This window comes from Salvelinus sp. IW2-2015, linkage group LG9 (assembly GCF_002910315.2).
Source record: "Salvelinus sp. IW2-2015 linkage group LG9, ASM291031v2, whole genome shotgun sequence".
Taxonomy (NCBI): Eukaryota; Metazoa; Chordata; class Actinopteri; order Salmoniformes; family Salmonidae; genus Salvelinus; species Salvelinus sp. IW2-2015.
This window is the reverse complement of record NC_036849.1, coordinates 348,003-420,091: the sequence shown is the minus strand read 5'-3', so window position 1 is coordinate 420,091 and position 72,089 is coordinate 348,003. Positions and strand designations below refer to the sequence as shown.

Here is a 72,089-nt window from a genome sequence, read left to right as displayed (position 1 = left end):
TTTGTGAAGTGCACCAGTCCTTCCTGCAGCATAGCACCCCCACAACATGATGCTGCCACCCCCGTGCTTCACGGTTGGGATGGAGTTCTTCGGCTTGCAAGCCTCCCCCTTTTTCCTCCCAACATAACGATGGTCATAATGGCCAAACAGTTCAATTTATATTTCATCAGACCAGAGGACATTTCTCTGGGCAGTTGCAAACCCTAGTCTGGCTTTTTTACGGTGGTTTTGGAGCAGTGGCTTTTTCCTTGCTGAGCGGCCTTTCAGGTTATGTCAATACAGGACTTGTTTTCCTATAGATACTTTTTGTACCAGTTTCCTCCAGCATCTTCACAAGGTCCTTTGTGGTTGTTCTGGAATTGATTTGCACTTTTTGCACCAAAGTACATTCATCTCTAGGAGACAACGCGTCTCCTTCCTGAGTGGTGTGACATCTGCGTGGTCCCATGGTGTTTATACTTCTGCACTATTGTTTGGACAGATGAACGTGGTACTTTCATGTGTTTGGAAATTGCTCCCAAGGATGAACCAGACCTGTGGAGGACTACAATTATTTTTCTGAGGTCTTGGCTGATTTCTTTTGATTTTCCCATGATGTCAAGCAAAGAGGCACTGTGTTTGAAGGTAGGCCTTGAAATACATCCACAGGTATATCTCCAATTGACTTAAATTATGTCAATTAGCCTATCAGAAGCTTCTAAAGCCATGACATAATTTTCTGGAATTTTCCAAGTTGTTTAAAGGCACAGTCAACTTAGTGTATGTAAACTTCTGACCCACTGGAATTGTGATATAGTGAATTATAAATGCACAAAGTAGATATCCTAACCGACTTGCCAAAACTATAGTTTGTTAATAAGAAATTTGTGGAGTGGTTGAAAAACGAGTTAATGACTCCAACCTAAGTGTATGTAAACTTCCGACTTCAACTGTAGGTATTACTTCTGTCCAGATGGGATGGGGCAGTGTGCAGTGCAATGGCAATGGCAATTGCGTCATATGTGGACCTGTTGGGGTGGTATGCAAACTGAAGTGGGTCTAGGGTGGCCGATAAGGTGGTGGTATGATCCTTGACTAGCCTCTCAAAGCACTTCATGATGACAGAAGTGAGTGCTACAGGGCAGTAGTCATTTAGATCAGTTATCTTTGCCTTCTTGGGTACAGGAACAATGGTATCCATCTTAAAGCATCTGGGGACAACAGACCGGGATAGGGAGCGATTAAATATGTCCATAAACACACCAGCCTGCTGGTCTGGGCATGCTCTGAGGACATGGCTAGGGATGCCGTCTGGGCAAGCAGCCTTGCAAGGGTTAACATGTTTAAATGTTTTACTCATGTCAGCCACTGAGGAGGAGGGGGGGGGGCGCAGACTTTGTTAGCGAGCCATGACGGTGGCACTGTATTATCCTCAAAGCGGGCAAAGAAGGTGTTTAGTTTGTCTGAAAGCGTCTCGTGTTGGAGCCGTTGAGTTGCGTCTCCACCTTGTCCCTGTACCGGCATTTCGCTTTTTTGATTGCCTTGCGGAGGGAATAACTACACTGTTTATATTCAGGCAGTTTGTAATAGCAATAAGGCACCTCGGGTTTGTGGTATATTTCCAATATACCACGGCTAAGGGCTGTATTCAGGCACTCCGCATTAGATCATGCATGAGAACAGCTCTTGGGCGTGGTATACTGGCCATATAACATACTAAAGTGACAAGCGTTTGTACCCCTTTAAGAATACATGTAAATCTTTATTTCTGAGACTTTAATTAACATAAAAAACACTATTTCCGTGTCAAATAGCCAGTTGGCAACCAATACCTTACAGGATTAATTGACAAACAAACAAACATTGCAATGATTCACAGTGATAATTATTCTGGTGTTTTGCGCAATGCATTTTATTACAACAAATGTAACATTTACATGAAGTGATCCAGTGTGTTTGTATGTGGTAGGTGGTCAGGGTAGGGTTGACGTGGTGGAGGGCACCTTTTCTCCCCAAGTCACAAGTCCCTTGTCCTTAATTTGTTTAATTCTTCAGAGCGCCACACTGGTAAATATATCACAAAGCCCTGTAGGGCTTCAGATTTTTTTTTATGTGGCCCCTTTTCACCCCTTGTCGTTAAGGGTGAGCTCCCTCACTCGTTGAATAAAAGCCTGTGAAAATGGAAAAAACAAGAAATGTAGTGAGAGAATGAGACACATTTTGACACATTCTGTCAGTGAGAATCCAAATATGTCCAGGTCAGATATGTATCATGACTTTGACACTCAGTTTGACACACCGAGAAACGGACTACATTCTGTCAAACTGAATGACAGTAATGTTGCATGGATGGTGACAATATCACGTGTCCCTGCTGGAATAACCAGTGGAATGAACAGGTATGTTTACATAAGATCCATCCACCTCATGAATGAATTATAGCTTTTCTATCTTTATTCTGAATCAGCTAACCACTGGAAGTAATGAATCTGGGGAAACTACTTGCATACTACAGCGGTTGAGGTGGATGGTGCTGTCTTGTTAACTGTCCAACAAAGCTGAACACGTGTTAGGTGTAGTTACCCTAAACATCCACAGGGGGGCGGAAGAGAAAGATATTGAATTCATATATAATAGCACACCTCATGGTATCTGGAATGCTGTCCTTATTGCATATCAAATAGCTGGACCCAAGCCATGATTAAAGGGTCAGTCTGTGATTGGTGCATACATTTTTGGAATGAATTATATATTTTAGCCATTGATTCTTGAAGAATATAACTCGACTTGAGTTTAGGCTGGGATTCATTTCGATCTACGCTAGATCTGCTTAATAGCGCACTTGACATTTAAAGATCATTTAAATACTGTGAATGCGGTCTCCGCGAACGCAGGAACATTGCTTTAAAAAGGTGCATAGCCGAAAAGGGGCAATCGGATTGAAGTGGCTCCCGGCATTATACCTAAAGCAGACATTGCCATTGGCTGCACGGAGTCGCATTAAGAGAAATCCCATGCAGCCTTGTTAACAAATTCGAACACTGGAATGTGAGATGTAATCTACACCTCTATTAATCCTCATTATTTTGTTTAATGATATTCAATTTGGGTAATTATTTGTATCTAGCCTACACTTTCTCGTTCTGAACTTCTAACATAAGTGGGGCGGGATGGTTTCCAGGCAATCAACAAGAGCAGCTGCTTACCTATTTGAAGGCTCCAAGGCAGTAAAAACCAAGGCAGTAAAATGTTGGGTGCCTGTTATCACCAATTAACACTTGAAATGAATGACTATGCCTTAGTGTAATTGTTGTGCCCCAGCAGACCCAAACTATGAGCTTATTGCACACCATTGTTTGTAAACAATGTGATTGTAAACAAACACTGTATAGCTTCAAAACATAGTTAAAACTATAATTTTGAGCTCATGGATGGTCAGTCCTTGCATTCTTTACAAAAAAGATTGCAGTTTTGAAAGTGCGGTAACTGCAGTCGACAGTGGCATTTTGTATGCAGTGATTTCAGAATAACTGCAGTGTACTGTAGTTGAACTGCAGTTGTACTGCACTGTAACTGCATACATTGCAAAATTACTGCAGTAAAAAAAGGTATTTTGGATGCAGTATTTTCAGTTATATAAAAGTGTACTGCAGTTATACTGCAATCTTTTTTGTAAGGGATCCACAGCTAGGGCTGTTACCACACCAGCTGTCATGAGTCATGACTACAGTAAAATTCCACGTGACCTTTGAGTCATGGTAATCTCATTTTATGCACTCTGGACATGCTATGGTAGTATTATTATTTATTTTTTATTTATTTTTTATTTATTTTTTATTTATTTCACCTTTATTTAACAAGGCAAGTCAGTTACGAAAAAAATCTTATTTAGAATGACAGCCTACTGGGGAACAGTCTTGTTCAGGGGTAGATCAACATATTTTTACCTTGTCAGCTCAGGGGTTCGATCCAGCAACTTTCTGGCAACTGGCCCAACGCTCTAACCACTAGGCTACCTGCCACCCCAACTTGCTAATGACCATCAGTTCCTAATGGCCTGGTACTCGGGGCTCTATTGTCCCTCTAACAACTCTGACACCCTCTGACACCAATGCAAATGCAATCAACAATCACATCAAAGACTTATCATGAAAACAGTATCCTGCTTTTAAAACTCACCTCACTATGATGATCAATTTGACAAAAGTTCAACACCAGGTTGAAACTGAGTGTAAAACATGGTCATTGTGGATGTTGTTTCAAAGCCTAACACAATCAAATGTATTTTATAAAGCCCTTCTTACATCAGCTGATGTCACAAAGTGCTGTACAGAAACCCAGCCTAAAACCCCAAACAGCAAGCAATGCAGGTGTAGAAGCACGGTGGCTAGGAAAAACTCCCTAGAAAGGAACATAGGAAGAACCAGGCTATGAGGGGTGGCCAGTCCTCTTCTGGCTGTGCTGGGTGGAGATTATAACAGAACATGGCCAAGATGTTCAAATGTTCATAGATGATAATGGATAATAATAATCACAGTGGTTGTAGAGGGTGCAACAGGTCAGCACCTCAGGAGTAAATGTCAGTTGGTTTTTCATAGCCGATCATTCAGAGTATCTCTACCACACCTGCTGTGCACCTCCATAGCCGCAGTTGAAACTGGAGCAGCAGCACGACCAGGTGGACTGGGGACAGCAAGGAGTCATCAGGCCAGGTAGTCCTGAGGCATGGTCCTAAGGCTCAGGTCCTCCGAGAGAAAGAAAGAGAAAGAGAGAGAGAGAATTAGAGAGAGCATACTTAAATTCACACAGGACACCAGATAAGACAGGGGAAATACTCCAGATATAACAGACTGACCCTAGCCCCCCGACACAAACTATTACAGCATAAATACTGGAGGCTGAGACAGGAGGGGTTGGGAGACACTGTGGCCCCGTCCGATGATACCCCCGGACAGGGCCAAACAGGCAGGATATAACCCCACCCACTTTGCCAAAGCACAGCCCCCACACCACTAGAGGGAAATTTTCAACCACCAATTTACTATCCTGAGACAAGGCCAAGTATAGCCCACACAGATCTCCCCCACAACACGAACCCAAGGGGGGGCGCCAACCCGGACAGGAAGATCATGTCAGTGACTCAACCCACTCAAGTGACACACCCCTCCTAGGGACGGCATGGAAGAGCACCAGTAAGCCAGTGACTCAGCCCCTGTAATAGGGTTTGAGGCAGAGAATCCCAGTGGAGAGAGGGGAACCGGACAGGCAGAGACAGCAAGTTCGTTGCTCCAGTGCCTTTCCGTTCACCTTCACACTCCTGGGCCAGACTACACTCAATCATAGGACCTACTGAAGAGATGAGTCTTCAATAAAGACTTAAAGGTTGAGACCGTGTCTGCATCTCTCACATGGATAGGCAGAATATTCCATAAAAATTGAACTCTATAGGAGAAAGCCCTGCCTCCAGCTGTTTGCTTAGAAATTCTAGGGACAGTAAGGAGGCCTGCGTCTTGTGTCCGTAGCGTACGTGTTAGTACGTATGTATGGCAGGACCAAATCGGAAAGATAGGTAGGAGCAAGCCCATGTAATGCTTTGTAGGTTAGCAGTAAAACCTTTAAATCAGCCCTAGCCTTAACAGGAAGCCAGTGTAGRGAGGCTAGCACTGGAGTAATATGATCAAATTATAATTTTTTGGGTTCTAGTCAAGTTTCTAGCAGCTGTGTTTAGCACCAATTTAAGTTTATTTAGTGCTTTATCCGGGTAGCCAGAAAGGAGAGCATTGCAGTAGTCTAACCTAGAAGTGACAAAATCATGGATTCATTTTTCTACAAAGAAATGGACAGCTTTCTAAGGTGATGATTAATTCAAAACACCTATACACATAGAGCTTTTGCATACGCATAGACTTATGAGCCCAAACCCCCCGAAAAACAATATATAAAAATGATGATTGTGCCTTATACAATACATAGCCTACCACATATTATACAGGCAGAAAAACTTAAAACAAAACCGAATTAAGATGTCTTTGGTACATAATTGGTCTCTAGCCTATACTCCAAAATGTATCAAATTTGAGTAATCGCCTTTGATTGTTGACTGTATTATTATGCATACTGGATGGACTGGTTACCTCATGCTCCCACATTTCTATCCATGAGTCTGGGAGAGAACGTATAGCCCTAGGCGATGCTGTTGGTTCATTGGTTGTGCATGGAGGCTTACAGTTAGCCTACAATTACAGTGAATTTGTATTTGATTGTTTTAATATTTTCATAATAATTGGGTGGCACATTACCTTTAGCGACACAGAATATCTCACAACCATGTGTTTCGTCTCCTCCTCTCGCTCCTTCTTTATTGCTTTCTCGAGCGTGCAGAGTAGCTGTCAACAGTTTAGTTAAATGTTTAATTGCGAGAACATGTTACTATTGATGTTACCAAACAGATTTCACATGGTTTCCCAATTTTAGCACTGGGTAGCTGCAGGAACAGGGTTGGAGAGCCCATGGCATACAGTTTGGGCAAAATAGGGCATCAGCTGTCGCGCAGCGAAAGCAAGCTCCTCAAACAGTGTTTGTTGAGTGGGGTGAAATAAGTGTTCTTATATTTATTTCTCAGCCGCTCATATTAAGCACAGCTCCGCTATAAAACCGAAGTAGCCTACCAGGCATCATTAAAAAAACGGGACCGGTGGGAAAGCAGGCAGCCTCCATTCACTATTCAAGTGCATACAGATTACATGTCTTTTCCCCCTGCTACTGTTCCTGCCCATTTGATAATGAGCCAGTCGAAATCAAAACTAATTTCACATAGTAAAGACAAGATTCAATTGAGAATAGTCTGATGGGTGAAAATATGATCACTTGATGAAAGCTGTGCAGCCTGAGACTAGGAACAGAGCGCAAGCTTTTTTTGTGTAACGTGTATGTTAAGAATCGGGATGCAAGTACAGGGAGTGAATTTAATAAATACATGAATGAATGAAACATAAGAAACTCAAGTAGCGTACAGACAAGAAACACAGGAACAGAAACAATAATGCCTGGGTAAAGAACCAAAGGGAGTGACAGATATAGGGGAGGTAATCAGGAAGGTGATGGAGTACAGGTGAGTCTCATGAAGCGCAGGTGCGTGTAACGATGGTGGCAGGTGTGCGTAATAAAGAATACACTGGTGACAGAGGGGAAGCGGGTGTAAACATGATATTTTGTGACTTTCTCAAAATCATCAACAGCCTAGAGTCGCATCATGCAGCCCCTATATGTTTTAATTTCTAAAACATTCTGTTTGTATCATTCACAACTAAAGTTGCCAAATAAATCTAAATCTAGCATATAACACCTGTTTCAAATGATGACTTTTATGCTGAACATAGCCACTTCATATGCGCACTTGCTCCGGAATGGGAAAAATATCCTATTTTAGTCAGCTAAGGTCAATTATATTGTTCTTACTATAAAATCATATAATATAACATAATGGCACGGGACTTATAAGCATATCTTATCAGCTAAATGAACAAACCTACAGTTGATGGCACGGAGCATAGCCAGATAACTTGCAATTGGCCAACTCATATTCTGTTCTTCTGAAAACATTTTCTTCATATCATAATGTTTCTTTAGACCTGACTAAAATAAATTATGGATTTCTTGTGTATGTAGATGTTCCAAAGACCTGCATCAGCGGCTTGTATGCTGCTTGTATGCATGGAGGCCTGGAGATGCTAAACATGTTTATGTTAATTAACAGTAAATTACCGTGAGACCGGCATACTTTTGCATGACAATAACCGGCTGACAAAATGTCATGACCATCACAGCCCTATCCAATATTCTGTTTGAAATTAAGAGTGCTTACATTTGTCCAGCCCCATCCCTCTGCTGTTTAGCAAAACAAGGACAGGTTGCCTGCTTTGTTGTTTTTCGAATCCCAGATTGCACCTTCAATAAGATACTCAATGTGAAAGTTCTGACATTGTAGGGGCCCTGAGGTAAACATACTGCTATAGACCATGACAACATATAACCCCTCAACAGCAACATCCATTTCACATTTTAGTCGAGAGAAGAACTGTTCAACATATCCATAACTACTGAGTCAGAGTTCCCTTTCAGTCAGTCAATTTCGGTACAACTTTCGGTACAACATACTATGATGTTTGGCCTGACAGCGCCAATGAAATCTGCGCCTTCCGCAGGTGATAAGCGTGAGGCTCGGATTAATTCCTTAAATTATTCCTCTCTTCATCTCTGTGTGAACATGAACCATTCACGCTACTACAACAAACAATTGGATAATGAGACTGTCTTACATTGCACCAACTAAACTGTCCCATAGTGGTAGAGCATGCTCACCCCCTGGACATTCTGTACTGAAGGTTGTACTTGGTCTCATACATTTTCTAATCACAAACAATTAGATATTCTTCAATTTGCTGGTGCAATAAGTAAGATGGCTAAGAAAACGACAGAGGGTGGAGACCATGCCCCCAGTCATGCAGTTATAGTATTTCTCTGAAAGATACTCAGATCTATGTGTAGTCTTGGCATGGAACATGCTCAGGCGGCCCTCGCTCGAACCAGTCCGTGTGGGCATTGCCACATAAGATTGGAATTACCAATGGCGACTTTCCTTTCCCGGATGCCGGGTATCTCGGCTGGAAACGAGGTGCAGGAAGCGGAGACAGATTGGGTGGTCCCAGCACGGTGATCCGGTCCTACGTGGACTTTCAAAACTGGGCTAGCTAAATGAGTGCTGCATAGCATGCTAGCCAGGTTGGGTAACTCGCAGAGGCGCGCTAGCTATTACTAGCTATTCCTGCCTCCCCACGGTGTAGTTGCTGGGGTAGCTCTCTTGTTCGATATGCATAGTGTTAGGTCACTTGGTTATTCTAAAATGGGCCATGCTGTGGTCAAAGAGGCTAGCTAGCCAAGCTTATGCTAAAAAGCCTCCTGGCTAATGTCGGCTAGCATACTTAACTTCCGGTGAGTGATACTTACTAGTTTTCCCTCGGTGTTATGTAACCCTATTCCTATTTCCAGTTCATGGAGTTGGAGGGCGTTTGCCTGCACCTCCAATGAAGAAGCAGCCCCCCGAGCACTTGATTGGGGTAACCCCCGGAGCGTCGGTCCTTGGCACGGGTCTGAGTGACCAGTACACCCCTCCGCAAAAACATTACTGTGACAAACAGCAGTGCTCCCACATTTGGCAAACGGGGTACTACATCAGCCATTGCCAGAGACCCCTTCATGCAGGCTATACAGTCTCACGGAAGCACAGCGTACGTTGGAAGCTTGTCCATGTTTAATGCTGCTCCCTCTGTTACCCCACGTTCCACCGTGTTCAAGGGGTATATCAATCTTCCAGAGTGAGAGTTACCAGTTTGGTCACTGTCTTCAAGGGGGCGCCCCTCCCGCATAGGTGTCTTATTACTGGGATTCATTGCTGATTACTGTCTGCAGCTCACTAGTCCCCTATGAGGTGTCTAGTGATACAGGTTATGGGCATTGCCACAGGAAGTAGGGGTGCTGAGGGTGCTGCAGCACCCCCTAATAAAAAAAACTGCATGCTCCTTTATTAATGGAGACAAATACTCGTCAGCAGAGTGGAGAAAAATCTCTGCTGCATCCCCACCCCAAAACATCTTCTTGCGGCCATGGTCATGGGCGATTTCGGTGATTAGTTGTTGCTAGCGGAGTCGAGGGAATGAGCAGGGTAGGACACGACCACGCTATTATCCCACACATGGTTCATATGAGCCCCGAAATGAGCTGTCTGTCTCCAGCACAACGCTATTCATTCCTGGGAATTAGATTAAATTACGAATCGCTCCTATCTGTTACAACAGAAGGGGTCAGTTTTTCAGAGCTGTCTGTCACATTTCCAGCTAGGTTACAATAATCTTTGCGCTAGTACGTATGACCGGTTGGTAAGGTAATCTCCATAACTCCATTTTTTTCCCTGGGTCTATTTTTTTATTGGTGCGGTCCAGCACTGTGTGCCAGAACGCATCTTACCGCCTAACCAGATAAAGCTTGTTATGACAACAGTACCCCCAAGTGGCATGGCCAATTAGGGTACGTCACTGATCACCGGAACCCGTGTACCCAGAGTAGACCGGTCTTTAAGCAAACCTTAGCACACTCAACCAAGTTCCACAGTGCTCACGGGTGTTAAAAGTGTGTCTTCCGTATGTGAGTTTGATGAAAAGTGTTCCTTCTCCATGTGCAGACACACGGTTGTCAAGAGTGGTTGAAATGGAAGAAGAACCTATCTCTTCCAGCCCACTCCCAGGGACTCTCGCTGTCTGCTCCGACCAATGGCGCGCAATGCTTAGTGTCACCCTGGATCATGCGAACAGTGACGTCAGGGTACAGGCTATCATTTGTTGTTCGTCACCCACGCTTCTCCCGTATCATCACGTCGACTGTTCCTGAGGCCTCAGTGCCCGTTTTGAGGGAGGAAATATCCTCCGTCTCCAGAAACAGGCAATCCGAGTGGTTCCTATGTCAAAGCTCTGGGACTGCTGGTACAGACAGTATTCCTGGTTACAAAAAGGCACGGGGCTGACAATATGTCAGTGGTGGTGGGCGTCAAAAGATAGGCAGATACTCTGTCTCTCTCAAATTAAATTGTTATTTGTCACTTGCGCCGAATACAACAGGTGTAGACCTTACAGTGAAATGCTTACTTACAAGCCATTAACCAACAATGCAGTTTTAAGAAAATACCCCCCCAAAAAGTAAGAGATAAAATAACAAATAACAAAGAGCAGCAGTAAATAACAGTAGCGGGGCTATATACAGGGGGTACTGGTACAGAGTCAATGTCCGGGGGCACCGGTATTGAGGTAATATGTACATGTAGGTAGAGTTATTAAAGTGACAGATAATAGATAATAACAGAGAATAGCAGCAGCGTAGAATGGGGGGGGGGGGCAAGGCAAATAGTCTGGGCAGCCATTTGATTAACTGTTCAGGAGTCTTATGGCTTGGGGGTAGAAGCTGTTTAGAAGCCTCTTGGACCTAGATTTAGCGCTCCGGTACCGCTTGCCGTGCTGTAGCAGAGAGAACAGTCTATGACTAGGGTGGCTGGAGTCTTTGACAATTTTTAGGGCCTTCCTCTGACACCTCCTGTTATAGAGGTCCTGGATGGCAGGAAGCTTGGCCCCGGTTATGTATTGGGCCGTACGCACTACCCTCAGTAGTGCCTTGCGGTCGGAGGCCGAGCAGTTGCCATACCAGGCAGTGATGCAACCCGTCAGGATGCTCTTGATGGTGCAGCTGTAAAACCTTTTGAGGATTTGAGGACCCATGCCAAATCTTTTCAGTCTCCTAAGGGGGAATAGGATTTGTTGTGCCCTCTTCACGGCTGTCTTGGTGTGCGAGACTGAGTGAGGGACAGAGTAATGGGTATAATCCCTTTCCAATGGGTGGAGGTCCCTCCAGATATCAATTAGTCCCAGTTCTATCAATGAGGTGTTAAATAAAATGCAGCTTACAAAGTTGATTATCTTAGTACTGTCGTGTCCAGATTATTATTTAACACAACGTTCAGATCACCCGCACAATCCCCTCTGCTTCTGATGCAATGGTTTCAACTGAATGTGTAAAAAAAAACTTGTCACTCTCTGGAGGGGCATGAACATTAACGAACGTTACCTCTTTATGTTCTATTTTCCCCTTTACTACCGTAAATCTCCCCTCTTTGTCATTCATTTCCTTAATACTTTCAAAATGAACTGAGTTTGGAATACGGATTGCCACCCCACTCTTGTATTTCTGTTTAAAAGAGCTGTAGAATGTGTTTTTAAAACCAAACTTTAAAAAAAAATTGTGTTCCAATTGTGATAAATGTGTTTCTTAGAGGAATATGGCCTGTGCTTTCTCCTTTTTTATTTTTGCAATAACCTTACTTCTCTTAATAGCATTGTTCAAACCATTCACATTAAGGGACACAAACGTAATGTCAATAGTCATATGTTGCGTTATTTTTGTACATCAAGATGATATTGGAACCCCAGTAACAAAGAACATTCAAACCCTGAACATCTAGGTGCAAAATCTAAAATAACAAAAACCTAAATGAAAATTATTTCCCAATGCATCCCTCACCACACATCCCTTGTGGAGTTTGAGGAGAAAAATCCATGCAACGTGAAGGCCCTTCTCTAGCAGAGTGGAGAAGGTCGAAAATTCTCCATCTACAAACTCTAGCTATGACCAGTTTCCGACTCGCACCCGCCGGTCTTGGTTACTATTCAAAAGAGTCAGTGGTGTTCTAAGATGGCGCCGACAGAGAAGGCTGCTTTGCTTCTAGTTCTTAGGAAACTTTGCAGTATACATTTTTTAATGTATTATTTCTTACACTGTTAGCCCAGAAAATGTTATTACATACAGCCGGGAAGAACTATTGGGTATCAGAACGGTGATAACTCACAAGTATTACCAGCATTACGATCAGGAATATTACTTCCCCCAAAGCGGATCCTTTGTTCGCACCACCCAGGGCAATTGAACTGATTCCTGAGGCTGACCCAAAACAACGCCAGCGGAGAAGAGGTAGTCGGAGCGGTCTTCAAGTCAGACTTAGGAGGCGCATACACCACCCACTGCTTCCGAGTATATTACTCGCTAATGTACAGTCCCTGGATAACAAGGTTGACGAAATCCGAGCAAGGGTTTCTTACCGGAGAGACATCGGGGATTGTAACATACTCTGTTTCACGGAAACATGGCTCTCCCAGAATATACTGTCGGAGTCGGTCCAGTCATCTGGATTCTCAGTCCATCGCGCCGACAGGAATAAACATCTCTCCGGGAAGAAGAAGGGCGGGGGTGTATGTTTCATGATTAACGACTCATGGTATAATTATAATGACATACAGGAACATAAGTCCTTTTGTTCACCCAAACTAGAATACCTTACAATCAAATGCCGACCGTATTATCTCTTTGGTTATTGTCACAGCCGTGTATAACCCGCCTCAAGCCGATACCACGACGGCCCTCAAGGAACTACACTGAGCTTTATGCAAACTGAAAACCATATATCCTGAGGCTGCATTTAATGTAATGGGGGATTTTAACAAAGCAAATTTGAGGATAAGGCTTTCTAAATTTGATCAGCATAAAAACTGTAGCACTCATGTTGGAAAAACACTCGACCATTGCTAATCCAATTTCCGGAATGCATACAAGGCCCTTCCCCACCCTCCTTTCGTCAAATCTGACCACGACTCCATTTTGCTCCTCCCTTCCTATAGGCAGAAACTCAAACAGGAAGTACCCATGCAAAGAACTATTCCTCGCTGGTCTGACCAATCAGATGCTTCAAGATTGTTTTGATCACACGGACTGGGATATGTTCCGGGTAGCTGCGGATGATAATATTGACGTGTACACCGAGACGGTTACTGAGTTTATCAAGAAGTGTATAGGAGATTTTGTACCCACTATGACTATAAAAACCTACCCTAACCAGAAACCGTGGATAGATGGCAGCATTCACGCTAAACTGAAAGCGCAAATCACTGCATTTAACCATGGCAAGGTGACTGGGAATATGGCAGAATACAAACAGTGGTCATTCCCTCTGTAAGGCAATCAAACGTTAGTATAGAGACAAAGTGGAGTTTCAAATCAACGGCTCAGACACGAGACGTATGTGGCAGGGTCTACAGACAATCACTGACAACAAAAGGAATACCAGCTACGTCGCGTACACCGACGCCCTGCTCCCAGACAAGCTAAACACCTTCTTTGCCAGCTTTGAGGATAACACAGTGCCACTGACGCGGCCAGCTACCAAGGACTGCGGGCTCTCCTTCTCCGTGGTCAGTAGTTATAGTCATAACGTTACGTTTTACACAGGCAGTCCATACAACCCCTATTTCCTATTTTGGCCCTTGTGTAGATCTCGGTTCCCCTGATCACATTCTATGGGACCTTTTGAAAAAGATCACACATTTTTCAGAAGCGCAGTTTTCTATAAAACCAGGCCTTTTCAGTTAAAACCAGTAACCTGTTATGAACATAAGGGCAAAGTGTTTTGAAACTAAAAACAAAAAGGAGCGTAACCAGGCTTGTGTTCAGTAGGGCAAACCATAGTGAAACCTTTTGAATCTGAAAACAAAAATGAGTGTTTCTTATTGGACAAGTCCTGTTTCTGTCAGTTTTCTTTGGTTTGGGGCATAACGACGTTTCCGATTTACAAAAATGAACATCTTCCAGTGTTGCCACAAAACATGTTGAATGAACACGCGGTTACTGTAGGTGCCTTTTTGTCTGTTACAATAAACATCCTGTTTGTTGATAAGAATCCAAAAATAAAAATGTCTCATCTTACCCAGACCATTTTAATTGAATAAGGCCATTTGTATTAATATGGGTTTTATATTTCCATTAAAATGCTTTCTATGGAGTTTCTGCAAATCCAAATAAAATAACGACTTATGATTTATATGATCCATTTTGTTTCTCATTAGTGTGACAGTTTTATTTGGCTCTGACAATAATCTGCATTATTCACCATGGTAAGTGCCTTGAAATCGAATTACAGTGAAAGGGATGAGGGTAAATGTCCCGAATGCTTTCTCTTAAGGTATTAGCCTCCGTGTTGAAAGCCAATCTGACCGGTTCACTCACAATTAATTATGAATGGGAGTCACTGTACATCAGGCCATAGATGATTGATCCCATCAAAGTACTTCAGAAGATGTGTTTAAACTCTTAGTCAGACATCCTGTTGGAACATAAAATTGGTGTCAGCGGGTCAGGACTACATCTCTCATTGTCTTTCATTGTCACGTGGCCACAAGGACAATGCAATGACCCTCTGTGAATTGTATCAGCACTAGCAATGAAACACTTAAAATTCTCATGACAAAAAACACCCACACATTGACAGCTTGTTTGTGCCGAGTCGAGAGACCGGCAGACAGAGTGACAGACAGACGGGTGGGGAAGCAGGTGGGGAGGATGGAGTCTAAAACATTATCCATGTTACTAATCATAGGGGGATCCAATAACTGTCACAACCCTGACACCTCGTCAAGGAGACCATGTGTCTGTCCCCTCCAGTATAGACGTCACATCACAGATACATACATTTTTAATCTAAGACATACATTCTATCTGTGCCTGGATAAACTGGCCATTCCATTGGCAAGGATAAGGACAGGGATATGTAGTGTGTCTCTGAAATAGGCAAATAGAAGATGTAGACTTAAAAGCATAGGAGAGGTTCAGTGAGGGAGGAATCCCCTTATCCTCTGGCTCAAGTCATGGATTGGGTAACATGCGAGTGTGGTCTATCAGTTTAAGAGGGAGCTGGGTAGGGGAAAGGACAAAGAAAGGGAAAGGAAAAGGCGAGATGGGCAGGAAAGGGGCACACTGGAGGGAATATGGTCGCTTGGGCATCATTAAAAGTAAAAAAAATACTATTCTCTGTTCTCTCAGAAGTCAAATGATGGCTCAAGTCAAAACAGTTTATTATGTTTCCCTTTGCACATGACTTCTGAGTTGCAGTTTTGTAGGCCAAGCAGTTCAGGAATTTTAGCTTAATTATGAGGCTATATAGATTAGGTTATAGTCATACTTTGATTAATTAAATTACCCTTGAAGCCTTTTACTTAATCTAATTTAATCCCCTCTATTGGCTATACAATAGAACTAGGCTAGTCATCAATGATCTTGTCTAGAAATAAGAACTTCTAAAACATAAAGACCATGTTAAAATGCATTGAATAAGAGTAATCCACATTACCATGACATTCAGCTCAATCAGCTCCAACTGTACTTGAGTGTGCCACTCTTCTGACTAAAATCTTTCCACCTCTGTATTGGAGGAGAGGGTGTGTCGACATGTCGGTGACGTCCCTGCATTACTTCGCTCAAACAGCTCATTCAGGGAGAGGAACCCATGGCTCACTCACGCAGAACACCCGCGTTATCCTTACCAAAGAAAAACAAACGCCGGCAAAACATAGACCCTTAAATAATGGACGGAATGACAACACATGGGCTGGTTCAGACTTTTTTGTCATTTTTTTCTCTGGACAGGAAACAATATAGAAGTAGGGCAAAGTGTGCCTATATTTTTTGAATCAAGACTTCGCCAGAGTTGTAATTTGTGTGAAGAAAAGGTGGAGAGAGAAAGCGCGCGGCTCCATACTCGATCAAATTGTAGCATGATCTCGCATCACAAGCTCCGGATCACAGCAAAGCAAAACAAAGGCACAAACTTTATTTCATAAGAGGAATAGAAGTTGGTATACTTCACTTTGCGCTTTTTATGTTTGATGTGCTGAAACAAAAGCACTGTCTTATTCTCAGGAACAGTGAATCGTTTTGGAATCTCACCCAATCAGCACTGAAGTCTTGGACGGAGGCAAAACTCTTCCTATGGCAAACGACACCGAGAAGGACCCATGCCACAGCAACCTGCACATCGACAATGGGAACCCGCGCACCAGCGCGATAATGTTCTCAGCCGGAGTGATAGGGAACTTGGCCGCTTTGATCCTTCTGGAGATCCGTCGCAGGAAGGACAAGAGCCGGCAGCGACTGTCGCTCTTCCACGTCCTGGTCACCACGCTGGTCGTCACTGACTTGATGGGCACCTGTCTGGTCAGCCCTTTCGTCCTGGCAGCCTACTCCTTTAATACCACCATTATTTCTATGATTGACAGTAACCCTCCCGCAATGTGTGAGTATTTTGGATTCTGTATGACTTTTTTCAGCTTGGCCACGTTATCTGTCCTCTTCGCAATGGCGCTTGAGCGATGCCTCTCCATCGGATGTCCATACTTCTACGGGCGGCACATCACCACACGTTGTGGATACATCACCATTCCATTCATCTATTTAGTTTGCGGTGTGTTTTGCCTCATGCCTTTTTTGGGTTTTGGGGACTACGTGCAGTACTGCCCGGGGACGTGGTGTTTCATTGACATGAATCCGTTAATGCCGGAAGACCGAGTTTATCCCGTCCTTTACGCAACCGTTATGCTCATCCTAGTCCTCGCTATATCGGCTTGTAACGCCTTTGTTGTTTACCATCTGGTTTTGATGTACCGGAGGCGCAAACTAAACGGGGGATCCGTGACAACTCGGAGTAAGAAGGACCGGAGAGTCCTCTCCATGGCCGAAGAGGTCGAACATCTTATAGTACTGGTGTTCATGACGGTGATATTTGTGATTTGCTCCCTACCTCTGGTGGTAAGTTAAACAATTGTTTTTCTAAAAGTTATACTATTCTCCTCCCGGGTGTTCACTTACTTGACTAACACTGATATTTTTTTTTTGCACAATTGAATCAAGCAACATTTTATTTCTCAATTGATAAGCGGTAGTTACACTCTTAAAAAAAGGTTCCTGGAGGCACCTTTAGGGGTTTTTCAGATTGCAACACCAGCAGAACACCTAAAGGGCCTCCAGGAACCTTTTCCCTGAGGAACCTTTTAAAAAAGGAGAGGCGCAGACAGATATTCTCCCTGGAAGAATCTCAGTTGCATGCTCCTCGTGTCCTCTTCTCGCCCCCTTCTCCAAACCCATTGGAGAAGGTCAGAGGGGAGGGAACTCTGGCTTTCTCATCAATTAACAGTAAACAGTAAACAGTAAACAAAAGGCGAATGGAGATCCAAATAACCAAAACATAGACAACAGCGAGATGCAGCCATGCACAGCTGTCTTGCCAAACAAATAGGCCTATAGTCCCGCTCATGAGTACAGCAACACTTTGTGATATGGCACAATACACGTCTGTGGATTAAATTTGACCAATGTAATAAATTAAGCAATGCCAGCCTACCGTAAACATGTTTCCAGACTGTTAAGATTGTACAAATATGTATTATGTACTTGTTATTCTCTGCAAATATGCAAATGATATGCACATTTTTTGTTACCTTTTTGGACCCTCACCAGTTTGCATCCCCGATACAATGTCAACCGTTGACAAACATTCATATTTGATCATGTATCAACAACAAGATAGGAACGTATACTAAAAATACAATAAAAATTATTGTTATCAACCATACCAATCAAAATACTAATCTTACTGATAAAAATGATATGTTTAGATACATGGAGAATATTTCATGGGTCAATAATAAAACTCATAGGCATGTAGAGCCACGAACAAAGCATTAGCACATCAAATAAGAGCTTTCTAAGTGGTTTCTAATTTGAGTCATTTAGCTGTTACAACCGACCTCGCGTTACTATGTAGTCTGGTTTCCCTATCCCTCTCTACAGCAAAAAGTTTGCCATTCAACATTTGTTGGTAATTTACCCCCCTCATAAATTCCCAGGTTTAGGGTTAGGCTCTTCAGTTAGGACCTGCTCTCCATCCAGGAAGAGCTGTACATGGCTCTCATCCGGCAAAGGGATTATGTATAGGGAATTTTACACGCTCTAAGAAGAAAACAAATAAAAGATACAAATTAAAAAAATTACGCTTACTCAGGTCATATTTCAAACAGTAAGTTAACAACTGATCACACCTTACACAGTATTACTACTAACCTTGCATTTATTCATTCGTCTGCTGGCAAATACATAACCTGTCTGTGATATACAGCCCACTTTTATCTTCTTTGAGGAGGTAGGGGAGGAGCAAAATGGCTGCACTGACCTTGATACCTTAAATTGGAGGGTGTGTAATAAAAAGGCAGGATTAGAATATTATAGAGCAGGGATAATCAACTAGATTCAACCGCAGGACGATTTTGAAATGTATTTGATCTTTTTTTCTTTATTTTTCTTCTTCTCTTAAGTGGATGGTTGGGGCGGGGAACGTAATTACAAATCATTTGTAGATTGCAAATTGACCGCAAGAAGGCCAAACAGATAGAATATTTAACCTAATCATTTCAAACCTTGCTTGGGTTTTTGTAAGATCACGTGTCTCTCTATAATGCAAGGGAATACTTCGGAACATATTTCCAAAATTAAAATCAATTGGAGCTGGTTTACTCGTCTTGTTATGCTGCTGGAAATGTGATGGAATAAACAATGTGAGAAGGAAATATCCAAGCCAGCACATTATGGTCTGGGTAGGAACAATGGTGTTAAAAAGGTTATTAGTGTGTGAATTCATGTGAGTAGGAAAATTGAAGAATTCATACATATCCCTTCCCCGTCTGTTCTTTCAACGAGGAATACTTTTGAATGAGCACCATTTAGTTAGTATTGGAAAAGACAAAAGGGATAACACAGAACACACAATCACAGTGCAAATGCAATCCAAATACTTTATAGAGGCTAAGCTGTTTGTAAATCCATAGTGAGCTTTAAACATTGTCTTGCTTTGGTCTGAAATGCTGAGGACCGAACAGGCCACCCCAATGCACCATCCTGATAGACATACTGTAAATTAGACACAAACACAACATGAGTATTCAATATCAAATGCATCTCACTAATGTGATTTATTTATTCTTCTTTTTGTCAAGTTTAACATTACCTACATTGGGTCATCCCACTCTCTCTGTGTGTCTTACCTGTTTGTGGAGGTTGATACATTTCTCTATCACAGCTCCCAAACTCTCTAAAACTTAACTGGACAGGGGCAGGGGCAGGGGCAGGGGCAGGATAAGACAAGGACTAAAGGGAGGAGGATAGAAAGAGATGGTGAGAGAGTCTATCATGGGTTTAAAATATTTTGTCAAGTTTACAACTCAGTATCCTGTGTTGCAAGTTTAACAACCTAGATTGGTTCATCTGTGTGTGTGTGTGTGTGTGTGTGCGTGTGTGTCTTACCTGTTTATGGAGGCTGAGTTTCTCACAGCACCCAAACTCTCAACAACTTAGATGCACTATGCAGAAATAACTCTTCCATTTCCTGGTTGCTAAACTTCTAATAGTTTTCCTAATTTCAGTTTATGTGACAAAACAAGCAAGTATAGTGTAGAGTCACTGTACCATCTAAACCGCTGTGAAATATATTTTCCATAAACAAAAATATTGTATTTTCAGCTGTTTGAAGCTGGTGTACAAAACCAAAAGTAAAAAACTTAGGAACATGAAGCATAGAAACAGCACACATAGAACAGATCTACCACTTCTTATACTTGCTTTCAATGATAATCACATATCTATAACACACATTTCTATGTGAATTTGGTCAAGTCACCCAAAAAGTTACACATTGCTGCTTTAATGCTGTAACTGGACAGAGGCAGAATAAGACAGGGACTAAAGTCTTGAAGGGAGGAGGATGGAAGGAGATGGTGAGAGTGTATCAGGGTTAACATTTCAGGACTAACATTTCTAAATATTGAATCTAGCTAGCTAAAGTTACAGTAACTGTCACTAGCTAGCTAACTTTTCTTTTTTTTAACTAGCCAAGTCAGTTAAGAACAAATTCTTATTTACAATGACGGCCTACCCCGGCCAAACCCTAACGACGCTGGGCCAATTGTGCGCCTCCCTTCGAGACTCCAATCACGGCCGGTTGTGATACAGCCTGGAATCGAACCAGGGTCTGTAATGACGCCTCTAGCATGCAGTGCCTTAGACCGCTGAGCCCCTCGGGACCACAAAACATTAGCTAAAACGTACCAACAATTATCAGCTAACATTACAGCTTGGCTAGCTGATGAAAACAGAGTACATTACTAGATTTGGCATAGCTCCTCAGAAGGTTCTACCATCGAGAGCATCCTGACTAGTTGCATCACCTCCTGGTATGACAACTGCTCAGCCTCCGACCACAAGACACTACAGAGGGTAGTGCGTATGGCCCAGTACATCACTGGGGCCAATCTTCCTACCATCCAGGACCTCTATACCAGGCGTTGTCAGAGGAAGGCCCTAAAAATTGCCAAAGACTCCAGCCACGCTAGTCAGACTGTTATCTCTGCTACCACACGGCAAGCGGTACCTGGAGTGCTAAGTCTAGGTCCAAAAGGCTTCTTAACAGCTTCTACCCCCAAGCCATAAGACTCCTGAACAGTTAATCAAAAGGCTATCTGGACTATTTGCATTGACCCCCCTCACCCCCATTTTTACTCTGCTGCTACTCTGTTTATTATCGATGCAGTCAGTTTACCTACATGTACGTATTACCTCTACTAACCTGTGCCCCCGCACATTGACTCGGTACCGTAGTGCTGAATTAAAGTTGCTCTTTAATTATTTGTTGTTTTTCTATTTGATTTATTTGATTTTTTACTTAACACTTATTTTTCTTAACTGCATTGTTGGTTAAGGGCTTGTAAGTAAGCATTTCACTGTAAGGTTGTATACCTGTTGTATTTGGCGCATGTGACAAATAACATTTGATTTGATTGTACTGTTTTTTTTAAATAATAGTTTGAATTATTATTGTTAGCTAGTGAATAGCTACCATTTACCCACCTTTCACGTCGATCCGTTGCAAGTCGTCTCTCACCTGCCGTGTCTCCAACCATCCGTGCACTTCCCACCTCCAGTGCGTCTTTGAACCAATGGTCTCCATTCGAATTATACATACAAGCGCCCTTTAATCACGAGCTCACTGCTGGTTCCAAAGCAAACAAACCACTCTTTTTAAAAAGGGTTCTCAAAAGCACTACAAACGTTTAAAAACAAACTGATGGCAGAGTATGGGTTCTTAAATTAACCTTAAAACCTCTTAAATGTAATCAAAAATATCATCTACGTACTCCCCAAACGTAATTATTTATCATGAGGGCCATAAAAAATAACTAGTAATTCTAAATACTCCAAGAAAGGATAAAATCTCACCTTTCTGGTAAAAAAATGTTTTAAATTGCTGAAGTCTAGTTACTTTTGAGGACAAAAGCTCAAGTACACAGTACAAATATGATATAAGTATCTGATGTATTTCCTATTCAACAAAACTATGAATAAGGCTTTTTTTCTCTTCCTAAATAGAGTATAATCAATATATAAAATGACAACAAAAAAATCACCATCCTTATAACTTTAAAATACATATTTGTGTATTGAGTGTTAGAGAAAATGTGCATATTTTCTAAAGGTCTCTCTTGATCAAACCGTCTGCCCCCATCGCTGTGAATTTCTCAGAGCCTAGCTTGGCTTCCTGAACTTGTTAGGAACCCGCCTTTCATATTAATAATTTCCATCTATGACAAACAGAAAGTGGTGTTCATTTAAAGTCTATAAATTATTTTATATGAATGGCTATGAATCGATCTCTGAATGTGTTACAGCGACGAAACTGCAATCTCCTGCTGGGTTACCAGGTAAGGATTTCAGGCATATTGTTGTTAGTGGCTGTGACATAGGGTTCAGCCAGGAGTTGATGGACAATCGGAATAGCGAATTAAATGGTTGGAGGGACATCCCAGCTTCATGTGGTGTCAGGTTTCACATCCTGGTTTCAGACATACTCCTGTGTCCATGAGTATCATGGCTGCCGCTCAATGCAAGCCATTTCAATCTCGGGTGTCGGTCGAAACTGAAAAATGTCAGTCGAAACCGGTACCAGAACCACACAGGTCCCCAAAACAGGGGACTTTACATCTAAGAGGTTTAAGGTTCCTTTTTTAACCTTGTAATATCCTTAAGGATATCTGTCAAAAATACGCCCAATGCGTATCTATCAGTGGCGTATATTCATGGATGCCAAAGGAAGAATTTACCAAGAAAATATACCAAGAAAAAAACACAATGTATCTTTTTGTTTCATACATTCAGCATGCAAATTGAAGTGTATCTCAGTGGAGAAAGCATCCATCCGAGCGAACGAAACAGCGCCCCTCTGTCTTAGTATGTGTGGAGTATCTATCTGATGCTGTCTGATCAAAAAGAGTATGACATTGTTGCCACCTGTAGTGTCGATTGCAAAAAAAAATGTCAGGGAAGCCAGTTTGGATTTGGCTTCAGACCAATCACATCACAAGCCAAATGTCATTATTGACAGAAACACATTTAATTGTTGCATGTCGTTGTGTTGTGGCCTTTCTGCCCCTGGCCTGAGAGGATGAAGATCATCAACTACAAGATGTAGTAGGCTAATGTTAACTAGCTGGCGTGGCGTATCGTTGCACATGAAAGGAAGTTAGGTTAGCGAGCAAGTAGTTTAGCCAAGTAGCCTAGGACAACAAAAACTAAAAGTGTTTACTGTATAACAGTGGACCATTTAGGCAACATGAAAGAGGAGGATGGCATTGGCATAGGGGGTAGGGTGAGTCAATATGTTTTTTCTACGCACACACTAACAACACAAATCAGTACCATGGACAGCCACATCATATTTAGCTTATGCTGACTGGACTAAATAGTTTTTGGTATATTTTCGTTGTCACTGTTTTATACCAAGCATAGGTGATTAGATGATGTTGATTAGTGAAGGCAGCTCCTGTTTTCTTTGCTACTTGCGGTAACTCGCTGTGGTTCTAAATCAATAGTTGTTTAGTAGTCTGAAAATGTTGGAAACATTACCTTGTTTGACCATGCTGTGGGTCATGTATAGTTGAAGTCGGAAGTTTATATACATTTAGGTTGAAGTCATTAAAACTCATTTTTCAACCACTCCACAAATTTCTTGTAAACAAATTATAGTTTTGGCAAGTCGGTTAGGACATCTACTTTGTGCATGACAAGTAATTTTTCCAAAAACTGTTTACAGAGATTTTTTCACTTATAATTCACTGTATCACAATTCCAGTGGGTCAGAAGTTTACATACACTGAGTTGCCTGTGCCTTTAAACAGCTTGGAAAATTCCAGAAAATGTTGTCATGGCTTTAGAAGCTTCTGATTGACTAATTGACATCATTTGAGTCAATTGGAGGTGTACCTGTGGATGTATTTCAAGGCCTACCTTCAAACTCAGTGCCTCTTTGCTTGACATCAAAATAAATCAGCCAAAACCTCAGAAAACAATTGTAGACCTCCACAGGTCTGGTTCATCCTTGGGAGCTATTTCCAAATGCCTGAAGGTACTACGTTCATCTGTACAAACAATAGTACGCAAGTATAAACACCATGGGACCACGCAGCCGTCATACCGCTCAGGAAGGAGACACATTCTGTCTCATAGAGATGAACGCACTTTGAACCCAGAACAACAGCAAAGGACCTTGTGAAGATGCTGGAGGAAACCGGTACAAAAGTATCTATATCCACAGTAAAACGAGTCCTATATCGACATAACCTGAAAGGCTGCTTAGTAAGGAAGAAGCCCCTACTCCATAACCGCCATGAAAAAAGCCAGACTACGGTTTGCAACTGCACATGGGGACAAAGATCGTACTTTTTGGATAAATGTCCTCTGGTCTGATGAAACAAAAATAGAACTGTTTTGCCATAATGACCATCATTATGTTTGGAGGAAAAAGGGGGAGGCTTGCAAGCCGAACAACACCATCCCAACCGTGAAGCACGGGGGTGGCAGCGTCATGTTGTGGGGGTGCTTTGCTGCAGGAGGGACTGGTGCACTTCACAAAATATATGGCATCATGAATTTTTTTAAATTGTTATTATTATTATTGATTTTTTATTTTACCCCCTTTTTCTCCCCAATTTCGTGGTATCCAATTGTTAGTAGTTACTATCTTGTCTCATCGCTACAACTCCCGTACGGGCTCGGGAGAGACAAAGGTCGAAAGCCATGCGTCCTCCGAAACACAACCCAACCAAGCCGCACTGCTTCTTAACACAGCCATCCAAGCCATCCAACCCGGGAAGCCAGCCGCACCAACGTGTCGGAGATAACACCGTGCACCTGGCGACCTTGGTTAGCGCGCACTGCGCCCGGCCCGCCACAGGAGTGCGATGAGACAAGGATATCCCTACCGGACAAACCCTCCCTAACCCGGACGACGCTAGGCCAATTGTGCGTCGCCCCATGGACCTCCCGGTCGCGGCCGGCTGCGACAGAGCCAAGTTAAAGCTTGGTCGCAAATGGGTCTTCCAAATGGACAATGGCCCCAAGCATGCTTCCAAAGTTGTGGCAAAATGGCTTAAGGACAACAAAGTCAAGGTATTGGAGTGACCATCACAAAGCCCTGACCTCAATCCTATAGAAAATTTGTGGGCAGAACTGAAAAAGCGTGCGCGAGCAAGAAGGCCTACAAACCTAACTCAGTTACACCAGCTCTGTCAGGAGGAATGGGCCAAAATTCACCTAACTTATTGTGGGAAGCTTGTGGAAGGCTACCTGAAACGTTTCACCCAAGTTAAACAATTTAAAGGCAATGCTACCAAATACTAATTTAGTGTATGTAAACTTCTGACCCGCTGAGAATGTGATGAAAGAAATCAAAGCTGAAATAAATAATTCTCTCTACTATTATTCTGACATTTCACATTCTTAAAATAAAGTGGTGATCCTTACTGACCTAAGACAGGGAATTTTTACTAGGATTAAATGTCAGGAATTGTGAAAAACTGAGTTTAAATGTATTTGGCTGAGGTGTATGTAAACTTCCGACTTCAACTGTAGCTGTTTGCTACATGCAATATGTTATGATGGCAATATTGAGCATCCTCCCAAAACACATACTTCCACCATTTTCTGCCTGTGCGTCCAACATTGTAATAGATCCTCAGTTTGTTGAGATGGACAACCCAGCCCATTTTCTTGTTGTAATCCATTACAAGCTCTGGAACAGATACATACTATATATACAAAAGTATGTGGACAGCCCTTCAAATTAGTGGATTCTGTTGCTGACGGGTGTATACAATCAAACATTAGCAGTAGATTGGCCATACTGAAGAGCTCAGTGACTGTCAACATGGCACCGTCATAGGATGCCTCCTTTCCAACAAGTCAGTTCGTCAAATTTCTGCTCTACTAGAGCTGCCCCGGTCAACTGTAAGTGCTGTTATTGTGAATTTGAAACATCTAGGAGCAACAATGGCTCAGCCACGAACTGATAGGCCACACAAGCTCACAGAATGGGATCGTCAACTGCTGAAGCGTGTAGCACATACAAATCGTCTTTCCTTGGTTGCAACACTCACTACCGAGTTCCAAACTGCCTCTGGAAGCAACGTCAGCACAAGAACTGTTCGTCAATAGCTTCATGAAATGGGTTTCCATGGCCGAGCAGCCGCACACAAGCCTAAGATTCACCATGCACAATGCCAAGTGTCGGCTGGAGTGGTGTAAAGCTTGCCGCCATTGGACTCTGGAGCAGTAGAAACGCGTTCTCTGGAGTGATGAATCACGCTTAACCATCTGGTAGTCCAACGGACCAATCTGGGTTTGGCAGCCCTAATCACCCAACATCAGTGCCCGACCTCACTAATGCTCTTGTGGCTGAATGAAAACAAGTCCCCGGATCAATGTTCCAACATCTAGTGGAAAGCCTTCCCAGAAGAGGGGAGGATGTTATTGCAGCAATGTACCAACATCTAGTGGAAAGCCTCCCCAGAAAAGGGGAGGATGTTATAGCAGCAAAGGGGGGACCAACTCCATATTAATTCATCTTCTGCACATCTATCACTCCAGTGTTTAATTGCTAAATTGTAATTACTTCGCCACTACGGCCTATTTATTGCCTTACCTCATTTGCACACACTGTATATAGATTGTTTTCTATTGTGTTATTGACTGTACGTTTGTTTATTCCATGTGTAACTCCGTGTTGTTGTTTGTGTCGCTTTGCTTTATCTTGGCCAGGTCGCAGTTGTAAATGATAACTTTTTCTCAACTGGCCTACCTGGTTAAATAAAGGTGAAATATATATATATATTTTTAAACGCCCATGATTTTAGAATGAAATGTTCGACGAGCAGGTGTCCACATACTTTTAGTCATATAGTGTAAGTTCCTACCATTTTTTAAAACAACTTCAAAACCCCTGCCACTGTCACTTCAGGCCCAGGCAGTATGGTACAAGGGTGAATGGTGGGACTTGGGGCAGACACAGTCCATGGAAACGTAGGCTCCCCTCTTGGGTGTGCCCTCCCTCTTCCTCTCCATGTTCCTCTCCCTACACTCTCCTCTCCTCTCGCTCCCCTCCCCACTCCACATCTCTATCCCTCCAATCATCTCTAACTCCTCATCCTCCCTGCCTTTTTCTCCTGAGCCCTTACTCTCCATATCCCTTCATTTGCTTTCACTGACTTAGAGGAACAGAGTAACAGAGGGAGAGGAGAGGATCAACAAATACGGTACAATTGTGGTCAGAAACATAATCTCTCTCTCTCACGCTGTCTGTCTTCCTTCCTATCTTTAAATCAACCATAGACACTCTTCCTAATAAGGGGTTTCCATAATAAATTGTGTGATACAGTTACACACCTTCCAATCCCCCCCCCCCCCCCCCCCCAATCAACACTTGCTTTCTTGCCTGACAGACTAACTATAAAGTTTGCCAATTTTAGCTGATTAATTACGAAGCTGGGACAGTTTCCAAATGAATTGCATTGGTAGAAACAGGACAAAACAAGCAACTTGTTAGCTAGCTATGTAAACATATATCCAACTCATCATATGAGCTCCACTTCACGGGCATCTACCCTAACACGACAGCTAAGCTGTCAAATAATATGAAAACGAGGCAATATATAGCATTTGAATATCTGCACCTAGCAAACATGACAAACCATAACCTAAAGACAACAGAAAACACAAATTACTCCAGCCTTCATTTCGGTGGCTAGTTAGCTGTTTGTCTGTGTGACAGCTGAGTTGACGTTTCGTGAGCGCAGCTCAAATTTACCACCACATACAGCTTTTCTTGTCTGACAGACTAAATAGTTTGCTAGCTAGCTAGCTATAGCAAGCAGCAGGCCATTTCCATATGATATACATCGATGTGAACAAGACAAAACAACCAACTAGTTAGCTGACTATATACAGCTAAACACTGCAACTATTTCCATGAGACAGAGCGCAATCATTCGAGCTCCACCAATGATGTGCTCGCCTATACCAACAAAGTTATCATGACATGCTACATGCTACATGCTAATCTTAGAGCTATTCCCCAAGTTTCACGGCATCAAACATCGACAACACCAAACATACAGTATATCTGCTGTTTACATTTTTCACTCACCTCCACATCATCGCTTTTCAAAGTGCAAGGATGTGTCCGAATCCGTATCACCAACCACCATAGAGATACAACCTCTTTCACAGTGAAAAGTCGTGTCCGCTTCAGCACGGTCATTTTAAGTAATGAAGCGATTTTATTTTTTAAATAACAGCAAACCCTGTTTCTGGTTGATGACAACAGCCACGCGAATACGACAACAGGTTGTTAGCAAGTTAATTTAGAGATATTGACAAAGATATTATTGTTTGGAAAACAAGGCCAATCACGGCCGCTATAGTAATTTAAAGAAAGGCTGTTGACTGCCACTGGGTTCTAAAGAGTTAATGTGTCACGCCTGCTCCCGCTCTCTGGGGCTCGAGGGCGCCAGGCTGCCCATCTTTACGCACACCTGTCACCACCATTACGCGCATCAGCGCTTCATTGGACTCACCTGGACTCATCACTTTATTGATTGCCTCCTCTATATCTGTCTATTCCTCAGTTTGATCCCGTGTCAGCATTAATGTCGTTATGTTTCCCTTGTCCAGACGCTGTCCGTGTTTTGTTTAATGTGTTATTTATTAAATATTCACTCCCTGTACTTGCTTCTCGTCTCCCAGCATCTGTCCTCATAGAATGCTGACACCAATATTGGAATCAGGGAGTTTTTTGTTTTGGTTGGATTCGGGTGCCGCTGCCAAAGGAACCGGGGATGCCTCAGCTGGCTTGTCAGGCTTCCATGCCGTAGCTGGTTCGAGAGCTTTTCTTGCTTCGGTTGGCTCGGCAGGCTCCCATCCCACGTCATGCCTCAGCCAGCTTGTCAGGCTCCCACGCCTCTGCTGGCCTCTGTCAGGCTCGCCGAGGTGGGACGCCGGGTGGCGCCCATAGAGGGGGGAGGGTACTGTCACGCCTGCTCCCGCTCTCCCTCTCTGGTGCTTGAGGGCGCCAGGCTGCCCATCATTACGCACACCTGTCACCATCATTACGCGCATTAAGAGCTTCATTGGACTCACCTGGACTCCATCACTTTATTGATTGCCTCCTCTATCTATCTATTCCTTAGTTTCAGCATTAATGTCATCCGTAGCCAATGTGAGTAAGACCTTTATACAGGTCAATATTCACAAGGCCAGACAGATTACCAGGACGTGTACTCTGAGCATGTGCTGACCAACTGGCAAGTGTCTTCACTGACATTTTCAACCTGTCCCTATTTGAGTCTGTATTACCAACATGTTTCAAGCAGACCACCATAGTCCGTGTGCCCAAGAACACTAAGGTAACCTGCCTAAATGACTACCGACTCATAGCACTCATGTCTGTAGCCATGAAGTGCTTTGAAAGGCTGGTCATGGGACCATTATCCCAGAATCCCTAGACCCACTCCAATTTGCATACCACTCCAACAGATCCACAGATGATGCAGTCTCTATTGCGCTCCACACTGCCCTTTTCCACCTGGACAAAAGGAACACCTATGTGAGAATGCTATTCATTGACTACAGCTCAGGGTTCAACACCATAGTGCCCTCAAAGCTCATCACTAAGCTAAGGACCCTGGGACTAAACACCTCCCTTTGCAACTGGATCCTGGACTTCCTGACGGGCCGCCCCAAGGTGGTAACGGTAGGTAACAACACATCCACCACGCTGATCCTCAACACGGGGGACCCTCAGGGATGCATGCTCAGTCCTCTCCTGTACTCCCTGTTCACTCATGACTGCATAGCCAGACACGACTCCAACACCATCATCAAGTTTGCCGTTGACACAACAGTGGTTGGCCTGATCACCAACAACGATGAGACAGCCTATAGGGAGGAGGTCAGAGATGTGGCTGTGTGGTGCAAGGACAACAACCTCTCCCTCAACGTGATCAAGACAAAGGAGATGGTTGTGACTACAGAAAAAGGAGGACCGAGCGCAACCCCATTCTCATCGACGGGGCTGTAGTAGAGCAGGTTGAGAGCTTCAAGTTCCTTGGTGTCCACATCACCAACAAACTAACATGGTCCAAATACACTAAGACAGTCGTGAAGAGGGCACTACAAAGCCTATTCCCCCTCAAGAGACAAAAAATATTTGACATGGGTCCTCAGATCCTCAAATGGTTCTACACCTACACCATCGAGAGCATCCTGACTGGTTGCATCACTGCCTGGTATGGCAACAGCTCGGCCTCCGACCGCAAGGCACGCAATGGCCCATTTCATCACAGGGACCAAGCTTCCTTTCATCCAGGAACTCTATACCAGGCGGTGTCAGAGGAAGGCCCTAAAAATGGTCAAAAACTCTGGCCATCCTAGTCATGAACTGTTCTCTCTGCTACCGCACAGCAAGCGGTACCGGAGCGCCAAGTCTAGGTCCAAAAGGCTTCTTAATAGCTTCTACTCGCAAGCCATAAGACTCCTGAACAGCTAATCAAAGGTTTACCCAGACCCCTCTTTTACGCTGCTACTACTCTGTTTATTATCTATGCATAGCCACTTTAACTCTACCTACATGTACATATTACCTCAATTACCTCGACTAACCGGTGCCCCCGCACATTGACTCTTTACCGGTACCCCCTGTATATAGCCTCGCTATTGTTATTTTACTGCTGCTGTTTAATTATTTGTTACTTTTATTTATTTTTTAATTACTTAACAAAATATTTTTCCAGGTTTCATACATTCATATATAACGATTAAATATTCACTTACTTTTTGAAAATCTTCCTCTGATTTGTCATCCAAAGGGTCCCAGCTATAACATGTAGTGTCGTTTTGTTAGATAAAATCCTTCTTTATATCCCAAAAAGTCTGTTTAGTTGGCGCCATTGATTTGAGTAATCCACTCGTTCAACTTGCCGTTAAAGGAATCTAAAAATCTACCCCTAAACTTTGTTTCAACCAGTCAAAATACGTTTCTATTTACTCCTCAGATATCCTAAAATGTAATCAAAATATAATATTTATTTCGGAAAGAAGTATGTTCAATAGGAAGCCGATTTTAGCAGGTGTGTAATTTCTTCATGGCGTGCTCAAACACGAATTTCCAAGGTTGTGTCCTTCTACTAAAAATGTTATTTCTTATTTGTTTTTAAAGTTACAAGCCTAAAACCTTGAACATAGACTGTTGACACCCTGTGGAAGCCATAGGAATTGCATCCAGGGAGTAACTAATTTAGAATATGACCTTTCTCTTGCATTTCTAAGAGGATGGTCTCTCTTAATTCTGGTTGGTTTTTCTTTGGATTTTCTCCTACCATATCTATTGTGTTATATTCTCCTACATTATTTTAACATTTCCACAAACACTACAAAAAGTGTTTTCTTTCCAATGGTACCAATTATATGCATATCCTGGCTTCAGGGCCTGAGCTACAGGCAGTTTACTTTGGGCACGTCATTCAGACAGGAAATGGAGAAAAAAGGGGCCTATCCCTAAGTTAATTTCTCTCCTATTAAAGTGTATTTGTTGGTTAAGAGCTTGTAAGCAAGCATTTCACTGTAAGGTCTTACACCTGTTGTATTCAGCACATGTGACAACATTTTATTTGATTTTCGACTTACTATTGTATTTTTTTTTATTTAACCTCCTTGAGATGGGGAAAACATGTTTTTTATTATTAAGTTGAACATGTGCTCTTCATGTCAGTTTCCCAGTTTTCTTCACCAACTTACGCTATTCCTATAGGGACCCAGTTGTGCTATGATATAAACACATTACACAAGTGTATGTAGTTCAACACTTACATGAAGTGTATTAGTGTATTGAAATACACTTTAATAGGAGAGAAATTAAGTAGACAGCAATGAGGTGGGCGGAATGGTATCCTCTAGTAGGTCACATTATGCGTCATGTAGGCAGGAAACCAAATGACACCCACCAGTCCCTCACAAAACCTAAACACTTTTGTAAAAAAAAGTTGACTTTGGACTTTTTTATGATTGCTGTTTCCTAAATCTGTCTTACTTTGCTTACTAAAACGACATACTAATCATCCCACATACTATGCAGACAATTCTACTAGATTAAAACCCTAAAATAGTATGACATCCTGGCATTTAAAGCATGCAAAATTTCTCATAATATAAAACGTTTTATTTTGGGTACTATTTAGAATGTAAGTGAGGGTATTCAAACATGGCCGATGGGGTCAAACATTATTACAAGTGAATGCATTATTACCATACCACAATGCATTATACCTATAAATGCACAACACCAATGAAGATACTATCTATAATTCTCATCTTCAATTAGAGCTTCATCAGGGTCACATAGAGGCCAGTGAACTAACAGTGGGACCAAGTTTCCATCTCAACCAACCCCCGCTTCATATGATGGAAGAGATGCATCGATTTATTAAATAGACTTGTTACCAAGAAATGCTCTACTGCTAAATTGACAAGGTGCCTGCCCCTATGGGAGTGTACAAAGCAAAAAAAGCCCAAGACACAAACACATGGATGCCCAATGACGCTCCAACCCACCGTATATATATCAAGCGGAACATCGGCCTGGCTTATCAGGCAAAACATAGGATCCCACATAAAAGTACGCTTGTTAACCACGCAACTTGTATAGGTTGTCATCAATAACGTCATCATTTTTTCCATTTCAAACATACCATTTCGTTCGGACACCCTATTGTGACACTTATTGATAACAACCAATACGTTGAAGGTGGTAAATGGGGATAAATGAGAATCTTAGGCTTTTTTAAAACTTATCTCCCACTTTTTGGTTAATGTCTATCTTATCACTCAGAGGTAGTCTTATAGGCAATATAGGGCACTCTATGGTAATGCAAACAGTCAGACCCCCCCTGTGGGGTTGGCGCCTATACTCTACGTCTGCCTGCTGTCGATGAAACCGGATCCTGCCTGTGAGAGCACTGCTTGCTCGACTTTCCCTCGTTACTGTGCCCTCAGGCACCGATGAAATGATTAATAATTAAACAGCATTTCACTGTTGCAATAAGACACTGACTGAGAATACAGGTTTCTGCATGTCTCCTCAATATCTGCCCAAAGTGTTCTCTACCTAATCAATAATTACACAATCCAGACAGTTTGTTCCAGATCGAGGGCACATAGGGTTCTGACAAACATAATTAGTAGAGAATATAAAGGAGTTCTATGAAATATTTGTTATTTAGTATTAAACCCTGGGATTAAGGTGGTGTTCCCTAACAGCCTGATTATTGGCAAACAAAATGGCAACTCGGTTGGGGGAGGGAGATACCAAATGTACATGTAAGCCATTTCTCAATGATCTTTGCTCGATTTCTCAAGTCCTAACTCATCGCTTCCTACTCAAAATGCATTGAAGGAGGTCAGAAGGGAGGAACCATGGGTGTTCTTCCCCAATGTGTTCTGAGAGGGCATGGAGAAAGGACACCATGGAAGACTATTGAGAAAGAGTCTTGGAGAATCAACAAGTTCAACACAAAGTGTTCATCTGGAGGTACTTATAAAGGCGTTACTGCGTTTGCATAATGCAGACTGATATTATAATAACTCTCTGTCAACAATTCACACAGTAGAGTTCAGCTCATTATGTTGCCCCATTGTAATTTGTGTAATCTAAGGTCTCGTACAGGCATGGCTGTGGTGTTTTTCCACTCTACTCAGGGTTGTTCACACTGCTAGTTCCACCCACAGGATATTGTCGTAATGATAGATGTTTCAGGAAATTGCCCCAAAAGAGTCTAGAATACTTTCACTTTTACTGGACACAGCACTCTTGAGTCACACTGGGAAACCCCAACAGTACACACAGTTTAGCAGCATACAGTTTGTGTGTGTGTGCTCGGTCGAGGAATGTGCATCTCCACTGTTTCACTAATACCAAGAGTAATAAAAACCTGTGAGATGGTTGGTTACATTTTCCGATCATTATTGTGGAATTACTTAAGAGGGAAATTGATGTCATTTTCTCCAAAAATAATATACTTTATTTGACTTTAATTTAGAAAATAGCAACTGTTATAAGGTATCTAGCGACAGACAGTCCGGTGGAAATGTGTACCTGACCAAATCTTGTTTCATTCCCGTAAATACCTTTTCGGCTCTTTGCCATTTAGCATGTGGAATAGCTACAGTGCCTTCAGAAACTATTCATACTCTTTGACTTATTCTACAATTTGCCTGAATTCAAAATTATTATTTTAAAATTCTTTAAGCTCTGTGAAGTTGGTTGTTGATTATCGCTACTGTAGATAGCCATTTTCTTGCTATAGATTTTCAAGCCGATTTAATCTCTCCGGGATCGGTGTCGCTATACCGGGACGGTTGAGCTAATGTGCACTAATGATTAGTATGACGTTGTAAGTAACAGCAAACTTTCCAGGACATAGACATGTCTTATATGCCCATAAAGCTTAAATTATTGTTAATCTAACTGCACTGTCCAATTTACAGTAGCTACTACAGTGAAGAAATACCATGCTAATGTTTGAGGAGAGTGCACAACAGCAAAAAACCTTTCTCACGGCAACTGGTTTGATACATTCACCTCTGATGGTAAATAATGTGCTTCAGTAATTTTGCTCTGATTTGTCATCCCGAGGGTCCCAGAGATAAAATGTAGCATAGTTTTGTTTGATAAAATCATACATAAGAACTGGGTTCTACAGTTTGAACCCCTGCTCTCTGGCTCCACAGCCACCCCGTCTAACTTTCACACATCTAGATGGCCAGTGTTTAAGCTAATGATCCATCATGTATGACATTCCTGGGAGTGTGTAAACTTAAACTTAATTGAAAACACATGTTTTTTTGTTTGTATTATCTTTTACCAGATCTAATGTGTTATATTCTCCTACATTAATTTCACATTTCAGCAAACTTCAAAGTGTTTCCATTTGGGTGTGACATTTTAGGCGAAAATTGAAAAAAAAGGTCCTTAAGAGGTTTGTAAGTCAAAACTGTAACTAGGCCACTCAGAAACATTCAATGTTGTCTTAGGAAGCAACTCCAGTGTATATTTGGCCTTGTGGTTTAGGTTATTGTCTTGCTGAAAGGTGAATTTGTCTTACAGTGTCTGTTGGAAAGCAGACTGAACCAGGTTTTCCTCTAGGATTTTGCCTGTTTAGCTCTAATTCCCTTATTTTTGCTATTGGCCTTGTGGTGAAATCCCTGAGCGGTTTCTTTCCTCTTTGGCAACTGAGTTAGGAAGGACACCTGTATCTTTGTAGTGACTGGGTGTATTGATATACCATCCAAAGTGTAAATAATAACTTCACCACACTCAAAGGGTTATTAATTCATTTTTGTTGTACTTTTTTTATTAGATCTTTTATAAGCAATACAAAACACAAACACACACACACACACACATCATACAAACATCAACTACATCCCACCTGCCCAGACCCACTAGCACACACCCCCATCACTTTCTGCTACATGGTCTGTAACTGCACCATTTTGTTCCTCTCCGTAGCCCCGGCACTTTCAGTATTTTAATTAATAAATGTTTTCCCATTGTGCTGTAAAAATTTTGCATTTTGTCTCTTGTATAAAAAAATTCTATACATTTAGTTATACTGGATTAAGCGTACATTTTAGTTAACTGTAATTTTGTTAGTTATGCTCAAACTTTCCCTCCATCTTGTGCCAACATCAGTTCTTTTTAAGTCTTGGTTCCAATAGTTCATATTTTTTTTCTAAGAGATTGTCAGTTGGATATGCTCTCTGCAAGATTGTATTTATCTTCCCTATCATATTAACATCATTTTCTGATTCAAATAAGATTCGCTCTAGGTTGCTGTAATGTCCAAAATATTTCAAATATAAGTTTTGTGATGTAACTTTTACATTGCATGTATTTGAAACTATCTACATTGATCAGTCCAAAATTACTTTTTAATTTCTTTCATGTAAATTAATGTATTTCCTGTTACCAAGACATTTACGGTTTCTATGCCTTTAGTTTTCCATGTGGATCAAAGGGTTTTTCAGTGTCTTCTTTTTACATTTTTTTTACCCATTTACTGATAGGTGCACTTTGCAAGGCATTGGAAAACCTCCTTGTCTTTTTGGTTGAATCTGTGTTTGAAATTCACTGCTCAACTGAGGGATCTTTACAGATATTGTATATGTGGGGTACAGAGATGAGGTAGTCATTCAAAAATTATGTTAAACCCTATTATTGCACAGAGTGAGTCCATGCAACTTATTAAGTGGCTTGTTAAGCACATTTTGACTCCTGAAATTATTTAGGCTTGCCATAACAAAGTGGTTGAATACGTATTGACTCGAGACATTTCAGCTTTCATTTTTTTAATTAATTTGTAAAAACATAATTCCACTTTGACATGATGGGTTATTGTGTGTAGACCAGTGACACAATTTAATCAATTTTAAATTCAGGCTGTAAGACAACAAAATGTGGAAAAAGTCAAGGGGTGTGAATACTTTCTGTATTTCGGGTCAAGTGACCCGACCCACTACATCAAATATGTTTCAATATTTATTTATTACAATTTTTTTTTTTTTTGTATAACTCCAGATTTAATGAATTATTAGCTTCTGAAGCTTTTGTTTCCACCAAAGACGATCTGTTTTCAATAATCTGACATTGACGCTAATCTCCAAAACAAGGGTTTCAAAAAGGATTCAAGGAATGTGGTTTGGCTGGTTAGGAGCAGGCAAGGATTACATTCTGGTCTCTTTGACTTTTGGGAGAATGGAAGAACAAAGATGTTTGCGAGAGCTTGGAGAATCAGATGTTAAGCCTTGCTAGTGATTGGTGGTGACAGCATGTTGAGACGGCCGGTAGCATCGGTGGGATCACACACTTTGTTTTAAAGATAATGTTTTGTGTATTTAAATTTTATTCAGACAGAGAGGATTAAATGAGTGGGGAAACAGATGGGGAGATGCGGAATAGTGGTGGGACTGTGATTAGTACCCACGCTGGGGTGGGGAATATGTGCTGCAGTATGTGCTGTACCCACTACACCAGCTTCAGGCAAGGATCCCGCACTTAGACCGTTTTTAAAATTTTTAATAAGAACAAATTCTTATTAACAATGACGGTCTACCAAAAGGCAAAAGGCCTCCTGCGGGGACGGGGGCTGGGATTAAAAATCTCGGACAAAACACACATCACAACAAGAAAGACACCACAACACTACATAAAGAGAGACCAAAGACAACAAAAGCTTGGTCGCAACACCACATGACAACAACATGGTAGCAACAAAACATAGTACAAACATTATTGGGCACAGACAACAGCACAAAGGCAAGAAGGTAGAGACAACAATACATCACGCGAAGCAGACACAACTGTCAGTAAGAGTGTCCATGATTGAGTCTTTGAATGAAGAGATGGAGATAAAACTGTCCAGTTTGAGTGTTTTTTGTAGCTTGTTCCAGTCGCTAGCTGCAGCGAACTGAAAAGAGGAGCAACCCAGGGATGTGTGTGCTTTGGGGACCTTTACCAGAATGTGACTGGCAGAACGGGTGTTGTATGTGGAGGATGAGGGCTGCAGTAGGTATCTTAGACAGGGGGTAGTGAGGCCTAAGAGAGTTTTATAAATAAGCATCAACCAGTGGGTCTTGTGACAGGTATACAGAGATTACCAGTTTACAGAGGAGTATAGAGTGCAGTGATGTGTCCTATAAGGAGCTTTGGTGGCAAATCTGATGGCTGAATGGTAAAGAACATCTAGCCGCTCGAGAGCACGCTTACCTACTGATCTATAAATTACATCTCCGTAATCTAGCATGGGTAGGATGGTCATCTGAATCAGGGTTAGTTTGGCAGCTGGGGTGAAAGAGGAGAGATTACGAATCCAGGTCTAGATTTAACCTTAGCCTGCAACTTTGATATGTGCTGAGAGAAGGACAGTGTACTGTCTAGCCGTACTCCCAAGTGCTTATATGAGGTGACTACCTCAAGCTCTAAACCCTCAAAGGTAGTAATCACACAGGTGGGGAGAGGGGCATTCTTCTTACCAAACCACATTACCTTTGTTTTGGATGTTGGTGGCAGCGGTGGGATTCCTCAGTAAGTCATTTGATCAGGACTCATTATTCAGGGTCTTCTCTTCCTCTCTTGTCTCTTAGATCCGTGTTTATATCAACTCCACGGGGCAGAGGAAGGAGAGCCACAAGATGGACCTCATCGCCCTCCTCTTTCTCTCAACCAACTCCATCGTGGACCCCTGGGTGTTCATCTTCCTCAGCCCATCAGTGCTGCGCTTCTTCTGGGGAGCCCTGTGCAAGACGCCCCTCCTGCGGTCCAGGGAGTCTTTCTTCAAGTCCTCCCTGGGGAAGCAGACGCACGCCCAGCTGGAGCTGTGCCATCCCAGTGCTGTCTCCGAGTTCACCCTTTGATGTACTGGACCTAATTGGGGCCTTGTATGTTGTCTCTGAAGGGAGAAGCCACTCAGAATAGTGCCACTGCCCAAATGTGCTGCCTGCCTAGTGGTTTGGTTACATTGCAGGGATGTGGGGTGTGTGTGTGTAGCTACTTAGGGGCAACTTCTGGACAAGTGGAGCGGCAACCTACACATTCCTGCAAACGTAGGCTGCTGCTTGCTTGTTTTGGAACAGGCTCTGAGGCTCATATTGGAAGCCTCCGGAGGCCAGCAACAGACATTTGACTGGCAGTTAGACTCCAACTCTGAGGAGAATGGAGTTGCAGTACAGGGTCACGTTCTTAAAAGTACTGCCCATTATTTGTTTTTACAGCCTGGACTCTCAAATCAGAGGCCACTACAAGGACAGCAAACCAGGATTCACATCACTGAAGGGACTAAATCAGATAAGGACTGTTTATTCTATGTGAGTTGATCATGCTCCAGATGCATGCATTGTTGCCACCGTGCCCTGTTACCACACCCTGGGACTCCCAGAGAAGTTTACATGAATTCTTTCTATTGAGATGTTCCTTCAGCTATCCAATGGAATCCTTGTGGTTTTGGGAATTGTTATCAGAAAAGTCAGAGTCATCCATGTAATCCAAGCAAGATTCACACACTCCAGACCTATGTTCAAATACTATTTAGGGTATTTCAAATACTTTCAAAGACATTTGGATGTAAGCATTTGGTATTTTTTTCCCGAAAACACAAGTAGTATAATATTGTAATGTATTTGGAAATAACCTTGGAAAGTATTTGCATGTATTTCGTAAATAAATATTTAAATACTACCATGCATTTCAACCAGGTCTGTTTGGTATTTGAAATAATGTATTTGGAAATAGGTATTTGGAAATACTTTCAAATAGTAGGCTATTTATAGTAGGCTATCCAATAGAAGTAGTTGATTCGGGACACATTAAAATATTAGTACTGTATTTGTACTGTATTTGAGTAAAAAATACTAAAATACGGTACACAGATAACAAAAAATCAAATACATGTATTTGAGCCCAGGTCTGACACACACATACACTATCCCCTCTCCCTGCAGCTATGACCCGTTGACCTTTCCCCATTCACCCCACTGGGTACTCACCTCAAACGGTCAAAGGGTAATAGCTCGAGAGTGACATTTCGTCTTGTAACGTTTACATTTTTTATCAAACAAATGAATGTGGTTGTGTTATGAGAATTGTGCTATGAGAGGAGGTTTCGTCTGTACTCTTATGAGGTACCTTAGTGTTTTATTTTATTTCACCTTTATTTAACCAGGAAGGCCAGTTGAAAGGACAGCTTGAGTATTTATTATGTGTCCCAGCTCTCAGATCTCATTGATGTGTTAGTGTACCTGGTGACAAGGTACTCATGAATGTTCAGTGCGCAGTTGTAAATGTGTCGTTCGTGTGTGTGTGTCAGTAAACCTTTTTATGTGACTAAAGTATATGTCATATAAAAAATGTCACGACAGGCCTGATGGAAAAATAATATTTGTTGGTAAACATTTCAAATGTCGACACGACAATACGCCAGACAATGTGGGATTTTTTTGTGTCTGTAACATTTATTATGCAAGAAATGGCAGTGGAAACGTTTTTTTCATTTCCAATACATATCGAGGGTCTTATTCTGGTGACATGATGATTCATGCTTGGCTGCCGTTTGACAAATAAAAAACAATCTTGCTATTTTGTCCATAATAATGTCATAATTTAGGCTATACCCGCACTGTATCTGCGAGTGCGAGCTATTAGCTAGTGTGTACGTGCCAAGACCAGAGTGGACACATTCGCTATATAACGCAACTTTTTTGTGACAAGACCATCAGTAGAGTTGAAAATGCGATGGAAACCCATTTAACTTTTTATTCGGTACATGGGAATACACACATTGTTTTATCCGTAACAAGTCAATTTGTTGGAAACACATCTCTGGTGGGAAAATGCGCATGTTGTTTTCATATGGATTTTAGAATATTTGCATGAAAATCTGTCGCCAATTGGATGGAAACCTAGCTAATGTCAAAGAGATGGCACTGAAAAAACATGATATCAGCAAGAAATCCTACCTCTACAGTTGAAGTCGGACCTTAGCCAAATACATATAAACTCAGTTTTTCACAATACCTGACATTTAATCCTAGTAAACATTCCCTGTCTCAGTTAGGATCACCTATTTATTTTAAGAATGTGAAATGTCAGAATAATAGTAGAGAATTATTTCTTTCAGCTTTCATTTCTTTCATCACATTCTAAGTGGGTCAGAAGTTTACATACACTCAATTAGTATTTGGTAGCATTGTCTTTAAATTGTTTAACTTGGGTCAAACGTTTCGGGTAGCCTTCCACAAGCTTCCCACAATAAGTTCGGTGAATTCTTGGCCCATTCCTCCTGACAGAGATGGTGTAACTGAGTCAGGTTTGTAGGCCTCCTTGCTCGCACACGCTTTTTCAGTTCTGCCCACAAATATTCGATAGGGTTGAGGTCAGGGCTTTTTGATGGCAACTCCAATACCTTGACTTTGTTGTCCTTAAGCCATTTTGCCACAACTTTGAAAGTGTGCTTGGGGTCATTGTCCATTTGGAAGAGCCATTTGCGACCAAGCTTTAACTTCCTGACTGATGTCTTGAGATGTTGCTTCAATATATCCACATAATTTTCCTGCCTCATGATGCCATCTATTTTGTGAAGTGCACCAGTCCCTCCTGCAGAAAAGCACCCCCACAACATGATGCTGCCACCCCCGTGCTTCACGGTTGGGATGGTGTTCTTCGGCTTGCAAGCCTCCCCCTTTTTCGTCCAGACATAACGATGGTATGGCCAAACATTTCTATTTTTGTTTCATCAGACCAGAGGACATTTCTCCAAAAAGTACAGTCTGGCTTTTTTATGGTCGGTTTTGGAGCAGTGGCTTCTTCCTTGCTGAGCGGCCTTTCGTGTTATGTCGATATAGGACTCGTTTTACTGTGGATATTGATACTTTTGTACCTGTTTCCTCCACCATCTTCACAAGGTCCTTTGCTGTACGTTCATCTCTAGGAGACAGAACGCTTCTTCTTCCTGAGCGGTATGACGGCTGCGTGGTCCCATGGTGTTTATATTTGCGTACTATTGTTTGTACAGATGAATGTGGTACCTTCAGGCGTTTGGAAATTGCTCCCAAAGATGAACCCGACTTGGAGGTCAACAATTTGATTTATTTAGATTTCCCCATGATGTCAAGCAAAGAGGCACTGAGTTTGAAGGTAGGCCTTGAAATACATCCACAGGTACACCTCCAAATGACGTCAATTAGCCCATCAGAAGCTTCTAAAGCCATGACAGTCAACTTAGTCTATGTAAACTTCTGACACACTGGAATTGTGATACAATGAATTATAAGTTAAATAATCTGTCTGTAAACAATTGTTGTAAAAATTACTTGTGTCATGCACAAAGTAGATGTCCTAACTGACTTGCCAAAACTATAGTTTCTTAATTAACAAGAAATTTGTGGAGTGGTTGAAAAATGTATTTATGAATCCAACCTAAGTGTATGTAAACTTCCGACTTCAACTGTACCTATACCTGTTGTTAATGTTTATTTATTTAACCCTTATTTTAGCAGGTAAGTTGGGATGCCGTGGTAAGTTGACTGAGAACAAATTCTCATTTACATGTAGATAGTCAGACCCTATGGAAGATCCTGATTGCACTGAGCTTTTAAACTTTGTCAGGCATGTGTGATTATGTACATGTGCCTGCGTGTGTGTGTATGCGTGTGTTAATGCTTCTGTTAATATGCACCTGGCGCATGCATCTAGCCCTTATCCGTCAAACCTGTTCTGGAGCGCCACTTCCTGTCATAGACCCACGTCATGGATGACATCCAGATGTGTATGTTAACTAAGTTAGACTCCCAACCAGCCCTTTAAAAAAAGCTATTACTCTCTCATAATGAAAACAAACAGGGATTTCACTAGCTCCACCAATATAACTTACACAAGCAAATCAGACACTTAAATTGCCTTTGGGAGAGCATATTGAATTAACAACATGCAGACCCTTTAAATTGATCCCTAGTCACAAACACTAACGAAATAAACATAATTATATAGCATTAATTACATTGGAGATGGCTCCACAGGAACAGGCATGCGATTTTGATTACAAACGTGATTAATTCGGTTTACTCTTGCGATTGATTTAATGAAGGTGGTTAGTCAGAGGGAAATGACTATGTTGAAACATATTGTGTCTCGTGTCAGTCCTGGGTCGTGTTGATTAGGCACCAAATATAAGAAAACCAACTGAAACAGGGAGGGACAACATGAACATGAACTTTTCTCAATTTCGTTTTTTGTTGCAAAACGTTTTCCATTGCATGCCCTAATGAACATCACCCAAAGAAGTTGTCTAGGCTTTAAGGTTGGAGATGCCGTAGCTAAAGTCTGGTCTGGTAAGACGGCCTAAGGCCCCCTGCCTTGTGGTGGGAGGATGTTTGGTTTCATATAATCAAGTTCCTGAAAAGAAGCATGGGAGTACAGAGGCACATACCTCCTCTCTGGTCAAAAGTAGTGCAATATATAGAGAATAGGGTGCCATTTGGGACATAGCCTTGCCTATGATATTAGTACAAATGCCAATGTGTTTCCGTTTAGATAAATTATGTAGTTCAATGTTGATTTTTAAGGCATCAAAGAATAACTGAAGTTTTATGATTGCTGTTGACATTGCCCATGTGGAGTTCCATCACAAGCCAGTTATCTACACTCTATTTTATTTATCTCAGTCACCCACTCTCTCTTAGTCCCTCTCCCTCCTTTTTTTCTCTCACTACCTTGTTCATTCTCCCCTCACCTTAGACTTCTTTGACACATTTCAAAGGGCCTCCACCTTGTCCCTCCACCTGAACATACAAACAGAAACACACACACAGCGGGTTAATTTGAGGGAATGTGATTAAGTCATGGGCTCTGACAAGAGACAGAGAACGCCAGACACCCATTGGAGAGAAACGAGTTTATCACCAACGGCAATGCCTTGTCTGCCAAACTGACACTCGTCGCCAAGAGCTGACATCCTCCCAGACGTGATTGTTCCATTCCACTCACTTAACCTGTCTGGTTACATTTGGGTTTAGCTGACTAGTACATTTTGCACATATCAAATGTACACGTGGTTGGCTTGACGTAAATCCAACATGACACATTCCAGGCGCTTGTACCTACGTACCATTGGGGTCTATGATTATTTCAAGCAAGGCAGCTTGAAAATAGTCATTGTATGTGCTTTTTTTGTCTTGTCGCTTGCAGCAGGTACTATATGCTACCTATTGTGTCTCAATTGCTGACTCTTGTAAATTTTTTGTCAAAATGAACAATGTTTTAGTAACGTGTCGTAATAAAGCTGGTACCACTAAAGATTATTTCTGTGCCAAGTTCCTTTTTTCCCGCTTTCATCAGCAGCTCTACCATTTCCTGTGTGATGGTTATCACCTAAACCCAAGGACCTTATCACGAGTCACGACCAAAATGTCAGCACTGTTCCGTCCTTCATCGATAATCCAATTCAATCTCACTTTATTTACGATGTCCTTGTTAATAGAATTATCTCTTGGCAGCCATGGGTTTAATAGGCGAGGAGGGAGGAAATTCGCAATGTTGATGTGTTTATTGCGTTTATCGAGACAGCAGCTGCTTTCCTGGCTATGCCTATGTGGCATGTTCAGAGATAGTGTGGAGAGTTACACAAACATACACACACATGCAGCTCAAGTGAGATAGGGGAGGGCTAATGGGAGAGGAGCGCAAGAGGCCAATCCCAAAGGCCAAACAACTCAACTCAAAAGTGACACACACTTAAAAAATATACAGTTCATACACAAAGATAGATATATTGTTCATGAATGAAGACATGGTACATAGATACATAAAGTTATTCTAAGCTATATTCTTTGTTCTCTCATCATTTCAGCAAGCAAGCTATACAGTGCATTCAGAAAGTATTCAGACCCCTTGACTTTTTTCACATTTTGTTATGTTACAGCCTTATTCTAATATGGATTAAATAGTTTTTGTTCCTCAATCTGCACACAATACCCCATTATGACAAAGCAAAAACGGATTTTTAGAAATGTTAACAAATTTTATAACAAATTTAAAGCTGAAATATCACATTTACATAAGTACTCAAACCTTTTACTCAGTACACATTTGGCAGAGATTACAGCCTTTCATCAAGGAACTCTTTGTACTTTGCTCCATTCATCTTTCTCTTGATCCTGACTAGTCTCCCAGTCCTGCAGTTGATAAAAACCCACAGCATGATGCTGCCACCATCATACTTCATCGTAGGGATGGTGTCAGGTTTCCTCTAGACGTGACGCTTGGCATTCAGGCCAAAGAGTTCAATCTTGGTTTCATCAGACCAGAGAATATTTTTTCTCATGTTCAGAGTCCTTTAGGTGCCTTTTGGCAAACTCCAAGCGGGCTGTCATGTGCATTTTACCGAGAAGTAGCCACTCTACCATAAAGGCCTGATTGGTGGAGTGCTGCAGAGATGGTTGTCCTTCTGGAAGGTTCTCCCATCTACCCAAAGGAATTCTGGAACTCTGACAGAGTGACCATCGGGTTCTTGGTCACCTCCCTGACCAAGATACTTCTCCCACAGTTGCTCAATTTGTCCGGGCAGCCAGCTCTAGGAAGAGTCTTGGTAGTTCCAAACTTCTTCCATTTAATAATTATTGAGGCCACTGTGTTCTTGGGGACCTTCAATGCTGCAGAAATGTTTTGGTACCCTTCCCCAGATCTGTGCCTCGATACAACTCCTTCGACCTCATGGCTTGGTTTTTGCTCTGACATGCAGTCAGCTGCGGGACCTTATATAAACAGGTGTGTGCCTTTCCAAATCATGTCCAATCAATTGAATTTACCACAGGTGGACTCTAATCAAGTTATAGAAACATCTCAAGGATGATCAATGGAAACAGGATGCACCTGAGCTCAATTTCGAGTCTCATAGCAAAGGGTCTGAATTCTTACGTAAATAAGGTATTTCTGTTTTTTATTTTTTTAGAAATGTGGGAAAAAACCTGTTTTCACTTTGTCATTATGGGGTATTGAGTATAGATTGATGAGAAAACAAATAATTTAACAATTTTAGAATGAGGCTGTAACGTAACAAAATGTGTAAAAGTCAGTACTATCCGAATGCACTGTATATCAATGCATTATGTAAACTGCGCAGCTTCATATCAATGCACTATCTAAATTGAGGCTGCGAATCCGCCATAGAAATAGAAAGAATATAAGCTCCGGTAATATAGATAGCCTAGTGCCATATGTCCACCAGATTCACAGGCGTTTTGCCGTATGTTGCTTTTGCGAAATGTCTAGGCTGCATTTTCCGTAATTTATGCACATGTGCTTTTCAAGGCTGCAGAACGGTTTGCATCATAGAAAATATCATTTTTGCACTGTTTAACCAAAGTTAATAATAAGAAAAATATTTAAGTTATTCTCCTATAGAAACTGACTGGCTGTGCTACCAACAGACTGGCGCACAAGGGCACATTAGAACAATTAATATAGTTTGTGTCGATTCCTCTGTCACACATCTCTAGCAACATGAATACATTTAACTGGTTGTTTCCATATTGAGTACTGATTTCAAATCACTAGCTTGCCGTGCATGATGGCATGAACAGAACAGTTCTGTGCATATGTATTTTGCACGCCATTCTGTTGGCTGGTTTCGTGAAAACTAGCCAACAGGGCGCACTACCCAAGTGTAGTAGTGACGAATTGTCACAGTGTCATTCTTACTGGAGACATATTTCTAGATGTATCTTCTCATCTCTAACTACACAATAGCCATTATCATTTGGTCTGTGTATGGTGCCACCCCCACCATGGGGAACTTTTATGAACTTGCGGACTGCTCCGTGTACAATGACTTCCGCCAGAACACAAAGAGTTTGACACATCTGGTGGACATGAAGCTTATCTATTGAACGTTTTGGAGCAATGGGCCAGTCCATTTCGTATGGCCTGGTGCACCGGCTGGGTGGAGAGTTCTCTTTAGGATCAATGGGATGGTCGAAAATGAGCAAACCCGGGGCACCGGGCCATGCAAAACAAATTTGCCTTAAACGTTAGTGGTCCAAACCATTCATCTTGAGGCGACTGGGGGAGCAGGGTTCTAAAATACAATCAGATTTGATTTGATTTGATATCACACAATTAGTGAAACTGGATTATGATCATTTGCTGGTAAAAAAGGGGAGGTGCAAAAACATTAGTTTGCACTCCCTATTTTAATTTGCTCCATGACAAGGTGCCCAAGTATAAGGTTGTCACTAGTTAACATCGCCACAAAGTCATGAACCTTGTCTATTTCTACTTTTTCTCTTCTTATAATCGGATTTTAAATCTAACTCTCACCTTAACCACACTGCTAACCTTAGTTTAACGCTTAGCTTAAATTAAGACCAAAAAGCTCAAGTTGTTTTCATGCATTTGTAAGATATAGCCAATTTTGACTTTGTGGCTGTTTTATCTAGTGGAAACCCAAGTGTAGGCTACAGAGAAAATGTGTTTGGCTCTCAGCCAACTCGCGAATGGGAAGAACTTTGTATCAGGTGTTTCTGACTAATTAACATTGCCATGTTGGTGGGTGGCAACTTTTAAGTAAAACCCAGCCCTAAACGAAACGTAGGCTGAAAATAATTTGCACATTATCTCATAAGAATAGACACATAAGACTCATGAAAACATCCGAAGTCACACATTCAGATTTGGCACTTCAAGCCCAAATACACAAAAGTATGTGGACACCTGCTCGTCTAACATCTCATTCCAAAATCTTAGGCATTAATACATAGTTGTCCCCCCTTTTGCTGCTATAACAGCCTCCACTCTTCTGGGAAGACTTTCCACTAGATGTTGAAACATTGCTGCGGGGACTTGCTTCCATTCAGCCACAAGAGCATTATTGAGGTCGGGCACTGATGTTGGGAAATTAGGCCTGGCTCGCAGTCTGTGTTCCAATTCATCCCAAAGGTGTTCGATGGGGGTGAGGTCAGGACTCTCTCTCGACAAACCATTTCTGTAGCGACCTCTCTTTGTACACGGGGGCATTGTCATGCTGAAACAGGAAAGGGCCTTCTCCAAACTGTAGCCACAAAGTTGGAAGCACAGAATCGTCTAGAATGTCATTATATGCTGTAGCATTAAGATTTCCTTTCATTGGAACTAAGGGGCCTAGCTCAAACCATGAAAAACAGCCCCAGACTATCATTCCTCCTCCAACAAACTTTACAGTTGGCTCTATGCATTTGGGCAGGTAGCGTTCTTTTGGCATCCGCCAAACCCAGATTCGTCCGTTGGACTGCCAGATGGTGAAGCGTGATTCATCACTCCAGATGACACGTTTCCACTGCACCAGAGTCCTATGGTGGCGAGCTTTACACCACTCCAGCCGACGCTTGGCATTGCGTAGGATGAGGCTGCTCGGCCATGGAAACCCATTACGTGGAGCTCCCGATGAACAGTTCTTGTGCTGACGTTGCTTCCAGAGACAGATTGGAACTCGGTAGTGAGTGTTGCAACTGAGGACAGACAATTTTTAGTAAAGGCTCTTCAGTAAGGCCATCCTACTGCCATTGTTTTCCTACGGAGATTGCATGGCTGTGTGCTTGATTGTATACACCTGTCAGCAACAGGTGTGGCTGAAATAGCCGAATCCACTAATTTGAAGGGGTGTTGACATACTTTTGGCCATGTAGTGTATATCATGCATTGACTAAAACGATGAACAATTGACTTACATCTTTGTGCAACATCATGGGTAAGCTCTGGTCATCAAATCAAATAAAAAGTGGATTTCTACTGGTATGGGCGTTTAAGCATATGAGTAATACACACTCCAAACTTACTCATAATTTAATTTAGCGTTATACAGTCAAGGAATACTTTGTGTCATTCAGTCTCCCATGATCCATCCCTTTTAAGATATGCCATATAAAGACATCTCTCACTTGCTTTGTTACTTGTGAAGGAATGCAATCAATGTAGGCACAAAAATTCTTAAACCAAAGTACTGTATTCAGACCCCTTTTTCCACATTTTGTTACATTACAGCGTTATTCTAAAATTTATTAAATTATTGTTTTCCTCATCAATCTGGACACAATACCCAATAATGACAAAGCAAAAAGAGTTTTGCAGAAATGTTTGCAAATTTATAAAAACTAAAACCATAAATATCTTATTTACATAAGTTTTCAGACCCTTGCTATGAGACTTGAAATTGAGCTCAGGTACATCCTGTTTCTAAAACTTGATTGGAGTCCACCTGTGGTAAATTCAATTGATTGGACATGATTTGGAAATGCACACATCTGTCTATGTAAGGTCCCACGGTTGACAGTGCATGTCAGAGCAAAAACCAAGCCATGAGGTCGAAGGAATTGTCCGTAGAGCTTCGAGACAGGATTGTGTCAAGGCACAGATCTAGGGAAGGGTACCAAAAAATGTCTGCAGCATTGAAGGTCCCCAAGAACACATTGGCCTCCACCATTCTTAAATGGAAGAAGTTTGTAACCACAAAGACGGCCGCCTGGCCAAACTGAGCAATCGGGGGAGAAGGGCCTTGGTCAGGGACGTGACCAAAAACCCGATTGTCACTGACAGAGCTCCAGAGTTCCTCTGTGGAGATGGGAGAACCTTTCAGAAGGACAACCATCACTGCAGCACTCCACCAATCAGGCCTTTATGGTAGAGTGGACAGACTGAAGCCACTCCTCAGTAAAAGGCACATGAAAGCCTGGTTGGAGTTTTGAGAAACCAGATTCTCTGGTCTGATGAAACCAAGTTTGAACTCTCTGGCCTGAATGCTAAGAAATGTCTGGAGGAAACCTGGAGGAAACCTGACACAATCCCTACGGTGAAGCATGGTGGTGGCAGCATCATGCTGTGGGGATATTTTTCAGCGGCAGAGACTGGGAGACTAGTCAGGATCAAGAGAAAGATGAATGGAGCAAAGTACAGAGAGATCCTTGATGAAAACCTGCTCCAGAGCGCTCAGGACCTCAGACTGGGTCAAAGAATCACATTCCAATGGGACAATGACCCTAAGCACACAGCCGAGACAACGCACGTGTGGCTTCGCGACAAGTCTCTGAATGTCCTTGAGTGGCCCAGCCAGATCCCGGACTTGAACCCGATCTATCATCTCTGGAAAGACCTGAAAATAGCTATCCAGTGACGCTCCCCATCCAACCTGACAGAGCTTTAGAGGATCTGCAGAGAAGAATGGGAGAAACTTCCCAAATACAGGTGTGCCAAGCTTGGAGCGTCATACCCAGGAAGACTCGAGCCTGTAATCGCTCCCAAAGGTGCTTCAAAAAAGTACTAAGTAAAGGGTCTAAATACCTATGTAAATGTGATATTTCTGGGTTTTTAAAATAAATTTGCACAAATTTATAAAAAAACTGTTTTTGCTTTTTCATTATGGGTTATTGTGTGTTGATTGATGAGGGGAAAAAAACTATTCAATACATTTTGGAATAAGGCTGTAACGTAACAAAATGTAGATAACATCAAGAATACTTTCCGAATGCACTGTACTTCCTCAATCAAAACAAACTTTTTGAAGTTAAAACGTTTTCATTTTCCAACATTATAAACAATTACGTTTCTCAGAGCATGATTACTAGATGGTAGTGGGGTCATATCTATGAGATTAACATGCTGACCACACCGCTCAAGTTAGGTGCAGGAGCATTGCAAAATAAATGTACACATTCATGTTATCCAATAATGTCATCCAAACTGTGCTCATCTCAACGAGCATCTGCATAGCCAAGTGCTAAACTTGGTTATATTTTTGACGCTTGACACACTGCAAGTCCCGCCTCTCCCATCTCGTCATTGGTTTTTAGGAGCATATACCCATGTGGGTGATCGAAAGCTGAACTGAGTTCCACACTCCAGTCGGTGGTGATAATGCACCTTAAAGTTGGTTTCCAACCGCCATATGAAGTCCAAAGAAGAAGAAGAAAAAGACTGAAGGAGGAGAGATTACTAGAAACGAATTCAGTTTACCATTTTATCTGTGGATTAATTGTCGGAGTAGAGGACCTTGTGCATATCAGGTAAAATAACAACTCAATGTTTATATCCCAGGACAAATTAGTAAGAGAAAGAGTAAGAGAAAGCAAGCAAAATGGCCATGAATGTTTCATGCGTTTCGACGTGTACTCAAATTAATATATTCAACCTGCGTTGAAATATCAACCTGCGTGTCCTGTCTGGTGTGAATGGACAAAATCAACATGCGCGCGATGGCGCATGCAGACGCACGTGCTTGCCCGGTCTAGTCAGCATGTAAGCTTACGGGCTATGTCATAAAAAAACAATGAAATCCCCCAAAATATGAAATCCAAATTATTTGGACGAGGCTCAATGTTATTTTAGCTCACGAGATGACCACAAGATCTCAGTGCAAGAGGCTTCACTACAGTCCCTGGTTCGAATCCAGGCTGTATCACATCCAGCCGTGATTGGAAGTCCCATAGCGCGGCGCACAATTGGCCCAGCGCCGTCCGTGTTTGGCCGGGGTAGGCCGTCATTGTAAATAAAAATTTGTTCTTAACTGACTTGCCTAGTTAATCTTAGGGCGCATGAACCGCTAGCGGGACACCTACGACAACATCCGGTGAAATTGCAGAACATTCAAAATACAAAAATCTAAGTGTCTTACATCATTTAAAAGCTTAACTTCTTGTTAATCCAACCACGTTGTCAGATTTCAAAAAAGCTTTACGGTGAAAGCATACCATGCGATTATCTGAGGACAGCGCCCCACATAAAAATAATTTTTTAACCAGCACAGGCATCACAAAATCACAAATAGCGATTAAATAAATCACTTTCCTTTGAAGATCTTCCTCTGTTTGCAATCCCAAGGGTCCCAGCTGCACAACGAATGGTCGTTTTGTTTGATAAAGTCCTTCTTTATATCCAAAAAAGTCAGTTTAGTTGGCGCCATTGACTTCACTAATCCCCTCGCATACAAACGAATCCAAAAAGTTACCGGTAAAGTTCGTCCAAACAAGTCAAACGATGTTTCTAATTAATCCTCAGGTACTCTAATATCTAAATAAACGATCAAATTTAAGACAAAGAATAGTATGTTCAATAGGGAAGATAAATAACGAAGAGCGCACCTCATTCACGCGTGCATCAAGACTACTTTTCTAATGAGGTACACCTTGGAAAAACTACAAGTACTTGTTCATTTTTCAAAAAACATGCCTGACACATTTTTATAAAGACTGTTGACCTCCAGTGGAAGCCATAGATGCTGCAATCTGGGTGCTTTTTGGTTGGAAATTCAATAGGCCAACATAGGAATGGCCTGGGAGCTCAAAAAAAAAAAATTCCAGATGGATTTTCCTCGGGTTTTCGCCTGCCATATCAGTTCTGTTATACTCACAGACATTATCAGAGTGTTTTCTATCCAATGCTACCAATTATATGCATATCCTAGCTTCTGGGCCTGAGTAACAGGCCGTTTACTTTGGGCACGTCAGACTATCCGAACATCCGAACACTGCCCTGGATCCCTAAGAAGTTGTTAAAAAAGGTTAAATCAAAAAATTTAAATTAAAAGATCTGAGAGGTCCTCCCATATCTTCACTCCTCCCACGCACAATCCCTCACGTCCAAACATTCTCCCTTTTGCTCCAACACTAACATCGTATCATACCAGAGAAAACATGGGAGAGAGATGGTTTGACTGGCTTTTGTCAATCAAGGCTGATGAAAGGCCAACCACTTTGGGGCTCGTATTCATAAAGCGTCTCAGAGTAGGAGTGCAGATCCAGGATCCGTTTTGACTTTTAGATCTTAATGAATAACATTACATAGGCAGGGGAGATCTGCATTCCTACTAGACACTATGAATACGGGCCCAGCTCATGTGAACAGAGGGGTGAATTAAATACCAGATGTTTGTGGCATCTGTTTTCAATTAGCTGGATCTGAGTACTACTAATCGAAGCTAAAACAACATTCCACCACCAAAAGGAGCTGAAGGCAAATTACAGAAAGTGAAAACATTGGATTCAGATGAGGCAGAGAAAGGAGTGTTTGGCACTCATCTAAAACAGTAACATGGTAATGTATTAGACCGTGTCTATAGCAGGTTAGTTAAAGTTACTGTACATACTGTAAGTGACAAATGAGGGAGTTGAACCCACAACCATGGTGTTGCCAACACTATGCTACAACCACCAAAACCTTCGAAAGATACTTAAACCAACCCACTCCTTTCACCATTTATTATTCACCAAACCAATTCCTTTGACCAAACCACCCCTGTTTACCAAACTGCTCAAAACCAACCCACTCCTCCTTATTTCGTTCACAGAGAAAGGAAGTTCCCCTCAGGTAAAAAAAAAGAACATACAAGTTGTCCATTTCACAAATACCCAACATTACAGCACTGTGACCTCATGAGGCTGAGACTAGCTTTGTGTTCGTCTCCATGGGAACCATACGAGCAGGGAGATCCCATCCCAATTCTGACACCAATGTAGCAAATTTGTTAATTTATTCAGACAGACAATATGGCTTCTTCTTTTACTGAACTAGGAGCTGGAGAAACACAAATAAAATGCACATGGGGCAGACTAGACCCTAAACTACGAAAAATAAAGAAAGTCACTCTCTCTATTACTCCTAGTTATGTATTATTACGTGACTGAAACTAAATTTCGTTGAGTCAGTGCCCAGTGTCGTAACTTTCTAAAAATGTTCCAAGCTCCCTCTACTGAACCACAAAATGGGTCTGAGAACAACCCCTCTCCAAAGACCACTGGGACCATTACAAATCAATTCAGCCCATTGAGTCAGCTGATAGTCTGCAGTGTTATACACAGCAGGCTGGGCATTCCCGATGACCTAACAATGGGAGCAGAAATGGAAGGTATGTTACAGAAATATGAGATTTGGTATCGTTTCTATAACATATTTTTCTGTTTCTGTGTCTCACGAGGAATGGCTAAGACTGATTAGGTTAATGAAACATTTCTAGAAATGTTGGGAAGCAAATGATTAGAAAGACATATGAATGCCATCCGTAATGTTGAATTCATAGATGTTGACAGTACCAGTCTACAGTCTTATGATCTTTTTCAGCGTTTTCGGGAAATTATTTATAAGAAATACTTTTTAAAAAATGTAATCCTTTTACAGAATAGCTTAGATATTGAGTAATGGAACGTGAGGTCAGCTGAGTGGCAGAGCAGTTAAAACATGTATTATTTGAACAGATGTGACTCCTTACTCACCAAGCCCTTTTATTAGAGTATCACTAGAGCCTTGTGCAAACACGTTCTGAGCTTCACACTATTCATAGTTGGTATCTCTCAGCTTCTTAGATCCTTGCCTAGGCATACCTCTCCCTCCCTTCTCCTACATAAATGGTTCTGACAGTGGAGTAAAGGTACGTTAGGTGGGTGTTAATCAACCGCAACCACTCAATCTTTAGTGGAGGAGTGTGTCATGGGAGGGAACGTGTCAGAACTTGTCATGAGCATTTTTGGTTGTCTCATCAAACAGGAAGTGCAAGTGCGTATCCACAGTTATGGACAGTGAATCAGGCGTTTGTCTTTCGACGCCAAAAGGTATCAGGGGACCGATATTGATGTGACACCCACGGGTGCAGTTCAGAGAGAAGCTGGCGGGGTATCAAACTTTTTCCACATTTTGTTGTGTTACAGCCTGAATTTAAAATATATTCATTTGAGATGTTGTGTCACTGGCCTACGCGCAATACCCCATAATGTTAAAGTGGAGTTATGTTTTTAGAAGTTTTTACAAATTAATTAAAAATGAAATGTTTGAATGTCTTGAGTCTTTAAATATTCAACCCCTTTGTTATGGCAAGCCTAAAGTTCAGGAGTTAAGAGTTGCCTAACAAGTCGCATAATAAGTTGAATGGACTCTGTGTGCAAAAATAGTGTTTACCATGATTTTTGAATAACTACCTCATCTCTGTACCCCACACATCCAATTATCTGTAAGGTCCCTCAGTCGAGCAGTGAATTTCAAACACAGATTCAACCAGAAAGACCAGGGAGGTTTTCCAATGCCTCGCAAAGAAGTGCACCTATTGCTATAGGTGGCACCCCTGAGGGGCCACCGTGTTCAGGATCAGAGTGGCGGATGTGTTGCACATTTAACATGCTGGTAGATATTAGGTAGAACGGATTTGAGTTTCCCTGCTAATCAAAGGGCTACCCAGACCCATCTTTTTCGCTGCTGCTACTCTCTGTTTATTATCATGCATAGTCACTTTACCTCTACCTACAGTTGAAGTCGGAAGTTTACATAGACTTAGGTTGGAGTAATTAAAACTTGTTTTTCAACCACTCCACAAATTTCTTGTTAACAAACTATAATTTTGGCAAGTCGGTTAGGACATCTACTTTGTGCATGACACAAGTCATTTTTCCAACAATTTTTTACAGACAGATTATTTCACTTATAATTTACTGTATCACAATTCCAGTGGGTCAGAAGTTTACATACACTAAGTTGACTGTGCCTTTAAACAGCTTGGAAAATTCCAGAAAACAATATCATGGCTTTAGAAGCTTCTGATAGGCTAATTGACATCATTTGAGTCAATTGGAGGTGTACCTGTGGATGTATTTCAAGGCTTACCTTCAAACTCAGTGCCTCTTTGCTTGACATCATGGGAAAATCAAAATAAATCAGTCAAGACCACAGAAACAAAATTGTAGACCTCCACAGGTCTGGTTCATCCTTGGGAGCAATTTCCAAACGCCTGAAGGTACCACATTTATCTGTACAAACAATAGTATGCACGTATAAACACCAGGGGACCACGCAGCCGTCATACCGCTCAGGAAGGAGACGCGTTCTGTCTCCTAGAGATGTACGTACTTTGGTACGAAAAGTGCAAATCAATCCCAGAACAACAGCAAAGGACCTTGTGAAGATGCTGGAGGAAACAGGTACAAAAGTATCTATATCCACAGTAAAACAAGTCCTATATCGACATAACCTGAAAGGTCGCTCAACAAGGAAGAAGCCACTGCTCCAAAACCACCATAAAAAATCCAGACTACTGTTTGCAAATGCACATGGGGACAAAGATCGTACTTTTTGGAGAAATGTCCTCTGGTCTGATGAAACAAAAATAGAACTGTTTGGCCATACCATCGTTATGTTTGGAGGAAAAAGGGGGATGCTTGCAAGCCGAAGAACACCATCCCAACCGTGAAGCACGGGGGAGGCAGCATCATGTTGTGGGGGTGCTTTGCTGCAGGAGGGACTGGTGCACTTCACAAAATACATGGCATCATGAGGAATTAAAATTATGTGGATATATTGAAGCAAAATCTCAAGACAATAGTCACAAAGTTAAAGCTTGGTCGCAAATGGGTCTTCCAAATGGACAATGACCCCAAGTATACTTCCAACGTCGTGGCAAAATGGCTTAAGGACAACAAAGTCAAGGTATTGGAGTTGCCATCACAAAGTAATGACCTCAATCCCATAGAACATTTGTGGGCAGAACTGAAAAAGCCTGTGTGAGCAAGGAGGCCTACAAACCTGACTCAGTTACACCAGCTCTGTCAGGAGGAATGGGCAAGGGTGGCTATATGTTTGTCCGCAAATGTATGTTAGCATTTTTACTCAGCTAGAGTGTGTCTGAAGTTGCACATCACACTATTACTGTTTTGGAATATAATGTTCACAATATTTTCTTGAACAGCCTCTATATCGTGTGCATATTTAACCATTGATATGATCTAGGGGCCATTTTGAAACGTTAAGGATCATCAGGTACTTCTAGAATGTTTACCAATGGCATGTCTATCTTTTTGTGAGAAATAACACTGGTCACTCAAGACATTTATAAAGTATAAATAGCCCTCACATTAGATTAGGGACTGCAAAAATACTATATTATTGATTAGTAAATGGGTTATAAGGACCTAAACATCTTATGAATGAAATTATGAATAATTCATACATAATTAAAAAGTTGTTTATAAATGTGTGAATAATAATTATTAAATGGTGAGCAAACTGTTTGTAAATACATTATAAATGGTTTATTACTGAACTTTATTATAAAGTTTTACCGGTGCCTGAATTGACGTGTTGTACCCAGTGCTTGAAGTGGACTGAAATAGGTGCCGTACACATTTTGGGTTGCGCTGTTGTGCCGAAAATTTTCCCCCTGCCAGACCCCCGCCCCCCCTTCTAATTTCCTTAGTTTTGTGGCTAGAGTCAAATACTTTCTGTGACAAACATCAGAGTATACAAATACTTTCTATAGAACACACTTCACGTCAGAATAGGCAACCAAAATTTATAATTAATGTATATGTGTTATATTAAACATAGAGGGAGTAAAATGTTGGCAAGCAATAAACATTTCAGAATAACTATGGCTGAATTATTATCCTTACACATTCAAAAATACAATTCGAATAAGACATGGGAGAGATGACGAATATTGGCAAAGAGATTTATATATAGACTAATACAGTCAGTAGCGGATTTAATTACGGGCGACATGGGCGGCCGCCCGGGAGGCCATCTTGCCGGGGGCGGCTCCGGGTACCCCAGGGTGCGGGCGGAAGCGGGCGATGAAGGGGGGGTTCGCCCAGGGCGCCATACAAGCTAGAACTGCCACATACACTTGAGACAAATAGCCAAACAGAAAACTGCAGACAAAAATGCTTTCTGCTACTAAGAGCAGTGAAATGTAGGCTTAACTGGCAACGGAGTGAAGAGCAGAAATCTCAACTAGCAAGCAAGTCCCAGCAATGAAGAACGCGAAGGGGGGGGGGAGAGAATTCTGGCAGGGGAGAGATTTTTGGCACAACACCGGTACTCTTCATCTTTAGGTGTCTGTACTCATCATATTTTTAAACCAATATTCTATAAGATTCAGAATCACCTTTATTCGTCAAGTACATTTAAACATACTCAGAATTGTATATGGGGATATGGTGCTGCTAGTGATAGGTAACATTTAGACACATACAGACAGAGGAATTTACACCAAGTTTATATACAGTACATTATATACAAAATAGATAAAGTGAACATAGATGGCATATACACATTTACAGTATAAATACATCTATATGCAGAGGTAGGGATGCTCCGTAACGTATAATGATAGGTGCCTATGTACAGTGTATGCAGTGTTTTGTACAGATGAATCGAGTGCGATTCCAGTATAGGGCAGTAATTATGTGCAGTTCAAAGGTAGCTTGATGCAGTGAGCAGCATGTACCTATAATTTTAATTTTGTTGACAGATTCAATAGAATACATTGAGAGAACTGGGTCAGAATATAGGATCAATGAAAGAAAGCCATCTATGCACATTCGTCTCAGTTTTAGCACCAACTTGTACATTATTTAGACACATTTTAGGGTTAGGAAAGTATATAAGAAAAATGGTTAGGAGAGCATTTATGCACAAAATGTATTGACTAATAAGAAATACAGTGGTTTGATTCATCCTGAAAGTTGCCATGTTGAAGTTCAACCCATAAAAGATTGGAAGGTGGGAAAAAGTGTACAATAGAGAATGAACAATAATCCTATAAATATACCCTAATTGTAACTAATCATGGAACTGTATGACAACGGTCCAGTCGTCGTGAAACGAGCGCCAGGCTCCAGGATTAAACTGCTTCGTGTTGTCTGAGTTCCATAATGATTTAAATAGGCTACATGTCCCGAACTATTGCACAACGTTAGCCTATTATGATCCACCAATGATAACGACCCTCAGGAACAAATTACAAGGACATGACCAAGGTGAATGTAATGATTGAAAAATAAACGTGGGTATTACTGGCGGTGGCTCCAGATAGCAGCGAATATTTAACATGAAAAGCATAGGCGTATCATTTTTAAAAATCTAAAGCGCACACATCAACTCGGCAGGTTCAGTTTACAGAAGCATATAGCTTGGGTCTCCAAATTTCCTCCACGCTAATTAAGGGCACACATTGCAAATTCGAAATAGCTGCACAGCTATTTATATCGTACCTATTTCACTGTGGAAAAGAGGATGCAATATATGTCATGTTGATGTGATTTTCAGTCTGCTTCCATATGGCGGCTTTTTACATTTGTCTCCAGGGGATCATAAGGAAAAACCATCGAAAACAATCGCTATGTGTATTTACAATCCCCTTCTCCAAACGGATTACTCATTTAACTAGCTCTTATCAATAGCTCTTATCAATAGCTCTTATCAATGTATAAATTACAGTGCATGGAGAATGCTGTTTTTTCTATGGGGGAAAAAATTAAGTTGATGCTTTTTCCACTTAGAACCGGCAGGTTCGCTCGACCTTAATCATAGTTTCGTTATAGGTAACGGTGGCATAGAAGTAAGGGTGCTGAGGGTGCTGCAGCACCCCCTGAAAAATCGGAATAAAAAATTATACAAATGTGTAAATAGAAATATATTTTTTTTTCTCTCACAAAAGTAGTGCACTGGACCTTTACTAGTCCTGTATTACTGGACCTATTTAGCCATCTGTAGAGCAGCAAACCAAAAAAATCATCACAAGCACACACATACCCACATTTCCTCACATGGAAAACAGCATTCCTGCCACAGATGTAATGAGGACCATTAACTCCAACCTGCTAATGAGGATGTTATCAGCGACACGCTAAGTCAGAAGGTGGAAACAAATGATTCACTGTTTTTGAAGAACTTTAGCAGAACCTTTGGTGAGATTTCAACTAAACGAAGGCTAGACTTTGACGGGAACAACAAACAAGCGTGAAACAGCCACGTCTGCTTTTGATATCAGTCCCCTGGTGTTATTTCTAACAGACGTTGACATTTCTACAGTGGGGTGAAACTGGACCACGGGTTAGGAAACTGCTATGAAAGAGCTGGCACATGGTTATGGCTAGGTTTCAAAGTCTGGAATTCAAACATGTCTATGACCCAAAGATTGGGGCTGTGTCCCAACTGAACTACCACACTGTCTAGAGAGTCAGTGGCTGTGAAGCTCGTGGACTTGTTAAATATCCCTCTAAATCTATTAACTTGTTGGCTGACAGCTTAGTAGAACTAATACAGCAAACAGATGGAATTGTTTTAAGATGATCATACCATGGATCATTTAGCTATTTAGTTTCGAATTTTAGGACCCCTAAAATGTAGTTATTTGATGAAACATTGACTTTGACCTTGCTGCTATTAGCCCATAGAAACACATTCATGCATAGCAAAATGAGTCAAAAAATATATAAAAAGAAGGTATGTTTTGAAGTGTCTGTTCTATATGCAATATAAGAAAAGAGAAAAAAAAATCAGTGGAAGGACCCATATACCTTTGGAAATGCACAATTCAGTTTCATAAAATGTTTCATCCCAGTTCCGGGTTAACTTGAGATGAGTCGTGTAAAGCTTGTGGGCATCGTAGAGCAACACTGAATGTCTGACAAGCCTGTCTACTGCATAGGCGAAGGGCTATACCAGTGGAATCAGGGGACTGCGCCTCAGCCAATGCAAAAAAACAGGAAGTCTCTAGTGTAAACGCACAGTTTTAGTCAATAAAACGTGATGACGTCATCAGTTTCCCCGCGGGTGGAACAACGCTCACAAACAACAATCACAAGGTCAACTCTCAATACTTCTTTAGCAAGTAAGCATCCATTAAACTGATCATTTTACCCCTTATGCGCCCTGGTTAAAAGTAGTGCACTACATAGGGAATAGGGTGCGAAGTCAATGACCCCCATGTTTAAATCTGAAATCCATTTTTGAAAACCAGTATGACAAGAGTTGAATTATTATAATATAATATTATTATTATTATATTATATTATATTATAATATTATAATGAATTGCTTGTCCACTCATGGAGTTCACAAGAGTAATTCCAACAACTAAGTAAGTACATGCTTAGAGGGCATGTCACATGTCCAGTCATGATGACGGAATGTAACATGTGCAATGGAATTTACATTGGTGACGTATCACCTGTCTTTCTCATGTTGAATATAGATGCATCTAACATGGAGGTGAATTTCATTGGTTACACCCCAGTACCTCCTCAATGGAATGCTTTTGGCTCCTAATTAAACAGGGAACAAGCTTTAGGGAGCACTCTTGAGTCTGAGATAAGATCGGGCTCATGTCAGGACAGAACTCCCCTAGCTCCCATACTTCTCTCTCCTTTTGATAGTGTCAGGTCTATGCAATCATTTATATATACACTAGATGACTATTATGGGGCGCTGTGCTGAAGCTAACACGCCTCCATCTTGGTACTCCTCAGAGTAAAAAAAACATTTTGGAAGCTATAGAAATGCATTTATTAATGTCTACATTAGTATTTGCCATATGTATTCTATTACAGGCACCTTAATGCCTACTTTTAAATTATATTATGTGAGCTAAGCATACACATTTAAAATATATTAAACCGATTACTAATGTTACTGTCCCCAGTACAACAAAAAAATACTTAAATACATGTTATTTTGTCCTTGAAACATTGAATTGAAATACTGTAGAATTCCATTCATTCCTATGGAGGACTGCTCCTACTGGGGAGTGCCAATATGACCGACCGGTGGCTTCAAAGCATCTCAATAGACAACAGAGGAAGTGGCTAGGGAACTAATGTGGGTTAGAGGGGAGGAGATGCTGTGTATTAATGTGGGAATAGCCTGAATTGTAACCTCTCCTCCCCTCTTGTCCCCTTTCCCTCTCCTCCTTTCCTCCTGAGAGGATGTCACTCTTCGCCCAGTGGTCCAGTTGCCTTATTAATGGCTAAAGTAAACAGATATGTTTAGCATGTTGTTCATGCATTATGATACATAAGGATATAGTCATGATGAATGAGTAAATGCATGATGATTAATTAATGAATTCCTACTCATGTTATTAACACAATTGATTCCTTATTACAGACAGTACTACGAGTGACTGTACCGCTTCCTCTTTCTCAGGGGGTTATAATTCTTTACCCAGTTTGTCTGTTTGTCTGTCCGGATAGACCTCTCGACTGTATCCTGTAGGACAGTTCAACCTCCCCTCAAGAGACGGTACTAATTTAGAATCTTACACGTCACAAGACAAAACATGTCCTGAATTTTACATCTGATTTATGATCAGAGAAATCTTAAGTAGCTCACGCTCTCTTTAAGGAATACACAACAAACCCATAGGAAAACATTCCACCAGGGAACATGACAGCACTCGTTAGTCGTTAGATTTGATGTATGGTTTGCCAAAACCACTGTGTGAGAGAAAATATGTTACTGACCGAATAAGATACCGGATTTGCTTTTCTGTGCATTCCTCCAATCCTAGAATTGGGTGGGCTATAGGGTGGGGGTAAATACAGGGATGAAGTACCTCTTTAAACGCTAGGAATAAAAAACAGTATTTTTTTTAATTGGAGGACGCTATAGAGATAGAGGGCACACATAAAACCTCCATTTTATTGTCCAAAGATTTAGATAACAGGTAGAAGCGAGAGAGGAGAGAGAAAGAGAGAGTCTACAAACCATGCCAACATAGAAGAACGCACTGTAGTCAGGGAGGATGATAGCGAGGTCGAGGGAACACGTACCCTCTATACCCTTGTCGGAAGATTAACAGGCATGTGAAAATACACAGATTGCGCAATCTGCGTGCGATGGATTAAAGCATGTTTGCCTCATCCAAGACTGAGGAGCACAGGTAAAGACTAAACAGGTAAAGACGTGGCAGAAATTCTATGCCAGAAATTTAAAAAAATTAGAGGGGAGTGGATGAAATTCAAAGGACTGTAGTGGCTCATTGAATTAAGGATGGGTGAGCGTTGAGTCGAACAGCGTTGACATCAAAACTTGATCCCATGCCTTCTGCTATCTATCATCGTGACTCCGACACTATACAGGCCATTTGGGATGGAACCCAAATCTTTATAAATAGGCTTTGTTGTCTTTCCAACTAATCTAGAATGATGAACCGTGGAGTTTTTAATTCACATATTCATTTATTTTTGTCATCAATGAGTATGTTTACATGCGCACTAATAATTAAATATTAATTTGGGGGGCATTGTTATTTTTTTTAAACTATTTGTCTTATCTCGTGTTTCTTTTCCTTTTGTGCTGTTTTGGTTATGGCCTTCGGGAACAACTACCAGTGTCAAAAGACCTGAGTGAGGCCCCCCGAGTGGCACAGCGGTCTAAGGTACTGCAGAGCTTGAGGCATCACTACAGATCCAGGTTCGATCCCGTGCTGTGTCGCAGCCGGCCGCGATCGGGAGAACCATGAGGCGACACACAATTGGCCCAGCGTTGTCCGGGTTAGGGGAGGATTTGGCCGGCCGGGATGTCCTTGTCCCATCGCGGTCTAGCAACTCCTGTGGCGGGCCAGGTGCATGCATGCTGACACGGTCGCCAGTTGTACACTGTTTAATCAAATCCAATTGTATTAGTCACATGCGTCGAATACAACAAATGCTTACTTACTTACAAGCCCCTAACCGACAGTGCAGCTTAAAAAAATATGGATAAGAATAAGAGATAAAAGTAACAAGTAATTAAAGAGGAGCAGTAAAAAATAACAATATATACAGTAGGGTGCCAGTACAGAGTCAATGTGCAGGGGCACCGGTTAGTTGAGGTAGTATGTACATGTAGGTAGAGTTAATTAAAGTGACTATGCATAGATGACAACAGAGAGTGGCAGTGGTGGGGAGGGGGGGGCAATGTGAATAGTCTGGGTAGCCATTTGACTAGATGTTCAGGATTCTTATGGCTTGGGGGTAGAAGCTGTTTAGAAGCCTCTTGGACCTAGACTTGGCGCTCCGGTACCGCTCGCCGTGTGGTAGCAGAGAGAACAGTCTATGACTCAGGTAGCTGGAGTCTTTGACAATTTTCAGGGCCTTCCTCTGACACCACCTGGTATAGAGGTCCTGGATGGCAGGAAGCTTGGCCCCAGTGATGTACTGTGGCTGTCACACCATTTAAGTCACATATTAGCAAGTTCTTTTTTTATTATTAAATAATGAATAGCTAGGCTACCTCTAACTTCCATCATGTGTACATTCAAATAGCCTTGTCCAACTAGGCCTACTATCCCCTCGGATACCTTAGCTGGCAAAATGTATATTGTGGCAGATTGTAACCAATGCCAGCCATTGTTAACTATATAGGCTATAAAGCCTTGGCTGCAGGTTAAACAATTTTACAGCTCTATTTTTCTCCCCCATCATAACCATCAAGGAGAGTAAATAAAAGTGGTTTCCTTGAAAAGAGGAGAATGAGCTTTCCAAAAATGCTAAAAGTATTATTGTACTCCTAATATTCAATAGCACTCGCATTTGCCAACCGTTGTGCGAGAGCAGCAACACAGATGACTGAATAACATTGAACATTGGGAAAAGAGCTTCTGATGTGATCAAAGCAAAAAAACATAAAAGTAAGAGAGAGAGTGAACGTGTTTGTTTCTAGTTGAGGTTACTTACAAGTCAAGTGTCTTGGCTTCGCATCAGTTCAAAAGATTGACAAATCACTGAAGTGACTGCCTGGGAGCTGGGTGGGAGAGGCAGGCAGATCAGTTCATTCAGACCATGCAACTGAAAGATTGCATGAAATACAGTACTCTGCATGCATGCTTAGGATTGGGCAAAACTGATCAAAAGGAGCTTCATGTCAAATGAATGTCTATTAGTCTCACGTGAAATTTGCGTCTCGTGACATTTGCTTCTCGTCAGTAATTTCTAATAGTTAGCGTTTTTTACACAGGGCATCTTGTCTCGCTATTGTAGTTGACAAGTATTTTTCGCCATAGCTATTGTTGATGAACTAAACAAACTGTACACGTCATTCACTTTTGGGAAAACTCGTCCAGTTACTTGGTAGATAGCGATCATCAGTTAAAATAAAGCAAAATGATGTACAAATATGAAAGCGCAATTGTAAACTATAAAGTATAAACCTTAATTTATGAACGAGGTCCCAGGCAGATGATTTTCAGTTGAACGTGGTCCTGCATGGGACAGTCCTTGCACTTTGAAACCCACCCTGATGTATAGCAAGCATACCTCTGCTCAGAAAATGCATGCATCAACCAATGGTTGCGTGCCACGTAATCGACTGTGTCATCGACCGAGAGATTGCTATAGATCTGGCAGGCGTCAGCAACGCCTGTGCAGAGGAACGCACCCAGTGTGTCCCCTGCTATGAGATGCAGTGTGTATGAAATCTGTGAAATTAAATCTAGCACCTCATTTTCATGGAGAACGACAAGTCACAATTTTCTGGCCTATCCAGACAAAGGATAGATTTGTTCTGGCTGCTGTCGTGTCTTTGGCTATGCCTGATTAAGTGATATGACATGCTATTCTATAAAATCATTTCTCTGTAATTAATATTACCTGATTAAGCTAATCATGTAAATGTAATTAACTAGAAAGTCGGGACACCATGAAAGAACGTTTATAGAGCTGTTATCTTCCGAATAAACTCTTAAAGACCTAGTAATCTTTTACATCAGTAGCAGTCAATATTTAATCGTCACTTTATTTAGTCTTATCTGAAAGTTGTAAATTCTTGGTTATCTTCACGAACCCTGGCTAACAAGTTGAATCAGCAATACAAAATTTGATTTAATTATTTATTTACTAAATAATCACACAGAATTACATCTACACAGAATGGATCATACATTGATTACAAATTGCATTTGTAATGCATTCTAAATTACCGCCCATTTGAAAAAGGAAAATGCAATAAATATTTACTCTGAGCTGCGCTTCGGTAGATTGGTCGTAGATAGTAGGCCGGGTTGCCCAGCAGGGATCTCTTGTCCTTTGAAGAATGTCTCTGGTGGTAAACTGGATACCTGGTAGTACCGTCGTCGTGCGGTAGGCCAGATACTCTGTCCGTCCTCTCCTAGCCCACGTCTACAGTTGCTGCGCTAACGCAACGGCTAGGAGGTATCACTTCTTTAGTGAATAAGGGTTCAAAATTCATACCAAGTTGCCATGCTATATGCTCATGCTATATTCTGGCTGGTATAGTCGAAATTCATCCTTCCGGCGTGTAGGTCGTCACCTTCACGTTGAAATTCGATGCTAATTTCGTTAGGGCCTTGCTGAGGTTGGCTTAGTTCTGTAGGTGGTCTTTGTTCTTTCAACGTGGGGACCGCAAGTCCTCACGTCCGTGGAACAGGAAGTTACATTTTTGTAAAGGGGCTTATGTAGGGTTGGGAGAGAGGGCCGTGTTTCATAGTATACAACCGATGTCTGTTCACATGGGCTGGGCCACTGAGTTGAGCATAGTTCACTCATGAAAACCAATTCTCTCATTTAGAAGCTAAAATTACATTTAATCTTTTCACAAATAGTTTCATATTTAAACATTTAAATTGCACAACAATTCCATGTGAATCTAGAATGTGTAGACTCTCCAAGATACAGTTTATGTTGTTCTATCATCAGTAATAATGTCTCAGACTGATCTGATCTGTGGAGGGTTGTTATATGACATCATATTCATGAAGTACCAACGCATATTTTCAACTGGTTGGATTACCGAAATAGGGTTCCGTTTCCCACCTTTTGATGTTCCCAGACTCTCTATGTAAACAAAGGGACTTTCAATAGTCACATTGGTAGAGTAGAGAGGGAAAAAAGGGGAAAGGTATTTATGGGGGTCATAAACCTCCCCCAACAGGTCAACTTCGTGACACTGTGGAGCTCGATTGCGATACGGCTTATGAAAAGGAAGAGTCTAGCTCAGCGGTTCCCAAACTAGGGGTCACTGATTTTAAAACGGGGTCGCGGGAGAATTTCTAAAATCCTGCCATTATATGGACTTGGTCTTTTACCAAATAGGGCTATCTCCTGTATATCACCCCTACCTTGTCACAACACAATTGATTGGCTGTCATCAAGGCGAAGGGTGGCTACTTTGAAGAATCTAAAATATATTTTGATTTGTTTAACACTTTTTAGGTTACTACATGATTCCATATGTGTGAATTCATAGTTTTTGAATGAGTAGGTGTGTGCAAACTTTTGACTGGTACTGTATGTATTTCATGATGTGTAGCCTAACATGTGTGCAATGATGTGCCAAATTGGTGGTTTAGTGCATTTGTTATTGGGTAAGCATTAGAATAAGCTGCCTCAATATTTGCAGCCGTAGGTGGTAACATCTCTCTAGGAGCTGATCCGTTGTCAGTATTGTGAAATAATTATAAAGTTAAGGAAATATTTTAATGGAAAAAGCTGATCCGAGAGCAGCGCTCGCTTTCTTTCGATCCTATCAGTATACACACATGCTCCAATGACAGACCATTTAGACCCCAATAGACTAGAATGCTGATGTAGATTATTGAAAATGTTCAAGATAAAGCTCATCTCATTTTCTCACACATTTCAAACAAACAAACAAACATAGCTCAAAAACAAGGAACAAATGATAATTAACTTAGTTTTAATATGACACCACATTCATGTCAATAGGAATGACACTCATGTTGTCTTCCGTTGTGTAAAAACACTATCAAAAATAATTAACACTCAACAACAAAAAACCTTAGAGTATTTAAATTGTAGTAAATTTGACAAAATTATTCCCTCAAAATGTACCAAGTATAATATATTATACTTATATTATTTATATATAAATATTAAAAAATTATCAAAAAATAATTTGACCAGAGGACAACATTCAAAGTATTTCAAAACCCACACAAAGTAGGTTTGATTTGATTGACAATGATTCTTACTCCTGTAAAAATTAGACGTTAAAAATGTAGATGACCTCTCTCAATAAGATTTAGTACAGACTAGGCCCTGACACAACATTTTGAAATAGTGTCCCACTTTGACAATTCAGTGAATGCAACAAGTATGAGAGAGACAGATAACAATAGCAGAGACAATAAAAGATTTGTAGGATAAATGCAATATTTACATTTAGCCTACAACATGTCATGGAACTTCTGGATGCACAGCTCCATCCTGCAAAGTGGCACAGAACACATGGAGCACCCAAATAAGGTCTCTACACATCTCTCTACACCACACACCCTCTCTTGCGCCCTTCAAACTTCACCTGCTTTCAAATGAGTTACATCTCAGTCCACCCTGGTGCCACACTCTTGGCTCCCCTCTTCCTGCCACTGTAGCCATATCACAAAGTGAATGCATGAGCTGCATTTTGAATGCCTTCAGAGATCAGCGCCTGCGGCATTTGGGAAGGAGCCAATGTACGCATTTATGATGGCAATGTTGAGCATCCCCCAAAACACATGCTTCCACCCTTTTACATTTTCTACCTGTGTGTCCAACATTATAATAGCTCCTCAATTGGTCAAGATGGTCAACCCCGCCATTTTCTTGTTGTAATCCATTACAAGCTCTGGAGCAGATATAAGTTTCTACCACTTTTTAAAACAACTCCTTAACCCCTGCCACTGTCACTTTAGGCCTAGGCTGTGTGATACAAGGGTGAATGGTGGGACTTGCTGCAGACACACTTCGTGGAAACGTAAGCTCCCCTCTCAGTTGTGCTCTCCCACTTTCCCTCCCTCCTCCTCTCCCTCTTCTTCCTCGTCCTCTCTATGTTCCTCTCCCTCCTCTTCACTCTCCTCTCCCTCCTCTTCCTCTCTCCCTCCACATTTGTATCCCTCCAATCATCTCTAACGCCTCTTATTCCCTGCCCTTTGTTGCTGAACCCTGACTGTCCACATCAATTCCTTCAATTTTACTGACCTAGAGGAACAGAATAACAGAGGGAGAGGAGAGAAGCAACAAATAGGATGCAATTGTGGTCAGGAAGATAATCTCTGTAAGGGCTGTTGTCCTCCTCCTCCTCAGATGAGGAGAGGAGAGAAGGATCAGTGGACCAATACGCAGCATTAGGGAAATAAGCCATCTCTTTATTTGAAACGATGGCAACACGAAAACAAACACTTACAAAATTACAAAACAAGAAAACGACGTAGACGAAACCTGAACATGAATAAACTAACTAAACGTAGAACTCACGGACAGGAACAGACTACATCAAAACGAACGAACAGCCAAACAGTCCCGTATGGTACATACATCGACGACACAGGAGACAATCACCCACAAACAAACAGTGAGAACACCCTACCTAAATATGACTCTTAATTAGAGGAAAACGCAAAACACCTGCCTCTAATTAAGAGCCATACCAGGCAACCCAAAACCAACATAGAAACAGAAAACATAGACTGCCCACCCAAAACTCACGCCCTGACCATATACACATACAAAAACAACAGAAAACAGGTCAGGAACGTTACAATCTCTCTCTCTCTTCTTTCCTGTCTTTTTTTTTCTCAACTATACACACTCTCTTCCTAATAATGGGTTTCCATAATAAGTTGTGTGATTACAGTTACCCACCTCCCATTCCACACTCTCCTCAACTCTTGCCAAAACAAGCAACTAGTTCGCTGACTACATACAGCTAAACACTGCAACTATTTCCATGAGACAGAGAGCAATCATTTGAGCTCCACCACTGATGTGCTCGCCAGTACCAACCAGGTTATCTTGACATGACAGGACTTGCTAATCTGAGAGCTATTCCCCAAGTTTCACGGCATCAAACATCGACAACACCAAACACATATCTGCTTTTTACATTTTTTCACTCACCTCCACATCATCGCTTTTCAAAGTGCAAGGATGTGTCCGAATCCGTATCACCAACCAACACAGAGATACAACCTCTTTCACAGTGAAAGGTCGTGTCCTCTTCGACGCCGTCATTTTGAGTAATGAAGTGAAAAAAAACATAAAAAAATTGAAATAACAGCATACCCTGTTTCTGGTTGATGACAACAGCCACGCGAATACAACAACGTTTATTAGCAAGTTCATTTTGCGATATTGACACGGATATTATTGTTCGAAAAACAAGGCCATTCGCGGCCCTATAGTAATTTAAAGAAAGGCCGTCGACATCCGCCACGTGTTCTAAAGAGTTAACAACATTCTCCCTGCGTGGTGTTTTGGGAAACACATGTCACATCTTTGGCTGTTGTGGGAAAGACGCATTGTTAAAGCACTCATAAGCCTAAATTCCATTGCTATCAGGAAAGCGGGCCCAAAGCCTTATTACACTTACAGTTAATAAAGTGTTACCAAACAAAGTTCACCGGAGGATTCCAGCGAAGATGACCTTATAACTCTCTCCCCAGTCTCAGTCATTCTATAACACAGGGAGGACTTAGTCTCAGGGTACTTGTATGACAATTACTAATAAAGGCTTGTTGATTACAGGGTGTTGAGCAAGGAATTCATTAACTGCCAGAGCTTGAGGTTTCGTTTTATTAAATTACCCTGTCTAAACAACCCTCCTCTCGGTTTCTGTTATTTCGAGGGGTGGAAAAATGTTAACACAAAACTCCCACTGAAACCCATCAGCTTCTGCTTGTTAGAGACGGCTGTAAACATGCAACAGCCGTGCTGCTGGCTTGGCTGCTGCTTTTGTCCATACCATACCTCACATGCTGACTAGACAGTCCATGTGCACCATCGCGCGCATGTTGATTTTGTCCACCCACACCAGACGCGATCAGGACACACAGGTTGAAATATCAAAATTAACTCTGAACCAACTATATTAACTTAGGAAAAGCATTAAACATTTATGGCAATTTAACTAGCTAGCTTGCTGTTGTTAAGATAATTTGTCCTGGGATGTAAATGTTGGGTTGTTATTTTACCTGAAATGCACAATGTCCTCTACTCTGACAATTAATACAAACAGAAAAGGGTAAACCGATTTCGTTTCTATTAATCTCTCCTCCTTCAGGCTACTTCTTCTTCTTTGAACTTTATATGACGGTTGGCAACCAACTTTAAGGTGCATTACCACTAACAACTGGACTGGAGTGTGACCTCAGTTCATCTTTCAATCACCCACATGGGTATATGCTCCTAAAAACCAATGAGGAGATGGGAGAGGCGGGACTTGCAGCATGTCAAGCGTCACAAATAGAACCAAGTTCTATTTTAGCGCCTGGCTACGCAGACGCTCGTTGACACCTACGAGCAGTGTAGGTGTAATGATTGAATAACATGTATAGTATGTGTACATTTAACAGGCTGACCACACCGCTCGCATCGCATGTTACATGCTGACCACACCGCTATCATCGTGTGCGCGAGCGTTGCAAAATAAATGTACACATACATGTTATTCAATCATTGCACCCACACCGCTCGTGCAGTATTTTCTCAACATGCCCAGATGTCTCTCTTGTGTAAAATGCTGTCACTGGTTAAGATGCTATTGACTCACCCATGTCTTCATACATCATGACTAATGGTTTATTCACGTGATTACCAGAAACGCAAATACTTCATAATTAAAGAACGTACTCCCACACATTTCCCCCCCTGGGTAAATCAACTGACATATTGACATTTGACCCTTCAGTTCCTATCACCAGAGAGAAGAAGGGGAAAGCGAGAGAGTTAACTCCAAATATGTCCATGAAAATAAGATCACGAAGTGAGGAGAGAGTGTTGAATTTGGTCAACAAAAAATGTAATTGCTAATTTGCTACGTGAGGCTTATTCGATCTAATAGAAGTTTTGTAATAATTAACTTGTTATGAATGCACTCATGTAAGTACAGGCTCGTGGCCTTTCGGCAACTTTGAAAAATCCGACTTTATATCAGAGTTGTGCCTGTTGGTCACACGCATAATCGCGCCTCCTCCCGCATGCCTTCCATCTTTGAGGACATGTATTTCCATTATTTGAGTGGTCGCTTGACTATCTTGTCAATATAATACATAATCTTTGCTATCGCCCCGTGGCTATGACCTCACGTCAGACAGTAGTGCGGTAACAGGACAATAACATTCGCCAACTTCCTCTCTGTCTAAAGCGGTGCCGGATTCTCCCTGGAGGTAATTATTAACACAATTCCTCTTTGTTTGTATAGAAAAGTATAATGTTGAGAGCCTAGGGAGATGTCAGAGAAACGCAGGACAACAATGTTCTTAGTTTGTCATTTTTAGTACCAGGTGAAATAATCCGTTTCAAAAATATTTACAGTGAAAAATCTCACAATGGAAAAATGAAAAACAATAAAGAATGACTTTACCAAGTCAGCCTGAAAACATTTATAGTTTACACAGCACATTGGAATCTAGCTCATAACAGCTTTGAGTTGGGACAGAGCTTCAACAACATTGTGCTACTCAATGTCCTGAAGGTCTGAAATGGACTGGTTAAATAACAGAGTGAGACTGCCTTTTCCTCCTAACCTGCTAAGTTAATTTTCCTAACCTGCCGTGTAAGTTCTCCTAAACCTGCTACGTAAAGTACATTTTGACAAAAGCTTTAATATTCACAGTGGAGGCTACCAGGAAGTACACTACCGTTTGGTGTCACTTAGAAATGTCCTTGTTTTTAACATCAAATTGATCAGAAATACAGTGTAGACATTGTTAATGTTGTAAATGACTATTGTAGCTTGAAACGGCAGATTTTTAATGGAATATCTACACCGGCGTACAGAGGGCAATTATCAGCAACCATCACTCCTGTGTTCCAATGGCACGTTGTGTTAGCTAATCCAAGTTTATCCGTTTAAAAGGCTAACTGATCATTAGAAAACCCTTTTGCAATTGTGTTACCACAGCTGAAAACTGTTGTTCTGATTAAAGAAGCAATAAAAC

The 72,089-nt window shown here is 41.5% G+C and overlaps 1 protein-coding gene across 1 annotated transcript; it reads left to right on the top strand.

Moving 5' to 3' along the window:
- The first annotated feature begins 15,839 nt into the window (after positions 1-15,839).
- On the top strand, positions 15,840-43,731 carry LOC111968407 (prostaglandin E2 receptor EP2 subtype). Its single transcript, XM_023993897.2, has 2 exons — positions 15,840-17,205; positions 38,026-43,731. The coding sequence occupies exons 1-2, from the start codon at positions 16,390-16,392 to the stop codon at positions 38,293-38,295; spliced, it is 1,086 nt and encodes a 361-aa protein (XP_023849665.1). The 5' UTR covers positions 15,840-16,389; the 3' UTR covers positions 38,296-43,731.
- Positions 43,732-72,089: the final 28,358 nt, after the last annotated feature.

Excerpts from the sequence above, each read along its gene's own strand:
- LOC111968407 (XM_023993897.2), top strand. The coding sequence starts at position 16,390 with ATGGCAAACGACACCGAGAAGGACCCATGCCACAGCAACCTGCACATC. Across the intron at positions 17,206-38,025 it reads TTTGCTCCCTACCTCTGGTG|ATCCGTGTTTATATCAACTC; the intron begins GTAAGTTAAACA and ends CTTGTCTCTTAG.